This window comes from Bombina bombina, chromosome 10 (assembly GCF_027579735.1).
Source record: "Bombina bombina isolate aBomBom1 chromosome 10, aBomBom1.pri, whole genome shotgun sequence".
NCBI lineage: Eukaryota > Metazoa > Chordata > Amphibia > Anura > Bombinatoridae > Bombina > Bombina bombina.
The window spans coordinates 175,685,736-175,757,824 of NC_069508.1; positions in this window are offsets into that span (position 1 = coordinate 175,685,736).

Below are 72,089 nucleotides of genomic sequence, written 5' to 3' on the forward strand. Positions count from 1 at the left end.
GTCATCTTGGATGACGTCATTTAAAGGAACCTTTATTCGTCGGTAGTCGTCGGAAGGAAGAGGATGCTCTGCGTCGGATGTCTTGGAGATGGAGCCGCTCCACGCTGGATGGATGAAGATAGAAGATGCCATCTGGGTGAAGACTTCTGCGGGCTTGGATGAAGACTTCTGCTGCTTCATTGAGGACTTCTCCCGGCTTTTTGGAGGATGGATGTCAGATCTTCAAAACTGTAAGTAAATCTTCGGGGGTTAGTGTTAGGATTTTTTTAAGAGTGTATTGGGTGGGTTTTAGTTTTAGATTAGGACTTTGGGCCTGCAATAGAGCTAAATGCCCTTTTAAGGGCAATGCCCATCCAAATGCACTTTTCAGGACAATGGGAAGCTTAGGTTTTTTTAGATAGTATTTTATTTGGGGGGATGTTTGTGTGGGTGGTGGGTTTTACTGTTGGGGGGGTATTTTGTATTTTTTTTACAGGTAAAAGAGCTGATTACTTTGGGGCAATGCCCCGCAAAAGGCCCTTTTAAGGGCTATTTGTAGTTTATTGTAGGCTAGGGTTTTTTTTTATTTTGGGGGGCTTTTTTTATTTTCATAGGGCCCTTAGATTAGGTGTAATTAGTTTAAAGCTTTGATAATTTTTTTTTTTTTTTTTTGTAACTTAGTGTTTATTTTTTTGTGTAACTTAGTGTTTGTTATTTTTTGTAACTTAGTTGTTAGTTTTAATTTTATTATAATAGTTAGGGTAGGTTAATTATTAATTTAATATAGTTTAATGCAATTTTATTATAATAGTTAGGGTAGGTTAATTATTATTTTAATATAGTTTAATGTAATTTTATTATAATAGAATAGGTTAATTAGTAGTTTAATATATTTTAATTTAAATCTAAAGGTAAGTTTAAATTTATTATAAGATAGGAATGAGTTAATATATAATATAAAGTTAGCGGGTTGTTAGGTTTAGGGGTTAATAGGTTAATTTAGTTTATGGCGATGTGGCTGGCTGGCGGTTTAGGGGTTAATATATGTATTTAGTTGCGGTGGGCTGCGGGAGCGGCGGGATAGGGGTTAATACTTTTATGTAGGTGGCAGGGGTGTAGGGGGTGGCAGATTAGGGGTTAATAAGTATAATGTAGGTGGCGGCAGTGTTGGGGTGGCAGATTAGGGGTTAATAAGTATAATGTAGGTGGCGGCGGTGTAGGGGGCGGCAGATTAGGGGTGTTTAGACTTGGGGTACATGTTAGGGTGTTAGGTGTAAACGTTACTTTTATTCTCCCATAGGAATCAATGGGATATCGGGCAGCAGCGAACATAAGCTTTTGCTGCTTTCCAACTCCCATTGATTCCTATGGCATCCACCGCCTCCAGGGCGGCAGATTGAAAACCAGGTACGCTGGCGAGCGTACCTGGTAGAAATTTGTTAAGTAACAAAGTAGTCAGATAGTGCCAAATTTGCATTCGGAACATCTGTAGTGACGTAAGCATCGATCTGTGTCCGACTGAGACCAGCGGATCTATGATAGGTTACAAAATTCTACTTTTGTCGGTCTGTAGCCTTTGATAAATAAGGCGAATCAAGCTCTCCACAATTACGCTGCGGAATTCCAGCGTATTTGACGTAGACGGCTTGATAAATAGGCCCCATTATGTTAAAGATAGGAGAAAGCCAAATTTCGAAGTCGTCAGCTGCAATTTCTAAGTTGTCTACTAGTGGACCACTGGAAATTGAAGCCCTGCCTATATAAATAAAAATAGGATTATACTAAGTTGTAGATATATACAGATATAAATAGGAATATCCCTTATGTGAAGAACATTGGAATGTGAAATATTTACAGTAAATACATAGTTAAAACCTTTATTAAATATGAATATTCAATAAATATGCTTTTACATGTTTTTAGCTACTTGACTGCAAAGGGCTCCAATGCACAAAATAAATAAATAAATAAAAGAAAATGTTAACAAATAGCAATGAATCTTCACACAGCTGACAATATGGAACTGAACTGAACATCGACTAGAATATTTAATTTAATTATGCTCATATCCTTCTTTTATATGAATCATGAAGAATTAGTCTAATAACTTCTTGGGCTAATCAAGTATTAATTAGGTTTTTAGTGAGGAATTTAAAGTCTTCAAAAGGACTTTATTTGTTACATCTGTCAGAATTGGTCGCTGAATGGACCCAGGCTTAACAAAAAATAGTCACAATAGTTTCACTAAAATGAGAGACTGGAGCAAATACATCACCTAAATATAACAACCTTAGATGAGCTCCAGTGAATCATATTTCTTATTTTAACCTTATAAAACTAGTCTAGATTCATCATTAAACCTCTACAAGGAGATGCAGTGAGATACAGTATTTTAAACCTGTGTTATCTTCAGTAGAGGAGCAGCTAAAAGTAAGTAGTTGTTCTCTCTTAGAGGGACATTTTAGAGGTGTGTCCCTTTCCACCAATGTGGTTGTGGGATTAGCGATTGCTGTCAATTGGCTAGATTCATAGTCACTTGTGAAAATGATGAGGGGGGCTCATTTAATCTATCTTTTTTGATCGTATTGTTAGTGAATGTTCCTGCATTAAAATATATAGCTGAGTTAAGCGCCTGAAACATGATATCTCGCACATCAAACAAGAACCTATTGCTGAGCAGCTAAAAAAGTATAATAGTAACAACTTCAGACCCATGCAGGAAACACAGTAAAGACTGTGGGCTAGATTACAAGTAGATCGCTAATTTATCGCACACCAGCAAACGTGCAAATTCATCCGTTTACTGGTGCAAGATACATAACCAGCAATTACAAGTGGTTGGTTATTTCTTCTGCGAGCTAACGGTAGCAATAAGTGCTCAAAAAATTAACCAGAGGTCGGACCCCAATTGCTCTCCCAAAAAATGTGTGAATTCCCTTTTTTTAAAAATAAATAAAAAATACACTAAGCCGTTTTGGGGGCTAACGTTGCCAGGTGTGGGGTGTATGGGGAAATGTGTGTTCCCAGTAAATATACGATTATGCATTATGCTTATTTACATATATATTTATATTTGCTGCCCATCACTGCACGACTTACCCCCTTTGCTGCACTAGTTCTCATGCCGTGTTGTGAGCGCAATGCTTCCGTGTAATGCGAATGCAAGGCCGATTTATCATTGCAGCTCACTTGTAATACCAGTGCACATTCGCATGCGCTGGTATTGCTAAATTGAGTGCAAATATCGCTTTCACAGAAGAGATATTTTGTACTCAACTTGTAATCTAGCCCTGTATGTGTAAAATGTTCACGCCTGTCTTGTTATAAAAAGTGGCCATGCTGGAAAGAACAACAGAAGTCTCAGAAACCTTTCAGAGAGAACAAGGGGCTGATTATGGGTGTTAAGGACCATATTAGCTCATGATCAGGATTCACCTAAAAATGTGCGAGCATGTGATATTCATAAAGCTTTTATTACCATTGTGCGTATCTCCCGGTCATGTCTGACTATTACAAAATGTACAAGTTGTCTTGTTTATATTTTTATTTTACCTTTTAAATTTTTTTTATTTGTGAATAATTTAGAGTGCACTGTTTTATGTTTTTTTCCTGTTGTTATTCACATCTCCTGTACAGGTTTAAAGGTGTTTTTGTGGTGCCGTTGTTATTCACAGTGGAATTCACTCTATGCGGCCACAAGATAGATGCTGTTCCTTTCATTATAATGACAGGTGACGCATAACTCGTGGCTGTGACAAGGCGGCAGGTTTAAATACTTTTTAATTCCACAATTTTTTAATTTTTTATCCGCCAGATATTAGGTTTAGGAACAATTTTATTGAATCTAGTCTATGGTGAAACAACTTTTACTTAAAGGGAGAGTAAACCCAAATAGTTTCTTTCATGATTCGGATAGAGCATGACATTTTAAGCAACTTTCTATTTTACTCCTATTATCAATTTTTCTTTCTTCTCTTGATAACTTTATTTGAAAAAGCAGGAATTAAAGCATTGGAGCCAGCCTATTTTTGGTTCAGTACCATGGATAGGGCTTGCTGATTGGTGGTGACATTTAGCCATCCAATCAGCAAGAGCAACCCAGGTTCTTAACCTAAAATGGGCTTTTATTACCACTTTTTCAAATAAAGATACCAAGAGAATGAAGAAAAATTAATAATAGGAGTAAATTAGAAAGTTGCTTAAAATTGCCTACTCTATCTGAATCATGAAAGAAAAAGTTTGAGTTTAGTGTCCCTTTAACATGTTTTTCGTAAACTATGTATATAATGGTGCTTTTATCAAATAGATAATAGAAAATGTTTAAATAGTAACAAATTTTTAATTTATTTTTATCATCAAATGTTCTTCATTCTCTTAGTAGCCTTTGTTTAAAAGCATACCTAGGCAGGCTCAGGAGAAGCAGCTCCCTTCTTGGAGCTAGCTGCTGATTGGTGGCAGCTCTCTGTGGGTCCCGAGTAGCATTTCTACTATGTGTTTAATCCATTTGAATGTCATTTTCTACTATAAAGTAAAACCTGTTTCAATTAAAAATAATATAAAGATATATTTTTTTGTTTAAAATATTTTAACAAACCACTGATCTCTAATTAATTGTATTACAATGTTTTATTACTTCAAATTTTAATAACACACAGTCTAAATATAGTAACCTTAACAGCAATCAATAGAGAAAATATAATATCCACACAATACAGTCTTTGTCAATATTAATACATTTAGCATGAAAATCTGTAAATCAATGTAGAAGAGAAAGAGGGACAAAAGAAATACCAATTGACAAATAGGAACAATAAGGGTACCTCATGGGTGTGTCAGAGTGATGGGCGGGTCAGATTTCTGCTATAAAGAACAATTTTGTTGGATAGGAATTAGACTAAAATGAAATGTCTATGATTAAGTGATTATCTGCCTAATTGTTTTTGAGAGTTTTCTAACAGTCTGTGTAAAAAAATCTGGATCCATAAGGACCCTTTATCAGTAGCAACATGTGTAGCAATGAGATTTGAAAGATTTTTGCCAGTTGAAAAAAAAAGATTATCTACCCCATGGTGTTTCGAAGAGACATGTGACAGAGAGCTTCAGACTATATGTAACAGAGAGCTTCAGACTATATGTGACAGAGAGCTTCAGACTGCATGTGACAGAGAGCTTCAGACTATATGTGACAGAGAGCTTTAGACTATATGTGACAGAGCTCTTCAGACTATATGTGACAGAGAGCTTCAGACTATATGTGACAGAGAGCTTCAGACTATATGTGACAGAGAGCTTCAGACTATATGTGACAGAGAGCTTCAGACTATATGTGACAGAGCTCTTCAGACTATATGTGACAGAGCTCTTCAGACTATATGTGACAGAGAGCTTCAGACTATATGTGACAGAGAGCTTCAGACTATATGTGACAGAGAGCTTCAGACTATATGTGACAGAGAGCTTCAGACTATATGTGACAGAGAGCTTCAGACTATATGTAACAGAGAGCTTCAGACTATATGTAACAGAGAGCTTCAGACTATATGTGACAGAGAGCTTCAGACTATATGTAACAGAGAGCTTCAGACTATATGTAACAGAGAGCTTCAGACTATATGTGACAGAGAGCTTCAGACTATATGTGACAGAGAGCTTCAGACTATATGTGACAGAGAGCTTCAGACTATATGTGACAGAGAGCTTTAGACTATATGTGACAGAGCTCTTCAGACTATATGTGACAGAGAGCTTCAGACTATATGTGACAGAGAGCTTCAGACTATATGTGACAGAGAGCTTCAGACTATATGTGACAGAGAGCTTCAGACTATATGTGACAGAGCTCTTCAGACTATATGTGACAGAGCTCTTCAGACTATATGTGACAGAGAGCTTCAGACTACATGTGACAGAGAGCTTCAGACTATATGTGACAGAGAGCTTCAGACTACATGTGACAGAGAGCTTCAAACTATATGTGACAGAGAGATTCAGACTATATGTGACAGAGAGCTTCAAACTATATGTGACAGAGAGCTTCAGACTATATGTGACAGAGAGCTTCAGACTATATGTGACAGAGAGCTTCAGACTATATGTGACAGAGAGCTTCAGACTACATGTGACAGAGAGCTTCAGACTATATGTGACAGAGCTCTTCAGACTATATGTGACAGAGAGCTTCAGACTATATGTGACAGAGAGCTTCAGACTATATGTGACAGAGAGATTCAGACTATATGTGACAGAGCTCTTCAGACTATATGTGACAGAGCTCTTCAGACTATATGTGACAGAGAGCTTCAGACTATATGTGACAGAGAGCTTCAGACTATATGTGACAGAGAGCTTCAGACTATATGTGACAGAGAGCTTCAGACTATATGTGACAGAGAGCTTCAGACTATATGTGACAGAGCTCTTCAGACTATATGTGACAGAGAGCTTCAGACTATATGTGACAGAGAGCTTCAGACTATATGTGACAGAGAGCTTCAGACTATATGTGACAGAGCTCTTCAGACTATATGTGACAGAGCTCTTCAGACTATATGTTACAGAGAGCTTCAGACTATATGTGACAGAGCTCTTCAGACTGCATGTGACAGAGAGCTTCAGACTATATGTTACAGAGAGCTTCAGACTATATGTCACAGAGAGCTTCAGACTGCATGTGACAGAGAGCTTCAGACTATATGTGACAGAGAGCTTCAGACTATATGTGACAGAGAGCTTCAGACTACATGTGACAGAGAGCTTCAGACTATATGTGACAGAGAGCTTCAGACTATATGTGACAGAGCTCTTCAGACTATATGTGACAGAGCTCTTCAGACTATATGTTACAGAGAGCTTCAGACTATATGTGACAGAGAGCTTCAGACTATATGTGACAGAGAGCTTCAGACTATATGTGACAGAGAGCTTAAGACTATATGTGACAGAGCTCTTCAGACTATATGTTACAGAGAGCTTCAGACTATATGTGACAGAGAGCTTCAGACTATATGTGACAGAGAGCTTCAGACTATATGTGACAGAGAGCTTCAGACTATATGTGACAGAGCTCTTCAGACTATATGTGACAGAGAGTTTCAGACTATATGTAACAGAGAGCTTCAGACTATATGTGACAGAGAGCTTCAGACTATATGTGACAGAGAGCTTCAGACTATATGTAACAGAGAGCTTCAGACTATATGTGACAGAGAGCTTCAGACTGCATGTGACAGAGAGCTTCAGACTATATGTGACAGAGAGCTTTAGACTATATGTGACAGAGCTCTTCAGACTATATGTGACAGAGAGCTTCAGACTATATGTGACAGAGAGCTTCAGACTATATGTGACAGAGCTCTTCAGACTATATGTGACAGAGCTCTTCAGACTATATGTGACAGAGAGCTTCAGACTATATGTGACAGAGAGCTTCAGACTATATGTGACAGAGAGCTTCAGACTATATGTGACAGAGAGCTTTAGACTATATGTGACAGAGCTCTTCAGACTATATGTGACAGAGAGCTTCAGACTATATGTGACAGAGAGCTTCAGACTATATGTGACAGAGAGCTTCAGACTATATGTGACAGAGCTCTTCAGACTATATGTGACAGAGCTCTTCAGACTATATGTGACAGAGAGCTTCAAACTATATGTGACAGAGAGCTTCAGACTATATGTGACAGAGAGCTTCAGACTATATGTGACAGAGAGCTTCAGACTGCATGTGACAGAGAGCTTCAGACTATATGTGACAGAGCTCTTCAGACTATATGTGACAGAGAGCTTCAGACTATATGTGACAGAGAGCTTCAGACTATATGTGACAGAGAGATTCAGACTATATGTGACAGAGCTCTTCAGACTATATGTGACAGAGCTCTTCAGACTATATGTGACAGAGAGCTTCAGACTATATGTGACAGAGAGCTTCAGACTATATGTGACAGAGCTCTTCAGACTATATGTGACAGAGAGCTTCAGACTATATGTGACAGAGAGCTTCAGACTATATGTGACAGAGAGCTTCAGACTATATGTGACAGAGCTCTTCAGACTGCATGTGACAGAGAGCTTCAGACTATATGTTACAGAGAGCTTCAGACTATATGTCACAGAGAGCTTCAGACTGCATGTGACAGAGAGCTTCAGACTATATGTGACAGAGAGCTTCAGACTATATGTGACAGAGAGCTTCAGACTACATGTGACAGAGAGCTTTAGACTATATGTTACAGAGAGCTTCAGACTATATGTGACAGAGCTCTTCAGACTATATGTGACAGAGCTCTTCAGACTATATGTTACAGAGAGCTTCAGACTATATGTGACAGAGAGCTTCAGACTATATGTGACAGAGAGCTTCAGACTACATGTGACAGAGAGCTTCAGACTATATGTGACAGAGAGCTTCAGACTATATGTGACAGAGCTCTTCAGACTATATGTGACAGAGCTCTTCAGACTATATGTTACAGAGAGCTTCAGACTATATGTGACAGAGAGCTTCAGACTATATGTGACAGAGAGCTTCAGACTATATGTGACAGAGAGCTTAAGACTATATGTGACAGAGCTCTTCAGACTATATGTTACAGAGAGCTTCAGACTATATGTGACAGAGAGCTTCAGACTATATGTGACAGAGAGCTTCAGACTATATGTGACAGAGAGCTTCAGACTATATGTGACAGAGCTCTTCAGACTATATGTGACAGAGAGCTTTCAGACTATATGTAACAGAGAGCTTCAGACTATATGTGACAGAGAGCTTCAGACTATATGTGACAGAGAGCTTCAGACTATATGTAACAGAGAGCTTCAGACTATATGTGACAGAGAGCTTCAGACTGCATGTGACAGAGAGCTTCAGACTATATGTGACAGAGAGCTTTAGACTATATGTGACAGAGCTCTTCAGACTATATGTGACAGAGAGCTTCAGACTATATGTGACAGAGAGCTTCAGACTATATGTGACAGAGCTCTTCAGACTATATGTGACAGAGCTCTTCAGACTATATGTGACAGAGAGCTTCAGACTATATGTGACAGAGAGCTTCAGACTATATGTGACAGAGAGCTTCAGACTATATGTGACAGAGAGCTTCAGACTATATGTGACAGAGCTCTTCAGACTATATGTGACAGAGAGCTTCAGACTATATGTGACAGAGAGCTTCAGACTATATGTGACAGAGAGCTTCAGACTATATGTGACAGAGCTCTTCAGACTATATGTGACAGAGCTCTTCAGACTATATGTGACAGAGAGCTTCAAACTATATGTGACAGAGAGCTTCAGACTATATGTGACAGAGAGCTTCAGACTATATGTGACAGAGAGCTTCAGACTGCATGTGACAGAGAGCTTCAGACTATATGTGACAGAGCTCTTCAGACTATATGTGACAGAGAGCTTCAGACTATATGTGACAGAGAGCTTCAGACTATATGTGACAGAGAGATTCAGACTATATGTGACAGAGCTCTTCAGACTATATGTGACAGAGCTCTTCAGACTATATGTGACAGAGAGCTTCAGACTATATGTGACAGAGAGCTTCAGACTATATGTGACAGAGCTCTTCAGACTATATGTGACAGAGAGCTTCAGACTATATGTGACAGAGAGCTTCAGACTATATGTGACAGAGAGCTTCAGACTATATGTGACAGAGCTCTTCAGACTGCATGTGACAGAGAGCTTCAGACTATATGTTACAGAGAGCTTCAGACTATATGTCACAGAGAGCTTCAGACTGCATGTGACAGAGAGCTTCAGACTATATGTGACAGAGAGCTTCAGACTATATGTGACAGAGAGCTTCAGACTACATGTGACAGAGAGCTTTAGACTATATGTTACAGAGAGCTTCAGACTATATGTGACAGAGCTCTTCAGACTATATGTGACAGAGCTCTTCAGACTATATGTTACAGAGAGCTTCAGACTATATGTGACAGAGAGCTTCAGACTATATGTGACAGAGAGCTTCAGACTATATGTGACAGAGAGCTTCAGACTATATGTGACAGAGCTCTTCAGACTATATGTGACAGAGAGCTTCAGACTATATGTGACAGAGCTCTTCAGACTATATGTGACAGAGAGCTTCAGACTATATGTGACAGAGAGCTTCAAACTACATGTGACAGAGAGCTTCAGACTATATGTGACAGAGCTCTTCAGACTATATGTTACAGAGAGCTTCAGACTATATGTGACAGAGTCGAGCATCGGACTATATGTGACAGAGCTCTTCAGACTATATGTGACAGAGAGCTTTAGACTATATGTGACAATGCTCTTCAGACTATATGTGACAGAGAGCTTCAGACTATATGTGACAGAGAGCTTCAGACTATATGTGACAGAGAGCTTCAGACTATATGTGACAGAGAGCTTCAGACTACATGTGACAGAGAGCTTCAGACTATATGTAACAGAGAGCTTCAGACTATATGTGACAGAGAGCTTCAGACTATATGTGACAGAGCTCTTCAGACTATATGTGACAGAGAGCTTCAGACTACATGTGACAGAGAGCTTCAGACTATATGTTACAGAGAGCTTCAGACTATATGTGACAGAGAGCTTCAGACTATATGTGACAGAGAGCTTCAGACTATATGTGACAGAGAGCTTCAGACTATATGTGACAGAGCTCTTCAGACTATATGTGACAGAGAGCTTCAGACTATATGTGACAGAGCTCTTCAGACTATATGTGACAGAGAGCTTCAGACTATATGTGACAGAGAGCTTCAAACTACATGTGACAGAGAGCTTCAGACTATATGTGACAGAGCTCTTCAGACTATATGTTACAGAGAGCTTCAGACTATATGTGACAGACAGCTTCATACTATATGTGACAGAGTCGAGCATCGGACTATATGTGACAGAGCTCTTCAGACTATATGTGACAGAGAGCTTTAGACTATATGTGACAGAGCTCTTCAGACTATATGTGACAGAGAGCTTCAGACTATATGTGACAGAGAGCTTCAGACTATATGTGACAGAGCTCTTCAGACTGCATGTGACAGAGAGCTTCAGACTATATGTTACAGAGAGCTTCAGACTATATGTCACAGAGAGCTTCAGACTGCATGTGACAGAGAGCTTCAGACTATATGTGACAGAGAGCTTCAGACTATATGTGACAGAGAGCTTCAGACTACATGTGACAGAGAGCTTTAGACTATATGTGACAGAGAGCTTCAGACTATATGTGACAGAGCTCTTCAGACTATATGTGACAGAGCTCTTCAGACTATATGTGACAGAGCTCTTCAGACTATATGTTACAGAGAGCTTCAGACTATATGTGACAGAGAGCTTCAGACTATATGTGACAGAGAGCTTCAGACTATATGTGACAGAGCTCTTCAGACTATATGTGACAGAGAGCTTCAGACTATATGTGACAGAGCTCTTCAGACTATATGTGACAGAGAGCTTCAGACTATATGTGACAGAGAGCTTCAGACTATATGTGACAGAGAGCTTCAGACTATATGTGACAGAGCTCTTCAGACTATATGTGACAGAGCTCTTCAGACTATATGTGACAGAGAGCTTCGGACTATATGTAACAGAGAGTTTCAGACTATATGTGACAGAGAGCTTCAGACTATATGTGACAGAGAGCTTCAGACTATATGTGACAGAGAGCTTCAGACTATATGTGACAGAGAGCTTCAGACTATATGTAACATAGAGCTTCAGACTATATGTGACAGAGAGCTTCAGACTATATGTGACAGAGAGCTTCAGACTATATGTGACAGAGAGCTTCAGACTATATGTGACAGAGAGCTTCAGACTATATGTGACAGAGAGCTTCAGACTACATGTGACAGAGAGCTTCAGACTATATGTGACAGAGAGCTTCAGACTATATGTGACAGAGAGCTTCAGACTACATGTGACAGAGAGCTTCAGACTATATGTGACAGAGAGCTTCAGACTATATGTGACAGAGAGCTTCAGACTATATGTGACAGAGCTCTTCAGACTATATGTGACAGAGAGCTTCAGACTATATGTGACAGAGAGCTTCAGACTATATGTGACAGAGAGCTTCAGACTATATGTGACAGAGAGCTTCAGACTACATGTGACAGAGAGCTTCAGACTATATGTGACAGAGAGCTTCGGACTATATGTGAGAGAGAGCTTCGGACTATATGTGACAGAGAGCTTCGGACTATATGTGACAGAGAGCTTCAGACTATATGTAACAGAGAGCTTCAGACTATATGTAACAGAGAGCTTCAGACTATATGTGACAGAGAGCTTCAGACTACATGTGACAGAGAGCTTCAGACTACATGTGACAGAGAGCTTCAGACTACATGTGACAGAGAGCTTCAGACTACATGTGACAGAGAGCTTCAGACTATATGTGACAGAGCTCTTCAGACTATATGTGACAGAGAGCTTCAGACTATATGTAACAGAGAGCTTCAGACTATATGTAACAGAGAGCTTCAGACTATATGTGACAGAGAGCTTCAGACTATATGTGACAGAGAGCTTCAGACTATATGTGACAGAGAGCTTCAGACTATATGTGACAGAGCTCTTCAGACTATATGTGACAGAGAGTTTCAGACAATATGTGACAGAGAGCTTCAGACTATATGTGACAGAGCTCTTCAGACTATATGTGACAGAGAGCTTCAGACTATATGTGACAGAGAGCTTCAGACTATATGTGACAGAGAGCTTCAGACTATATGTAACAGAGAGCTTCAGACTATATGTAACAGAGAGCTTCAGACTATATGTGACAGAGAGCTTCAGACTATATGTAACAGAGAGCTTCAGACTATATGTAACAGAGAGCTTCAGACTATATGTGACAGAGAGCTTCAGACTATATGTGACAGAGAGCTTCAGACTACATGTGACAGAGCTCTTCAGACTACATGTGACAGAGAGCTTCAGACTATATGTGACAGAGAGCTTCAGACTATATGTGACAGAGAGCTTCAGACTATATGTGACAGAGAGCTTCAGACTATATGTGACAGAGAGCTTCAGACTATATGTTACAGAGAGCTTCAGACTATATGTAACAGAGAGCTTCAGACTATATGTTACAGAGAGCTTCAGACTATATGTAACAGAGAGCTTCAGACTATATGTGACAGAGAGCTTCAGACTATATGTAACAGAGAGCTTCAGACTATATGTAACAGAGAGCTTCAGACTATATGTGACAGAGAGCTTCAGACTATATGTAACAGAGAGCTTCAGACTATGTGTAACAGAGAGCTTCAGACTATATGTGACAGAGAGCTTCAGACTATATGTGACAGAGCTCTTCAGACTATATGTAACAGAGAGCTTCAGACTATATGTGACAGAGAGCTTCAGACTATATGTGACAGAGAGCTTCAGACTATATGTGACAGAGAGCTTCAGACTATATGTAACAGAGAGCTTCAGACTATATGTGACAGAGAGCTTCAGACTATATGTGACAGAGAGCTTCAGGCTATATGTGACAGAGAGCTTCAGACTATATGTAACAGAGAGCTTCAGACTATATGTGACAGAGCTCTTCAGACTATATGTGACAGAGAGCTTCAGACTATATGTGACAGAGAGCTTCAGACTATATGTAACAGAGAGCTTCAGACTATATGTAACAGAGAGCTTCAGACTATATGTAACAGAGAGCTTCAGACTATATGTGACAGAGAGCTTCAGACTATATGTGACAGAGAGCTTCAGACTACATGTGACAGAGCTCTTCAGACTACATGTGACAGAGAGCTTCAGACTATATGTGACAGAGAGCTTCAGACTATATGTGACAGAGAGCTTCAAACTATATGTGACAGAGAGCTTCAGACTATATGTGACAGAGAGCTTCAGACTATATGTTACAGAGAGCTTCAGACTATATGTAACAGAGAGCTTCAGACTATATGTTACAGAGAGCTTCAGACTATATGTAACAGAGAGCTTCAGACTATATGTGACAGAGAGCTTCAGACTATATGTAACAGAGAGCTTCAGACTATATGTAACAGAGAGCTTCAGACTATATGTGACAGAGAGCTTCAGACTATATGTAACAGAGAGCTTCAGACTATATGTAACAGAGAGCTTCAGACTATATGTGACAGAGAGCTTCAGACTATATGTGACAGAGCTCTTCAGACTATATGTGACAGAGAGCTTCAGACTACATGTGACAGAGAGCTTCAGACTATATGTAACAGAGAGCTTCAGACTATATGTGACAGAGAGCTTCAGACTATATGTTACAGAGAGCTTCAGACTATATGTTACAGAGAGCTTCAGACTATATGTGACAGAGAGCTTCAGACTATATGTGACAGAGAGCTTCAGACTACATTTGACAGAGCTCTTCAGACTATATGTGACAGAGAGCTTCAGACTATATGTAACAGAGAGCTTCAGACTATATGTAACAGAGAGCTTCAGACTATATGTGACAGAGAGCTTCAGACTATATGTAACAGAGAGCTTCAGACTATATGTAACAGAGAGCTTCAGCCTATATGTGACAGAGAGCTTCAGACTATATGTGACAGAGAGCATCAGACTACATGTGACAGAGCTCTTCAGACTACATGTGACAGAGAGCTTCAGACTATATGTGACAGAGAGCTTCAGACTATATGTGACAGAGAGCTTCAGACTATATGTGACAGAGAGCTTCAGACTATATGTGACAGAGAGCTTCAGACTATATGTAACAGAGAGCTTCAGACTATATGTAACAGAGAGCTTCAGACTATATGTGACAGAGAGCTTCAGACTATATGTGACAGAGAGCTTCAGACTATATGTGACAGAGAGCTTCAGACTATATGTGACAGAGAGCTTCAGACTATATGTGACAGAGAGCTTCAGACTATATGTGACAGAGAGCTTCAGACTATATGTGACAGAGAGCTTCAGACTATATGTAACAGAGAGCTTCAGACTATATGTGACAGAGAGCTTCAGACTATATTCTTATCAAGTAATGTTACTCAATAGTTTTCCTGTTCATAGAACATTATTTTTATTTTGCAGCAAATGCAGATATTTCCCTACACAAACACATCAGGACAAATCCTCACTTGGCTTTGCATCTGACATGCAGAACTTTCTTTTGCTCTGATAAGTTCCCTACCTGACTGTCTTAGAGCAAAACATCTTTGAAGTAGCAATCTGGCAAATAGACTCAATCAATTATAAATGAAATAATCTTCTTAAAATATTAGAGATTTGGATGCTAAGCAATATGGGGAGATTATAGAGAGAAAATCAGTCTTACAGCTTCCTAAAGTGACAGGAAGAAAATAATCGGAAGAAATGGTAAGAATTTTAAAACGATTATGTAGATTTGTGTCACTGAAAATGTCCCAAACTCATCTCGTGTACGCAGGGATCAGATTAGGTGCCAATTGCGTTTAACCCTTTAGTCTCACTTCTTTATGGATTTGCTTTTTGCTCCTGTGAGATTGTCAGATGGGGCTGTCTGACCTCACTGTTTTCCACAACCTCTCGTACTGAGCTACAATACAGATTATAGTTTATATCTAGACTACCCAATACTGGGCTTTGCAGTAGCAAGAGCAGCAACACATTGCGTAGCTGAGAAATGCATCCATTCCAGTCAACCAAGGGATTAGTGATGAATATCACCATAGGATGAACCCAACTTCCTACACACAGTAAAACTCAATGTCATGTACTGATTTAAGGTGGCATAAAACAGACCTACAACACGCCTGTGTACCCCAAAGCCAAACTGAGAACAAAGCAAAAGTGAATAATGAGTTAGAGATGGGAGATGTAATCTTTAGTATAAGGATTAAATCTTTCCAGGCATTGTTATTGCATAGAATGCAGTTGCATGAGCAAACTCATAAAGGGACATTATTCAGATTTTTTTTATATAGGCATATCAACAATTAAATACTGCATACAAAATAAATGTTTTAAAAGCTTTTAAAACTATAATTTTGTTAGCTAAGACATACACTATTTTCCATTTCAGATATATACTGCTTAAAGATGTATTTCATATGTCAACTCCTGCTGTAGCCAAGTGGGGCTCCTGCACTGGCCAAGCAATCACTTTGTATAGCATATTGCAGGGTCAAAATTCTGCACACTTTTATCCACAAGGACTCCTGCACTGGCCAAGCAATCACTTTGTACAGCATATCGCGGGGTCAGGTTCTGCAAACCTGTATCTACCAGGACTCCTGCACTGGCCAAGCAATCACTTTGTACAGCATATCGCAGGGTCAAGTTCTGCAAACCTGTATCCACCAGGACTCCTGCACTGGCCAAGCAATCACTTTGTATAGCATATTTCAGGGTCAGAATTCAGCAAACCTGTATCCACCAGGACTCCTACACTGGCCAAGCAATCACTTTGTATATCATATTTGGTGTGTTTTGAGAAAAGCTTGATACCTTTTAGTTGGCGAAAATAAAACTGTGAAATCTGTTGTGTGAAAATCTTTACAGGATCTTTACAGAATTAATTTTATATACAGCACACCCATGGAACACTCACGTTCAGACCATTTTATGAAAAAACAACAATTACACTTTGTATTTTGTACTTCTAAGTATGAATTTCGAAAGTGATTTTTACACATAAAATTATGATTTACGCTGTGCATGCTTAATATGATTTATTCCTGTGTAATTTACATACACATTTTACGTTTTTGGTAAAATACGATTTTTGTTGAAGAATTTTGTTCCGATTTTTGATGTTCCTTAACAATACAATTTCCCTACATATTTTTGTGTGAATGGATACATTATTTGTTTTGTATGATGTTTAAAATCATACACACACACAATCAGATACACACACACACACAATCAGACACACACACAATCAGATACACACACACACACAATCACATAGACATACACACAATCAGACACACACACAATTAGATATACACACACTCTTACACACACAGATACACACACTCACATTCAGATGCACACACACACACAATCAGATACACACACACAATCAGATATACACACACACATAATCAGACACACACACACAATTAGATATACACACACACTCACACACACAGATGCACACACACTCACACATTCAGATGCACACTCAGATACACAAACATACACACACACTCAGATACACAAATATACATTCAGATACACACACTCACTATACACACAGAAAGTATGCACCAGTGAGAAAGTGTACGTCCCCCTGAGATACTGCAAAAAAAACAAACTTTCATCAAGCAAAAATCCAACAGTGACAATACTTCACTAAAATGATTTTATTTTAGAAAAGTAATTCAAGGGCATAGTGTAACAGCAGCAACCTTTCAGGATCTCTCCCTTAATCATGCTAAATATATACATGTATTTCACATATATTTATACCACTAGATGGCCTACTGAACTCTTTACAGAATTAACTCTTCAAGTGCTTTTGTCTAAACTGCCTCTAGTTGTAAGTTATCACATTACAACAAAATATGTGCACAAACCACTGCAATTAAAATCCTAAATATAATCACTTAAAGGGACATTGCACACTAGATTGTTCTTTGCATAAATGTTTTGTAGATGATCCACTCCTGCTTGCCTCTGTTTGTGTAATCTGTTTGTGTTCATATGTAGGGAAGGAGGGGAGTGTCTGCTCTTCTTGTTTTGCCAGCCCATTTCACTGGGTGTCCCAGCCTAACTTCACCAACAGAGCTAAACTGGGAGCTTCTAAGTAACTTTTTTAAAAGGTTTTATTCTGGATTTGTATATCAGCATCTGTGCATATTCTTCTTTATATTAGTGTCTATTACATGCAGTTATATAAAAATTGGTGTACACTGTCCTTTTAATATAGCAAAAAGGACAGTGTTGATTAAAACTGAGCTCAAGCAGCATAATCTAAATAACTGAAGTAGCCACATGGTATCAACAAGGATATAAGTACCAGTCAGTTTAGATGAAGAGGGCTGAAATTATTCAAACTGTTTGGAAAAGGAGCGTCACTTGCAGGCTTAGACTAATCCTTTATAGTTCACAAAGGATTGATTTTGCTACTTAAATCATTTGCTAGAAGCGACCGGCCTAATTAACCCTTGATCTGATGTGACTGAGTCAGTTACAAACCATCTCTGCTACAAGACGCTCCCACTGACCCATCCAGTCTGTTACCTCTGCACAAGCAAAAACTTTATATTGAGTTTCTGTGAATATGTTTTCTTTACTATGGCTTAAAAAATCTATTAGCGGGGTCCTCTGAATAAATTAAATGGACACAGAAGCCAACAGTACGCAAAGAATGTGCAATTTTTGGACTAAGTTTTGAAACTGAATCTTTTAAGAAAGGCTGCTCTATCTTTGTATAAATCTGTATCAGCACCATGTACGCACTTATAGTGAGCACTTGTGAGGTTACTATGCTCTGAGTGCAGCTTGCAGAGAATACTAATCCGCTGGTCCCTGTGTAAGCTTTGAGAATAGTACAGAATGCTTGTGATGCCAGTCTTAAAGAGTTACTAAACCCAATTTTTTCCTTCATGATTCTGATAGAGCATGCAATTTTAAGCAACTTTCTAATTTACTCCTATCAGCAATTTTTCTTCGTTCTCTTGCTATCTTTATTTGAAAAGCAGGAATGTAAAAGCTTAAGAGCCCGCCCATTTTTGGTTCAGCACCTGAAAGTAGCCACCAATAAGTAAGCACTATCCAGGGTGCTGAACCAAAAATGGGCTGGCTCATAAGTGTTACATTCCTGCTTTTCAAATAAAGATAGCAAAGGAACGAAAAAAATTATAATAGGAGTAAGTTAGAAAGTTGCTTAAAATTGCATGTTCTATCTGAATTACGAAAGAAAAAAAATTGTTTCAGTATCCCTTCAATTAATGAATGGGATCTTTATATAACATAATTAAAGTATATTTTAAAAATCATATTTATACTACACATTATAATTTGTATTAAAAATAGGCAGCAAAATGTAAATTCAAATTAGACAGAACAAATTGTACTTAAAATATACAGGGAAAAAGCATGTTTAAAGTACATAGTAAAAATAAAAATGTACAATGTATTTTCAAACTACAAAGTTAAAATTGTACCAAAAAGTGCAATATTCAAAGTGTAGTTTAGTGTAGATGTGACTCCTATATTTTTGCTTTAGATCCAAAGCAAATACATAAAAGTCCAGAATTCATTTTCTCACATTTTTTTTAATCATTCTGGAATGGTTAATCAATAATATATGGTTAGGAGCACATTTTTCTTCTAGTTTTGCTAACTGCTTAAAATCTTTAGAAATGCTGTTTCAGCTCCCACGATACAAAAATGTGACACTAGGGAGAAATATACAAGCGGAAGCCATAAAGAAATCTTCCCATGGAAAGAACGTCTAGTGGTTAAGAGGTTAATATCAGCCTTTTGCTATAAAAACTGTTAAGTCAGACAGTCTGATCAAATCAAGAAAAGCTGTGAATCCTCAAAGTCTATTATTGCTTAACTTTCACACCACACCATCAGTTTTTGTTTTTCCTGAGCTAAATCATTCCTCATCGATCTGTTCCTTGTCTCTCCAACAAGCGTGTTACTCTGCCCATTCTGCTTTCAGGCCAATTGAACCTATGCCATGGAAATCAATATCTAAGGAACACACTGGTCAGAGGTCAATAAGCTCTTTAGCAAATGTGTCAGTTGTCCTTGACTTTCGTATGCCGTGGCCTAGATTGGGGGCCCCTCTGATCCATCAAGAGTCTGTCCAACTTGTCATACAGTAAATTTGATGCCATTGATCCACTCGGAGTGGGCATGTGTATAATATGGGAATCACATACCCCCAGAGAAAGAGATTTAATAGCTTGTGTGCAACACATGTCAGGGAAAAAAAGGCACCAATACTAACAATATGGAGAACAGGAATTTCCTTGAAGATGTAAGAGACCAGCTTGTCATCTCTCTGTGTATGTAACATTAAGGGCTAGATTACACGTGGAACGCTAAAGTATCGCATGCCTGCAAACCAGCAAACGTGCAATAAATAACCAACCATTACAAGTGTCTGGTTATTGCTACTGCTAGTTTGCGGTAGTCATTATCGCTCAGAAAAAGAGGATATTAAACAGCATTTTTTAAAATAAAAAACAACTTCACTAGGCATTTTTGGGGCTTTAAAGTTGGCGGGTGTGGGGTGTTAGAAAAAAAATGGCACTGAAAAGTGCTTTACATTGCAGTCTATATGCGTGTATATATATATGTATATCAGCATATACACATATTAACACATAAATATATATGTATATCAGCATATACACATATTAACGCATAAATATATATGTATATCAGCATATACACATATTAACACATAAATATATATGTATATCAGCATATACACATATTAACACATAAATATATATGTATATCAGCATATACACATATTAACACGTAAATATATATGTATATCAGCATATACACATATTAACACGTAAATATATATGTATATCAGCATATACACATATTAACACGTAAATATATATGTATATCAGCATATACACATATTAACACGTAAATATATATGTATATCAGCATATACACATATTAACGCATAAATATATATGTATATCAGCATATACACATATTAACGCATAAATATATATGTATATCAGCATATACACATATTAACGCATAAATATATATGTATATCAGCATATACACATATTAACGCATAAATATATATGTATATCAGCATATACACATATTAACGCATAAATATATATGTATATCAGCATATACACATATTAACACATAAATATACTGTATATCAGCATATATATTTACAAACTGCTGCCATCACTGCGCTACTTTACCCCCTTTACTGTGGTTATGTTCTGTGCCGTAACTAACCAACAAACTTTTAACTGCTATAAAAGACTGCTCCTATGTTTTTAACAAAAACGGACTTTGCTTGCATACTAATGCTACACTGTTATTTTATTGCTATGCCCAGACACTAATGAGTTTGTGTTTGGTGTCTTTTTGTGACTACTAGTTATTATCATTATTGTTTTTATTGTTTTGTTTATCTTACTGTGCATAGTATAATGTGATTATGTTTATTACTATTGAATATTTTTATTAACAAATATACCTTTTATATACTAGTTTTTTTAAAATAAAATCAATTCATTCAACCTATATAGGTAGCCAGTTTTATACACATTAAGCTCCTTATAGGCAGCGCAGCTGTAATCAATTACCAATCTGCAGGTACCGCAGACATTGTAATTATCCTTGTATCATCACTCCTAAGGTTTGTGGGGAAACCTTTCTTTTTACAGCAGCCTTGTGTATAAATTCTCAGCGCTGGGGTATCCTTTCCATTTCATTACAAAGTGTAGCGCAAATATTGCATCCGCAAAAGCGATATATTGCGCTCCACTTATAATCTGGGCCTAAATGTCTTGGAATTCCTTAGTATTGAGAAAAGTAAACCACAGAATCTTAAAATGCTAAGAAATGTGTAAGGCTACTTTAATTAGGAATATAATTTGACAAGGGCCGAATGTCCCTGAAGCCCCTGTTTCCGTGTGAGCCGTCAGGCTCGCCGGAAACAACAGTTAAGAAGCAGAGATCTTAAGACCGCTGCTCCTTAACTCGTCCGCTGCCTCTGAGGCTGCAGAAATCAATCTGCCCGATCGCATACGATTGGGTTGATTGACACCCTATGCTATCTGCCGATTGGCCGCAAACTGCAGGGGGCGGCATTGCGCAAGCAGTTCACCAGAACTGCTTGTGCAATGATAAATGCCGACAGCGTATACTCGCTGAGCGGATCCTATCGCACAGACACTTGGTAAATCGGCCCCTAAATCCTCCCACCTTAATACTGATTGTTTAAAGATATATGAAACACAACATTTTTCTTTCATGATTCAAATAGATCATGCAATTTTAAATAAGTTTCAAATTTATTTCTATTATTATTTTTTCTCTTGTTATCTTTTGTTGAAAAGCAGGGACCTATGCTCAGGAGCCGGCCCATTTTTGGAGCACTATATGGCAGCAGTTTTGCAAGAATGTCATCCATTTGCAAGAGCACTATATTGCAACACTATTTCCTGCCATATAGTGCGCCAGATGCTTACTTAGGTATCTATTCAACAAAGAACATCATGAGAACAAAGCAAATTTGCTAACTGAAGTAAAGTGGATTCTCTTTTCAAATTGTATTCACAGAAAATGTTGGGGGTTTTTATATCCTTTTAATATCATGGTTTCCCTAAACAGTTTTAGTTCATTTTTAATTGACTTTTTCTTTTTAAATTGTGATTTGTTTGCCTTGTTTTGTGACGTATTAATATTTGTCTTAATGATGACTGCAATTTTTTTTTTCAAATTCTGTCCCCTTCAAATTGCCTAAACTAGCTACTAGGAATGTGCTTTCTAGACTTGCACTCGATCGAAAAATTCGGTTTGCTTTGTTTCGTTTTGATTAGGGTCGTAAAAAAATTTGGTTCGAGACATTCGTAATAATAATTCGGCATGTGTCGGTAATTCGGTTTTGGAATTTATTCGTGTTGTTCCAAATTTTGAAATTCGGATGCATTCGAAACCGTTACCGAGTTATTATTAATGTCAGACTGAATCATTATTTCTAACTAATATTCCGGCGGCTGGCGAAACAAAATTATGTTAAACCACCCTACCACGCTGCCACTAAATAAAACTATTAACCCCTAAATTGCCGTTCCCCCACATCACTAACACAAACTTAACCTTTTAACCCCTAAACCGCTGCCCCCCCACATCGCCGAAACTAACTGAATAAAGAAATAAACTGCTAGATTACGAGTCTTGCGTTAGGGTTAAAAATCAGTGTTGAGAGGTCCTATTAACCCCTAAACCGAGCCCCCCCACATCGGAAACACTTTAATAAATATATTAACCCCTAATCTGCCGATCGGACATCGCAGCCACTTTAATAAATATATTAACCCCTAAACCGCCGCACTCCCGCCTCGCAAACACTAGTTTAATTTTATTAACCCCTAATCTGACGTCCCTAACATCACTGCCACCTATCTACATTTATTAACCCCTAATCTGCCACCCCCAACGTCGCCGCTACTATATTAAAGGTATTAACCCCTAAACCTAAGTCTAAACCCCCCTAACTTAAATATAATTTTAAATAATATAAATAAAATTACTACCATTAAATAAATTAATCCTATTTAAAACTAAATACTTACCTATAAAATAAACCCTAAGCTAGCTACAATATAACTAATAGTTACATTGTATCTAGCTTAGGGTTTATATTTATTTTACAGGCAACTTTGTATTTATTTTAACTAGGTACAATAGTTAGTAAATAGTTATTAACTATTTAATAACTACCTAGTTAAAATAAATACAAATATACCTGTAAAATAAATCCTAACCTAAGTTACAATTGCACCTAACACTACACTATCATTAAATAAATTACCTAAACTACCTACAATTAATTACAATTAAATTAAATAAACTAAAGTACGAAAAACAACAAACACTAAATTACAGAAAATAAAAATAATAATAATTATTTTTTTTAAACTAATTACACCTACTCTAATCCCCCTAATAAAATAAAAAAGCCCCCCAAAATAATAAAATTCCCTACCCTATACTAAATTACAAATAGCCCTTAAAAGGGCCTTTTGTGGGGCATTGCCACAAAGTAATCAGCTCTTTCACCTGTAAAAAAAAATACAATACCCCCCAACATTAAAACCCACCACCCACACACCAAACCCTACTCTAAAACCCACCCAATCCCCCTTAATAAAAACCTAACACTACCCCCCTGAAGATCTCCCTACCTTGAGCTGTCTTCACCCAGCCGGGCACAAGTGGACCTCCAGAGGGGCAGAAGTCTTCATCCGATCCAGGCAGAAGAGGTCCTCCAAGCGGCAGAAGTCTTCATCCATCCGGAGCGGAGCGGGTCCATCTTCAATCCAGCCGACGCTGAGCCATCCTCTTCAAATGAAGTTCAATCGAAGAATGAAGGTTCCTTTAAATGACGTCATCCAAGATGGCGTCCCTTGAATTCCGATTGGCTGATAGGATTCTATCAGCCAATCGGAATTAAGGTAGGAAAAATCCTATTGGCTGATCCAATCAAAAGAGCTGATTACTTTTCGGTGATGTTGGGGGCAGTAGATTAGGGGTTCATAAGTATAATGTAGGTGTCGGCGGTGTCCGGAGTGGCAGATTAGGGGTTAATAATATAATGTAGATGTCAGCGATAGCAGGGGCGGCAGATTAGGGGTTAATAAGTGTAAGATTAGGGGTGTTTAGACTCGAGGTTTATGTTAGGGTGTTAGGTGTAGACATAAATTTTATTTCCCCATAGGAAACAATGGGGCTGCGTTAGGAGCTGAACGCTGCTTTTTTGCAGGTGTTAGGTTTTTTTCAACCAGCTCAGGCCCATTGTTTCCTATGGGGAAATCGTGCACGAGCAAGTTTAGCCAGCTCACCTCTGACTTAAGCAGCGCTGGTATTGAGGTGAGATGTGGAGCTAAATTCTGCTCTACGCTCACCTTTTTGCGGCTAACGCCGGGGTTAAAAAAAATCTGTAATACCAGCGTTGTCTTAAGGGAGCGGTGGGAAAAAAAGGCTCGTTAGCAACGCAAGCCTTACCGACAAAAACTCGTAATCTAGGAGAAAGTTGTTAACCCTTAAACCGCAGTTCCCCCACATTGCCAACACAAACTAAACCTTTTAACCCCTACACCGCACCCCCCCAGATTGTCAACACTACCTACACCTATTAACCCCTAAACCGCCATTCCCAAACATCGCCAACACTAAATAATTCACTAAATAAAGTATTAACCCCTAAACCACCGTTTCCCAACATTTTGCATTTATTTTAACTTGGTAGTTAGTAAATAGTTAGTAAAAAATAGTTATTAACTAGTCTACCTAGTTAAAATAAATAACTTACATGTGAAATAAAAATAAAACCTAAGATAGCTACAATATAACTATTAGATTTAAATAGGTAATATTTAGTTAATAATTGTAACTTTAATGTAGTTATAATTGAATTATGTTAAAGTTAGGGGGTGTTAGGTTTAGGGTTAGGTTTAGGGTTAGAATTAGGGATAGGTTTAAAGTTAGGGGGTGTTAGGTTTAGGGGTTAATATAGGTAAGTTACTTTGTATTTAGATTTAAATAGGTATTATTTGGTTAATAATTGTAACTTTAATTTAGTTATATTTTAATGATGTTAAAGTTAGGGGGTGTTAGGTTAAGGGTTAGGTTTATGGTTAGGTTTAAAGTTAGGGGGTGTTAGATTTAGGGGTTAATATAGTTCAATTTAGGTTGTTGCGATGTGGGGGCAGACGGTTTAGGGGGTTATTAGCTTTAGTTAGTATTGGCGATGTTTTGTAACGGTGGTTTAGGGGTTAATAGGTTTAGTTAGTGTTGGCGAGTTGGGGGGTGCGGTTTAGGGGTTAATAGCATTATTTAGTGGCGGCAATGTGGGGGGGTTGCGGTTTAGTGTTAAATAGATTTATTCATGTCGGCGATGTTTCGGAAAGGCAGTTTAGGTGTTAATAGGTTAATAGGTTTAGTTAGTGTTGACGATGTGGGGGGGGCTCGGTTTAGGGGTTAATCGGTTTAGTTTGTGTTGGCGATGTTTTGGAACAGCGGTTTAGGGGTTAATAGGTTTAGTTAGTGTTGGCGATGTTGGGGAACGGTGGTTTAGGGGTTAATACTTTATTATAGACTTAGTTAGTGTCGGGGAACTGCAGTTTAGGAACAATGAAAAATTCTGAATATGAATAATGAATCTGAAAATTCGGAAACAAATTTATTCATTTTTCTGAATTTTTTGGGATGTGCCAATTCGAAAATTTGGATGCATCTGAATCGGCCAACATTCGTCCGAATTCCGAATTTGTCCAAAACGCACATGTCTAGTGCTTTCTAATCCTTCGTGAATAGGTCCGGATTGGGGTTAAAAAGTAGCCCTGGAAAAATATGAAGACCAGACCTATTTTCAATTGAGTCTGTAGAATGCACTTGCCCAATTACTGGGATACTCCTTCCCCGAATATTTTTCAGTATTAAATTATATTACTTTGTATTTGAAAAAGTGCCAGGTTGTTATATAGCAGTCCTACAACCTAATTATATTCATTAATCACCCCTTTAAATTGTAGCTTTCCAGCCCCAACTGCTGCAGCCCACCGGGAAATCTACTGATATCCTGGTAGGAAAATCCGGCCTTGTTCGTGAAGATACGAATGCAGAAGTAGAAAGCTGCTCATCCCGTTCAGATCTTTTCATAGCTGGATATTGATTTTAGTCAAAGATCCCCACATAATGATCTGGATTTGCACATATCTTAGTGTGGTGATCTTTCACTAGAATCACTACCGCTACAAAAAGATCCAGAAAGGCATGAGCAGCCACTTCCGCATTTAGATCCCCCCAAAGGATTAAAATGCACATCCCTACTAGCTACTGATTGGCAGAATCTTAAAGAAAACCTTTTGGTCTCTTTTGGGAGCATGTGACAAGTGCAGTGTGTTTACATAAAAGCAAGATGCATTTAAAGGGACACTAAAGTCAAAATTAAACTTTCATGATTCAGATAGAGCATGCAATTTCAAGAGACTTTTCAATTTACTTCTATTATTACATTTTGCACAGTCTTTTTATATACACATTTTCTGAGGCACCAGCTCCTACTGAGCATGTGCACAAGGTAAATGCATATACTAGTCTGTGATTGGCTGATGGCTGTCACATGATACAAAACTATTCATAGTTCCCTTTAATATTTTGTTTATTAGACCATATACTACTACTCATTTAGAAGCCCTCTGTTGGGCAGTTTCTGGCTTATTTACAGTGTGTCCTGACGGAGATATAGCACTAGATCATATATAAGCCAGAACTGATACTGACAAGTCACCTTACTTGTCTGTCATTATCAATTGCAGCTTGTGTGTGTCCAAACTCTTGTCAGTAAACAACTTGAAAACCCTGGTGAGTATCTCATATCTCTTGATTGAAACTAATTAGAGTTAACTGTAAATGAGTTTGTGCACTTCTCTAAGCAATCACTGCGTAGGAAAACTGAACGACTTAATATATGAGCCATCTGGGAGTAAATTAAACAAGCACACATTTCAGAGGGGAAAAAGTGAAAGTATATTGCAGCAATGTCATATTTTGTGTTTGATGTCCTATGCCTTTAATACATTGCACACCTCCCAGCAATTAGTGGGTTAAGTAAAATACGATTCTGCAAGCCTTGCCATCTGAGTAAGGGGACATTTTTGAGTCATGTCTTACCTGCAACTTATTGTGCAAGCCCAGTGGAATTGCCTTTGGGCAGGACCACTTGCTGAGCCCCTCACAATGAGCTGGTAATTAGGATCCATTCACTGTTAAAGGCTCCATTCATCACAGCGTATTATTAGCCTATTACATAGCTCTGATCTCATTGTCTATCACCATCTCGGGGAGGGCTATAACTCTCAGCACTGCTTATTAGAATGCTCTGTAATTAAATAACAAGCACAGATGGACCAACACTGTACGAGCTGGTTGTGCAGTGAGGTTTCTGCAAGACGTTGTTAAATCTTGTTTGTTTTATCAGCTTCGCCTATTATCCCATGTTAAAGGGACATGAAACCCAAAATGTTTCTTTCAGGATTTAGGGAGAACATACAATTTTTAAATCCCTTTCCAATTTACTTTTATTATCTCATTTGCTTCATTCTCATGGTATCCTTTGTTGAAAAGCATACCTAGATAGGCTGGTAGCTAGCTGCTGATTGGTGGTTTCACATATGTACCTTTTATCATTAGCTTACCAATGTGCTCAGCTAGCTAGTGCATTGCTTTAATAAAGGCAGAGAATGAAGCAACATTGATATGAGGCCCATTTATCAAGCTCCAGATGGAGCACGTGTTTCTGGCGAGTTCTGCTCTGATGAGGCGGACAGGAATCGACACAATTCAACCCGATCGAGTACGATCGGGTTGATTGACACCTCCCTGCTGGCGGTCGATTGGCCGCGAATCTGCAGGGGGCGACGTTGCACCAGCAGTTCTTGTGAGCTGCTGGTGCAATGCTGAATACAGAGAGCGTATTGCTCTCCGCATTCAGCGATGTCTGTCGGACCTGATCCTCACTGTCGGATCAGGTCCGACAGACACTTGATAATTCGGCCTCTATATGTAAATTGGAAAGTTGTTTAAAATGGTATATTCTGTCTAAATCCTGAAAGAAAGAAAAAATTGTGTTTCACGTCCCTTTAAAGGGACAGCAAACACAAAATGTAAAAATGCCAAATAACCCATACAATTAATACAAATTGCAATATTATAATATACATTTTGCCGGCTTTTGTTGTAAAGTGTCTCTGAAAACTGTGCTTGTTCTATACCCCAGAGACACTGGCACACCCAAATCATAAATAAATGTATTGAAATCACTAACTGTGCATCATTCTGCACAGTCATTGGTTGGATTAAAGTTCATTTACATCTGCAGCAAAGGTGACCAGGAGCATGAACTTCACCAGGCTTTTTAATGGATATAAACTGTAGACTGTATCTCTGAATTGCTTTTTAATTTACAGAACTGTGTAAGTTTTTTGAATAATGATTTCATGGAATAGCTTGTGGACTTGCAGTTTTCTGTAGTTACAACAGGGGGCAGACTGACCATGACTGGCTTGCTTGGGTTATGAGAGGGGCAGTCTAGCTCACTTAACCCCTTAATTACTGGGAATTTCAGAGAAAAACACCCAAAATACAGAAGAATTATTAGCATGTTTGCTATCACTCCATTTAAACAGAAATAGAGCCTTGTTTTTTGTGTGTGTTTTATTTGTGTGTTTTTTTTACTTATATATATTTTTTTTTAAGTAAACAATCTAAGTTATTGATCTCGGCCACTGGTTTTCAATCCTGTCCTAAGGCTTCCCTACCAGGCTACATTTGGATGATATCTGAGCTAGAGGATAGGTGAAATATTCAGCTGATTAGTAAACATACGGCTAGATTGCGAGTTTTGCTGTATGAGTGAAAAAGCAGCGTTAAGGCTTTTTTTACTACCGCTGGTATTACGAGTTTTGCAGGTTTAGGGGCACCCCATACTTTTTGGCCGTAACGCAACGTACCTACCGCAGCTTTCAAAAAGTCCTTTTTCAAAGGGACTTCCTTTGCGCCTTTATTACGAGTCTGCCTGGGAGGCCAAAAAGTGAGCGGTACAGCCTAAAAACTTCAAAATCCGTACAGTAAACTGAAAGTAACTAAAGTGCTAAAAACTACACTAACACCCATAAACTACCTATTAACCCCTAAACCGAATGCCCTCCCACATTGCAAACACTAAAATAAAATTATTAACCCCTAATTTGCTGCTCCCGAGATCGCCGCCACTATAATAAACATATTAACCCCGAAACCGCCGCCCTCCCGCAATGCAAACACTAGTTAAATATTATTAATCCCTAATCTGCCGCCCCTAACATCACCACCACCTACCTACATTTTTTAACCCATAATCTGCCGCCCCAACGTCGCCGCCACTATACTAAACCTAGCCCTAAGTCTAACCCTAACCCTAACACCCACTAACTTTAATGTAATTAAAATAAATCTATATAAAGCCTACATAACTAAATAATTCCTATTTAAAACTAAATACTTACCTGTAAAATAAACCCTAAGCTAGCTACAATATAGCCAATAGTTACATTGTATCTATCTTAGCTTTAATTTTTATTTCACAGCTAAGTTTGTATTTATTTTAACTAGGTAGAATAGTTACTAAATACTTATTAACTATTTACTAACTACCTAGCTAAAATAAATACAAATTTACCTGTAAAATAAAACCTAACCTGTCTTACACTAACTCCTAACCTTACACTACAATTAAATAAATAAAATAAATTAAATACAATTAACTAAATTACAAAAAAACAACACTAAATTACACAAAATAAAAAAAGAAATGATCAGATATTAAAACTAAATACACCTAATCTAATAACCCTATCAAAATAAAAAAGCCGCCATCTTGTATGAAGAGGATGAAGAGGATGCTCCACGCCGGATGTCTTGAAGATGGACCCGCTACGCGTCGGATGGATGAAGATAAAAGATGCCGTCTGGATGAAGACTTCTGCCCGGTTGGATGAAGACTTCTGCTTGAGGATAGATGTCGGGTCTTCAAAAACTGTAAGTGGATCTTTGGGGGTTAGTGTTAGGCTTTTTTAAATGTTTATTGGGTGGGTTTTATTTTTAGATTAGGGTTTGGGCAGAAAAAGAGCTATATGCCCTTTTAAGGGTGATGCCCATCCAAATGACGTTTTCAGGGCAATGGGGAGCTTAGGTTTTTTAGTTAGGATTTCATTTGAGGGGTTGGTTCTGTGGGTGGTGGGTTTTACTGTTGGGGGGTTGTTTGTATTATTTTTTTTACAGGTAAAAGACCTGATTTCTTTGGGGCAATTCCCGCAAAAGGCCCTTTTAAGGGCTATTGGTAGTTTAGTTTATGCTAGGGTTTTTTTTTATTTTGGGGGGGCTTTTTTATTTTGATAGGGGTATTAGATTATGTGTAATTAGTTTAATTATCTGATAATTTCTTTTTTAATTTTGTGTAATTTAGTGTTAGTTTTTTTTGTAATTTAGTTAATTGTATTTAATTAATGTAATTTATTTAATTGTAGTGTAAGGTTAGGTGTTAGTGTGAGGCAGGTTAGGTTTTATTTTACAGGTAAAATTTGTCTTTATTTTAACTAGGTAGTTATTAAATAGTTAATAACTATTTACTAACTAGTCTACCTAGTTAAAATAAATACAAATTTGCTGTGAAATAAAAATTAAACCTAAGATAGATACAATGTAACTATTAGTTATATTGTAGTTAGCTTAGGGTTTATTTTACAGGTAAGTATTTAGTTTTAAATAGGAATTATTTAGTTATTAATAGTAGGTTTTATGTAGATTTATTTTAATTACATTAAAGTTAGTATGTGTTAGGGTTAGGGTTAAACTTAGGGTTAGGTTTACGGGTTAATAAATTTAGTATAGTGGCAGCGACATTGGGGGCGGCACATTAGGGGTTAATAAGTGTAGGTAGGTGTCAGAGATGTTGGGGGCTGCAGATTAGGGGTTGATAAGTGTAAGATTAGGGGTGTTTAGACTCTGGGTTCATGTTAGGGTGTTAGGTGTAAACATAAATGTTGTTTCCTCATAGGAATCAATAGGGCTGCGCTACGGAGCTTTACGCTGCTTTATTGCAGGTGTTAGACTTTTTCTCAGCCGGCTCTCCCCATTGATGTCTATGGAGAAATGTGTACGAGCATGTAAAACCAGCTTACCGCAGGTTATCGCAGCGCTGGTATTGGTGTGCGGTATGGAGCTCAATTTTGCTCTACGCTCACTTCTTGCCTACTAACGCCGGGTATTTGTAAACCTCTAATACCAGCACTGTAGGGAAGTGAGCAGTGACAATAAATTGCAAGTTAGCACCACACCGCTCATAACGCAAAACTCGTAATCTAACCGATAGTTATTTTACCTGCACTCATCCAAGACAATCCAGAAAATCTGGCCTGTTAGGGAGGCTGGAAAACAGGTTTGAAAACCAGTGATCTAGGTCCATTTTGGTATATTTCATGCCACCATTTTATCATAAAATGCAATCATATAAACAAAATATTAACTTTTACACAAACTTTGGGTTTCTTACTGAAATTATGTACATGACACTTGTGCAATCATGACACAAATGATTGTAAAAACTTCTCTTGGATCCCCTTTGTTCGGAAAAAGCAGACATGCATGGCTTTGCCATTGCTTTTTGGTAATTAGAAGGCTGCTAATTGCAGCTGTGCACTACGCTTCAGAAATTCCTGGCAGTGAAAAGCTTAATTAGTTAGCTGGTAAGGGTAATAGTATAGCAATGTAGGGATTACCCTCCCACCTGACACCTCTCAGCTCCCCTGATCCCTCCCACCCCTCAACCACATTCCTCACTGCCATCTTAGGTACTGGCAGACAGTTTGCCAGTATGAAGTTTTAGGGCTTCTTCTTTTTTTATGAATTAGTTTTATTTTTTTTATTTTTTTTGCAGTGTATGATCCCCCTTACCCTTCCATACACTGATCCCTCCCAAACAGCTCTCTAATCCTCTCTCCCAATGGTGTCTGCCATCTTAGGTACTGGCAGCTGTCTGCCAGTACCTAGTTTATAGTTTTTATTATTGTTTGTTTTTTTCTGCAGTGTAGGGTTTTCCCCACCTTCCACCTCCCCACGATCATTAAATTACATCTCCACCATCTTTATATCCCCCTTTTCTGTAGTGTAGCATGCCATCCCTGCCCCTTCAATTTTTTTCTGCAGCGTAGGGTCCCTACCCTCCCAGTGGGAAGTGATTGAGATAGGTAGTAAAATGTAAAACTTTGCTGGGTCAGATATGGTTTTCCATACTGACATTCACAAGGGCTGAGATGTCTCCCTCAGAAAGTAATCAAGCTCAATAGGAGGGAAACATCGCTGGGAGAGTTAGCAGGGGCCTACTTTAAAAATTAAATCTAGCAGCCAATACATATCAGATTACTCTGCTTATGGTGTAAAGTATCTTACAATCACCTCTATTTTCATTTGAATGTGTTTTTCTAGTAGGGCAATAAGTATTTTGCATATTTTGATACAATCTTGCCACTTTTTACTTTGCCAGAACAACCAGCAAAATCTACAAGGGGTAATGTTTACAGAACACCCTAGGCATAACTACAGAGTGCTCAGGGGTCTACACTGCCACCGGGCCTGTCGTTTTAGGGGGTCCACTGTTACTCAAGCAGAATCAGATTTTAAAGCACCTTGTTACGGGACTGCAGTTTTTCTAATCACCAATAGAGGTCACTAAACTTGTGGTGACTGAAAAATACCTGAAAAAAAGGAGAGAAGGCTCAGCCAAGAAAGCAAGCAGTTTGCTGGTGTAAGTGTTTTAGTATTTAGTTTTTCATAACAGTGTAGTGTTTGTTAGGGGTGTTTGCTAGGCTGTGAATCTGCTCCCTTGTTTTCTTCACTTTAAATAAATCAGCCTGAGCTTAGTACAAGTTAGCTGATATGTCTGCATGTGCATGTTTCTGTGTGTGCTTGTATGTGTGTGTGTATATGTGTGCATGTGTATGTTTCTGTGTATATGTGTATATGTGTGTATGTTTCTGTTTGTGTGTGTGTGTATATATGCATGTCTATATGTGCGCATGTGTATGTGTGCGTGTGTATGTGTATATGTGTATGTGTGCATGTGTATGTATGTATGTTTCTGTGTATATGTGTGTGTGTGTTCCTGTGTATATGCGTGTGTGTGTGTGTGTATATGTGTATGTGCGTGCATGTGTGTATGTTTCTGTGTATATGTGTGTGTGTGTGTATATGTGTATGTGCGTGCATATGTGTGTGTATGTGTGTATGTTTCTGTGTATATGTGTATGTGTGTTTGTATATATGCGCATGTGTATGTGTGTCTGTGTATATGTGTATGTATGTGTGTGTGTATGTGCATGTGTGTGTTTCTGTGTATATATGTGTGTGTATATGTGTATGTGTATGTGTGTGTGTGTGTTTCTGTGTATATGTGTATGTATGTTTCTGTGTATTTGTGTGTGTATGCATATGTGTAGGTGTGCATGTGTATGTGTGTATGTTTCTGTGTTTCTGCATGTGTATGCGTGTGCATGTGTTTCTGCGTGTGTGCATGTGTATGTGTGTTTGTTTCTATTTATATGTGTTTGCATATGTTTGTTTGCGTATATTTATGTGTGTGCATATGAATATGTGCATGTGTTTTTGTGTGTATATGTGTGTGTGTTTCTGCGTATATGTGTGTGTATGTGTGCATATGTGTGTGTTTCTGTGTATGTGTGTGTGTTTGCGTGTGTATATGCATGTGTTTGTATGTGTATATTTATGTGTTTTTTTTAGGTTAAAATGGAGAGCGCCACACACTGAAAGAATTGCTTACTTAGTTGCAATCTATTAAAGATATGCAAGTCACTTCTATATATATATATACTTAGTTTTAGCATAATTTTATGCTGAACTGCAGCTGTTTTTGTGAAAGAAAAAGAGTTGTTTAAGGATATATAAACAGCGCTCTCTACAGCATATACAAATTCAGAAATCAGAATGTATAGAAAAAATGCTTTCTTTTATTGAAAAATAACGTTAAAAAATAATTCTAAAAAACATATCTGATGAATACGAATCAACAAAATTGTTTGTTAAAACAATGTTATCTCATAGGTGTGTCAATTATATGGTTGTATTCCACCCTAACACATCTCATAACAAACGCCTAATGGCGTATTTAAAACAGTGTAGCAGAGTTTAAAATGCTAGGTATAAACAGTGCCTATCGATCCCCGCAAAACCACATAAACATACGTTGTTTGTACACACAGAATAAAACATATAAATAAAAAACCAATAGTAATCTGTTCAAATATAGAGCAAAAAAAGCTGTGAACACTTGCCTGACCAGACTTGTGTATACGTTTTGACTACGCGTTTCAGGGTTACGCCCCTTCCTCAGGTGTAACAAACAGCGTATGCTGTCGGCATTTATCGATGTGCGGTGGACATGAGCCGCAATATCGGATCATGTCCGCTCGCACATTAATAAATAGGCCCCCATGTTGGGTCCACCAAAATGAGTCAAGTTGTTGGTGGAATTTGGCTGTTGAAAACAAATTAAAGCAAACAAGATGTTATTTTTTTTTAAAAAAAAATGTATAGACTTGGCTGATATAGCAAGAGAATAGAAATATATTTAAAGGGTTTTTGGGCAAAGTCTTTGAAGCCAATTGGGGGCCAGTTTACGAGTGGAGTGCAAATGAATCCTTCTGCTCAAACGTTAATTGTGCTAGAAGTAAGTACTCATATCAGGTTGCACTCATATTACAAATTGAAAGTAAACTGTTTTCGTCTCGCTCTAACTTGACAAGCGCACAAAGCTGAAGTTAGAATATTGCATGCTAATTCACGTATTCCCCCAAGAAAGTCAATGGATAAAAAAAAGTGGGGAAAAAACCTAACACCCCACTTTTGTGCAAACCCGATCACATGTTTAGTCAAATTTCGTTGATGTAGGCATTCTTGCCTGCTAATGCCGGGTATTTGGATTTGGTTTTCTTACTAATATTTCCAAAGGTAACCACAAATATACAGAACTAATTTAGAATTTAAATAATTTTCAAAATTAATAGAACATGCAACTCGCTGATATCAATTTGAGTCAATGACTTCATGTTCCAATAGTTTCCCCTAGTCTCCTACCTCCCCTATGCTAGGTTAAGGATTGATTGGATAAGCCTGTATAACTGAAATACAACATTTAATGCTTGACTGTCTGTCTGTCCCTAACATCAATAATTAGTAATGCTATGGCAGAATTGGACAGGTTATGATGGAGACATGAATAGTCAGATGCCCTGTACATTTACAAACAAAGGAGTTGATAAGCCAAACAATATTCCTCCTCTTCAACTTCTGCACTTTTTATTGGTGCCAAACGCCAAAAAAGTAATGTAATCGGATGTTCATGTACCAGCTGACTCACAAAATCAGCAAAATGCTAGAATGAACACACACAATCTATGAGAAGACTGAATATTAGACTTGTGCATGGCCGAAAAATTCATTTCGGTTTGGTTCGGATCGATTCGGATGTTTTCGAATTTTGGTTCGGATCGATTCGAATTCGGAAAAATTTGAATGAATTTGTTTCGGATTTGTTTCGGATTCATTCGGATTCGAATAAATTTGGCTGGATTCGGTTTGGAAATTCGGAATTTTGGTATGTGTTAGGTGGGATGTGCTGTGTATTAGACTAGTATTATGTACTGTATATTAGGTGTAACCCATAGCAGAGTGATATAACCTAATATACTGTACAATTACTACTGTAATTTGGAAATTCGAATCATTCCGAATCTCCGAATTTAACAAATTCGTCCGAATTTCAATTCGTAAGGAATTGAAATGCACATGTCTACTGAATATACAGGGTGCGCCAATTCAAAGATTATATAACACAAAATATGTGCAGCAAATATGTGATATCAAAGAAAAAATATATGATCCGTGATTCAAAAATGGACAAAATATATGTGACTCAAATGACACTAAAGATAGTGAAGGAGTATGAATAATAATAAACCAATTGAAATCAAATACAGATCTCAATTATCCAACCATAGGTAATTTAGTGTGGTAATGTTTTTGTGATTTCTTCATATTATTATGTGTTATTTTCATGATAATCCAACACATAAAACAAAGTCGACTAGTTGGCAGCTCTCTTGATACTCACAAGCAATGATGCACATCCAGTGCAATAATCAACAAGCCGAGGCTTCGGAGCTGCTTGGCTGACTCAATCCAATCCGAAAAACAGCTGGGCTAAGTGTAAAGAACGTCCTCAATACCGTCACCAGATTCCAAGGTGAGGGGAACAGGGCAGCGGACGACAACCACATCAGATGCACCAATGTGGCTCGTGAGACAATAATCCAACAGTCCAAGAGCAAGGCACAGGTTAAAAAGATTCAGCAATGCGTTTCTCAGCGAATATGCTGTTTCATTAGGCTGTATCACTTTAACAAAGCCTTGCTCTATTTTAACCTACAAGTAACCAATCAGATGCATGGATGTCAACACCCCGCCAATTTTACACACCTTATTGGGTCTCTATACCGGCATGAGGATCCAATCGCTTTCGGATACGTAAGCAAAAACGATTTGTCGTATAACACCAATCCAAGATGAGGATGACATACGCACACCTGCAAGATGGAAGCCATTAGACTCAAAAACCGGCAATATGAACCAATTAGCAATAGAATACATAAGATATTTGATCATAAGAATAAAAGACACTCAATTGATATATGCACAAAAGCAAAAACAAATAACATAAACATTATCATAAAACATAGTACACATAAACAATGCATTTGTGGCAATGTAACTATGTTAAAAACTAAATTAATAATAAGCAGTTACGCGAGACATATATCATATGGTACAGTATCTAAACCAGTATATACAATAAAACCATGGTATTTTGAATCGAAGTATATCCAAATAGATACACAATATACAGTTTACATAAAAAAGTGTGCATAAGTAAATAGTACAATTTTACCAATTGGTGCAACTCAGATATTAGCTTCCCAAACCACAAATCCCAATGTTTGGACCCTAAACAACCTAAATATAAAGCTCATAAAAATCTTCAGTACATATAGCAAGGGACAATAAACTATAGCATGGGACATTCTCTCATTTATATTACACACTTAGTTTACCATATCTACAACCCATCCTCATAGTTTCTTGTCCCTTGCTATATGTACTGAAGTTTTTGCTTTTGTGCATATATCAATTGAGTGTCTTTTATCAATTATGATCAAATATCTAATGTATTCTATTGCTAATTGGTTCATATTGCCAGTTTTTGGGTCCAATGTCTTCCGTCTTGCAGGTGGGCATATGTCATCTTGATCTCTGGATTTGTGTTATACGACAAAGCGTTTTTGCTTACGCATTCGGTAGCGATTGGATCCTCATGCCAGTATAGAGACCCAATAAGGTGTGTAAAATTGGTGGGTGTGTTGACAGCCATGCATCTGATGTTACTTGTAAGTTTAAATAGAGCAAAGCTTAGTTAGAGTGATACAGCCTGATGAAACAGCATATTCGCCGAGAAATGCGTTGCTGCGCTACCTTTGTATTTTAAAGTTGGTTTTAAATAAACAATCTTTTTAACCCATGCCTTGCTCTTGGACTGTTGGATTATTGGCTCACGAGCCGCATTCGTGCATCTGACGTGGTTGTCGTCTGCTGCCCTGTTCCCCTCACCTTGGAATCTGGTGACGGTATTAAGGACATTATTTACACTTAGCCCAGCTGTTTTTCGGATTGAATTGAGTCAGCTGAGCAACTCCGAAGCCTCGACTTGTTGATTATTGCACTGGATGTGCATTGTCGCTTGTGAGTATCAAGTTGTACTCATTTTCCACTTTGTTGCTTGCACTTTCATTATTACACTATCAGGCGCCTCTTTCTCTCCTTCTATCCATAATATCGCTATATAAAAATGATAGAATGAACATCTCTAAAACCTACTGTTTTATTCAAATGTAGATATTTTTACAGTTTTTTTTAAAAAAACACTAACAAAGCAAGAACTCTTTTTTTTCAGTCAGGGGTGAGCCAAGAGTTTGTCTGCCACTGGAAAAAGCACAGCACATTGGGAGGAATTGCATTTACATAAGTTTTTCAGAGCCATCCTCCTTTTATTGCTCTTCAAAAGCTTGGGAGAAACAAGTATCAATCTGTAGGTAGCTTACAGCAGGAAGCAGGCTGCACTTTGGCACCCAAAACCAAGCATACCCCCCTTAGTTCTGCCATGTGTTTGCCCCTTTATGAATAAGTAACTGGCAAGCAAGGGTCTTGTTTGATTTGGTGAGCCCATGACCACCAGTCCCCATCCCGCACTCTTATGACACACACTGGAGTCTCTGCCCTTCCTGACCCTTTCCCTCTACTCATTAGAAGGTGCTTTCACACTATGACATTGTTCATTCATTTCTATAGTGCTTCACTGCCTTGTTCCTATCAAGTCTGCCTGTCCCACCTTAGTGAGTCCTTCCCGGGCTGCAGCAACATCCCTTTTAGTCTTTCAGAGTAAAAGCAAACTGGGAGCCTTGGAGAAAGGAAGTGTGTGAAAAAATAAAGAGTAGCATACAGTGCAAGCCCCTGAAATATTCTTGGGAGTAGTTGTCTCTTGCAGGAGCTGCCATATTGATTCCTGTGAAACTGACAGGTACATAAAGCCTTATACAAAAAAACAAAAGGCCATACAGTATAAGCTTCCATGTAATTTGAAGTAATTATAAAGTCAAGTTTAATTCAATTACTTTGGTGCTTGTGTATTAATAAAAACACATTATTGACTTTGAAAAAGAATACACTTGTAGTGGTTCGGTTAACTTTTAATGCTGCAATATTGAGAACCTATGTGTCACACCGCGCCGCTCTAGCCATTGCTAGGGGTGCGGTGTCTCCTTTCCTGCTCATTGGCAGGGGCAGTGTTGGGTCTGGATGCGTGCAGCGCTGACGTCATCACCGCAGGTTCCTCTGTCTATCCCGGTCCGAATTCCTGTGGCGTGAGTCCTGCGCCTATAGTTCCACAGTAACAATCTATCACTGCCCAAGTATAGGTCTTACTTTGTGTGCTCCTGGGTGTGATAGATCGCTACTGCTATTTCCCTTATCATTGATGAACTTTGCTTGTCTGACTACTCTGCCTGATTAACCCCTAATTGGTGGATTGATATACTGCTGATGAACTCTGCTTGTCTGACTTCTCTGCTTGATTATCCCTATTGGATCGCCTCTCTGTTGCTATACCCTGCCTGCCTGACCATTCTAGTGGTTTACCCTTGGACTGCTTTACTGTTGCCAACCCTGCCTGCCTGACCATTCTAGTGGTTTACCTTTAGACTGCTTTACCGTTGCCGCTGAAGACTATCCTGCCTGTGGTGAGTGCTACTTATCTCATCTTGCGAACTTTCTCTACTCTAGGATATTCCCTATCATTCCGGCTCAACGCCGGGATAAGAAAACTACTGGCCGAATTCGGTCTGATAGTGGAGTATCCCACGAGCATTACACTATGAGTCTTTTAATTAATTATTCTCCCCAGTATTAACTCATGAAAATGGGGTGGTGAAATCTCCATAGACAAGCATTGGCAGTGCAATGGGTCGTACTGAAGAGTACAGTGACTTTAAATGTGGCACTGTCATAGGATGGCACCTTTGCATCAAGACAGTTCATAAAAAGTTTGCCCTACCAGATCTGCTCCAAGCAGATGTTAATGCTATTATTGTAAAGTGGAAACATCTAGGAGCAACAATAGCCCAGCCATGAAGTGGTAGACCACATAAACTAACAGAGCAGGACTGCTGAGTATCAAAGTTCATAGAACATAAAAAATCTCCTATCATCACTCTTTACAGAGTTGTTAACTGCTTCTGGAAGCAATATCAGCACAGGAACTGTGTGTCATGAGCTTAATTAAATGGGTTTCCATGGCTTAGCAGTTGTAAACAAGTTTCACATCAACAGGTGCAGTACCAACCATTGACAGGAATGGTGTAAAGCACACTGCCGCTGGACTTTGGAGCAGTGGAAATGTGTTCTCTGGAGTGATAAATCCTGATTTTATATCTGTCATCTGATGGAAAAATCTGGGTGTGGCCAGGAGAACACTACCTACAGGAATGCATACTGCCTACTGCAAAGTTTGGTGGCTGAGGGATAATGGCCTGGGACTGTTTTTCAGGGTTTGGACTATGCCCCTTAGTTCATGTGAAGTGTCATCATAATAGTACAGGATACATTTTAGACAATTGGGTGCTTAGTTTGGGGAAGGCACTTTCCTGTTACAGCATGACTATGTTAATGTGTACAAAGAGAAGTAAATAAAGACTTGGTTTGACAAGTTTGGTATGGAGGAACTTGAGTGCCCTGCACAGCGCCCTTACCTCAACCCCATTGAACACTTTTTGGATGATTGCAAGCCAGATATTCTTGTCTAACATATGCCTAACCTCACAAATGCTCTTTTGGCTGACTGGGCACAAATTCCAACAGATAAACTCCAAAATCTTGTGGAAAGTCTTCCCAGAAGCCTGATGAAACAGCTTATAGCTGAGAAACGCGTCGCCTTGTTTTTATTATTTTAATTAAGCAATTCTATATTTTGAACACTTACTACCATCTTTCTTGCCATATTTATCCCTCTGGCTGAGAGGGAATTACTCTTGGATCTATCCTGACCACTGGTGTATCCTGGGTCTATCCTGACCATTGGTGTATCTGGAGTTCCATCTGTGTCCAGCTGGCCTATGATTAAGTCTGGTGGGTGACTAAACAATAACAAAAGCAGGCGATGCTCACAGCACAAAACATTTGTGCACATTAAAAATATTTAAATGCAAATATCGAATAAATAGTTTGCAGCAGCTTAAAATCAATAAGTATAACATAACATATACAAAAACTTTTTTTTTTTGTATACGCTGCTGTTTGATTAAATTAAATCCTTAGGTCTTAGTGAGACAATCTTACATGTCATTTCCCTAATTCCAACATTAGACATTCATATCTTCATGCCTATCAGAGCATGATTGAAAATCATACACGGAGGTATGGAAATCTTATTTCAATAGAATAAACCACAGTCAATTACAGTAAACTCTCAATTAACTGACACCCATGGGGATTGGTAGATTCCGGATAAGTGTATTTTTGGTTGCTTGAGAGTTACTATTAAAAATAGGCCTTACTAGTTCTATAACCCAGATTTTACTATAAACGCTGTATTTACTTGATACTGTATTAATATTTAAATACATACTGAACTTTTGAACTTTGATGATTATCCCTTGAGCCGGGGCACTTTCATTTTTTCTATTGGGGCAAATTTTTTACATCATTGGTGATTCGTGGATCACATGGGCAGGTGCCGGTTGCAGAAAGGTAGAGGCGCACACTAGACGCAGAGTGATGACAGGATGTATCATCACTCTGAGGCAGACTTTAACAGGAAACCCGCTACCGACCGGAAAGGTATCTCATTAGACAGGCAGTACAAGCGCTCTACCCTGCAGCGGTTAGTAGAAGACTGGCCAGCGGAGAGGTATTGAGTGTGTACAATACGGCTGGGAAGGGTTAGTGTAGCAGAAAAGAGTCCTGAGACATCAATTACTGTGCCTGTCTATTGGTCTATCTACAAGATCCGTACTGTTTGTTTGTTGTAGATCACATTTATGTTCTAACACATTTCCTTTCTTTTTTCAGGGTTGCTTGAGAGTGCCGGTTGCTTGAGTACCGGATAACTGAGAGTCTTCTGTATTCCAATCTTAACAGTGTTTTTCCATTGTTCCCACCACGTCTGGATACTGGAACATGATGAATTAGCATAGTGCGCATAGTATATATCTAATGTCCATGTTGCAGAAAATATCTGGCTACAGGCTTATCAGAACTATCTTTTTTCTTTTTTTTTTAAATACATTTTTTATTGATTTTACAAAATGGTTAATGAATAACCAAACAGATAAATAGGGCCAAAAAAAAAAAAAAAGAAAGAAAGAAAGAAAAACATTGTAGACAGCATAAAGAAACATTATTACTGTATCGGTACAATTGATACTTTACTCCCAATAATCTCTTCTTAACAGGGATAATCTTAAATATCATCTACCTCTGTTCAGATACAGTTTAGAGCTACTTAGTATATAGATTATTTCTGCCATAAAAAGCACTAAAACAAGAAGAAGGGGAAAAAAAAGAAACCCTCCCCCTTCGCCCCCCTCTCCTCGGACCGTCTTTGCCAGTGGCATGGCCCACTATTTCAAAGTTAAATCTCTCCAATATTGGTGATCCATGTAACTGGAAAATTGTCTAATAAGACTAATTTCAAGAAACTGGTAGAGAACAAAAATGGAAAAAGGATCTGTTTTTGAAGGGCAAGAGAATATGACTTGATAATAGGTAACCATCCCCACAGAAAGTTTTTCCTGAAGGTGATATGATTTAAAAATAATTTGTTCTTGAATCTCTTTTAGGACCAGTACAAGTCCGGGGGGGGGGGGGGGGTCGGGTCTACTAGCTTTCCAGTTTTTTAAGATGAGGTGTCTGACAGCCAAAATAATGGTATTTAGAATAGGAATACATTGGTGGTCTCTGGCATTAGAGATAACTTTTAACCAGAAAATATCTTGTAATGATAACAAAATGGTCAATTTAAAATGATAGTTAAACCAGTATTTCATTTTCAACCATAATTGGTTGATTTTAGGACAAAAAAAAACATATGAAACAGATCCACTTTAACATTAGCACAACGAGGACAACTACTAGACCTTGTAGGGTAAAATTTAGATATTTTAAAAGGAAATAAATAGAAATTTTTAATAAACTTCATGTGCGATTCTTTCCAGCTCATAGAAACTTTACATTTACTTAAATTAGTAAAGCTTTGTTGGAAACTTTAGTAATCCATACCAGGAATAACAGGAACCCAAAAATTACACATCTTATCTAAATAAATAAGGCTTTGCTTCCTCAGCATAATGTCATACATCAAAGAGATTGAGGTGTCACCAGAGATACATTTTTTGTATCAAGACTCTAACATCAGACCACGCAACTGTAGGGGGCAAACGCCATTTCTGGGCAGATATAAAATGACGTATCTGAAAATATGCAAACAGATTTGACCTTGTTATATCATATTGATTGAAAAGAGAGTTGGCAGAACTATCTTTTTTCTATGCTAGCCCTATTGCAGACTTGTGATTGGCTAGCCGCTGCCTGAAGGTGGTAATCGTTTGGGGGATGTAATGCAAGGAACATGGGCAGATAATAATGTAAATCACATATTCCAATGTGCAGGTAAGTCTGTGTCTTATTGTATACAGCTTATTTGTGTGTGGATGATGGAACTTCCTTCCCACAATCAAGCTGTTACAGGTAACACTATTATGCTATTGCTTGTTCCCAGGTTGAGCGCTTCTTTCTTTTTATTTATGCAAATTATGACTCTTAGGGAAGTCTCCCTAAATGTGATGTGGGAACCCAGATGTGGACCCATTGCTCAGTGTGCCTAGAGGAATATGGCTGCACCTCACTGAAGAGGCCCACAATAGGCCGAAATGTATGTCTGGGGTTTTGCCATTTCTCTTGTTCAGAGAGGGATTGCCTGGTATTTCGGGGCTGGACTGTACTGTGAAGTCAAGATCAGACTGATATGCTACAGGAAAGTTCTTCTCTGTGAAAGGCACATGTATACGTAACTAGCCATAAAACAAGCTGTTATTTGTTCCCAGGTTGAGCGCCCCTCTCTTTATATGTTTGCAGGTAACGCAGTTACCACAACGTTAGCATCCAGGTTTGGGTGCTGATATCTGTGTTTGCGGTTGGTAACACTGTACCGGATAAGTTTTGACAAGCCAATCCCTCAAGTTACTTGCCCTCCTATATACCATCATTGGGGGGGGCGGACTTTCCTGAAAGGGTAAAGTGCTGTCTGAGGCCAATATGTGCCACTGCCAATTATTTGTGATGACCTTATTGGTCACTGGTGTAGTTGGAGTATATGTTATCATATCTCTCTATATATACACAATGACTAAGAGAGCAATTTAAATTTAACATTTTAGTACTTATTTCTCTCCCACCCCACCAAGATTGTGATGTATTTTGCAGCTTCTTGTTTACAATGCTTTTCTCTAGCCAATACGGCATTGCAGATGTAACAGTATTGGAGGTGGATACAACAGGCAAACGTTGCTATTTCAAATGACAGAATAAAGGTAGAGGAACTATTTGTAAAAAAATATATACTTAATTTATTCCAGTGGTTAAAATTGATCACTGGGGACACCTTAAAGGGGAATGTCCCTTTTAAGATAACCAAATTCAATTTAATTTTTTGACAGCTTCTGTATTTCTGTGGCTAGTTTCTACTTAGCATGGGCAAGTTTAACTGACCTCTCCCAACAAAGTAAATAGGCAGGTTAGAGCTGGAACTGCATTTTGTCATATAATCTTAGTAATGATTATGTATTGTACCCCTCACCGGCGTATCATCAAAGAATTTAGTCATTTTCCAATGAAAGACTCTGATATAAAACACAAGCTAAGCTTCATCGGACGCTTGTCTGAGGACAGTTTGTTATTTTTTGCAATGTCAACTGCTTTTCCTTAGTTGATGAATCCATAAGAAGATGCGGGTCTGAAGCATTTATCTTCTTCTCCAGTCCATTTATCACATGGAGGTTGAGATGACAAAGAACCCCAAGCTCACTTATTCTGCAGTTTCAGTGCAATGCAGCGTTACAATGGGCTGAGTGCTTATCTTCAAAATGCCTCATCTAGACAGTACCTAGTGAATGAAAAGATTCCTTATCTATTTCTCATGTAGCAACATGACAAGTGGACTATAGCTGGTTATCTACATGACGTTGTCCTTTTAACACTATCTGGGTCATTTTCAGCTGTTACTGCATCGTATATTATGTCATTTTTAGCTTGAGCATATATTTATTAACAGTTAATATTCTTTTTCACAGTCAATATATCAAGAGCAGTTTTCAATAAACCCAAATAGAACCCTAAAAAGATTAAAGAGTTTTTACAGATAAGCCAATAATATAAAACATTGTTACTAATCTCAGTGGGTGGGACTTTAAAGAAAGAATAAATAATACTAGGATTTGGATTTGTTGAAGAAAAATTTGTTGAAGAAAAATAATAAATATTAAATACATTTTATTGAAATCATTCCCATTTTTGCTGTTTATGTGTTTATCCATTTAGATGGTTTCCTCTTGTATCATATTACAAAGAGGGTCTTGCAAAGTAACAGTCAAAAAAATATTATACACATATATATAAATACAAAAAAGGTGTATACACACAGTATGTGTATGTATATATATAAATGACAAATGTTAACATAAAGTCATAAAAAAATAATTTCAAGCATAATAATGAAAAATAATGTAACCAATAACTGAAAAAGAAGATAAAGGTTTCAAGAAAAAAAGGTATGTTTTATTTATTTTTTTTAACTTTTTTTTACAGGAAAAAAGTTAAAACTTTCCATCTTTGTATTGATGCTATCCATAGGGGAAAACTTCTGACTGGCTGATGTAGACAACCCCTCGGCTTTAGTAGTGGACATACCCCTCCAGTATGAAAACCAAAATACGTTTAATTCATTTTTAAAACTATGTTCTTGTAGATGGAATAAGGATTTTTTTTTTATAATACTCTTTTTATTTGTGTTTAATAACTTTTTTCAAACTTTAAACATTTAGCAAATAAAAAAATATGGTTTATAGTAAAAATTTGAGTGCAAAATATTAAATTATGATATATTGTTTAAGGTAAATCAACTTGTTTTCTGTAGTTGAGCTATAATTGTGTGCTAAGCTTTCATTTATTTACTCCAAAAAATTAAAGGTGAATTTTTTTGATCACAAATAAAAAAACAAAACAAAAAAAACCCAAGACTTTTGGATTTGTGACTTAGGTATTGTAAGAATGATTTGTGTCCGGTATTTCAGACAATAATAGGTTAAATGAAGCATTTCTTTCTGACCAATTCCTGGTATTAATCTGAATGCCCTAAGGCGATAACACGGAGCAAACGGTATGGTGAAATGATCCTATTTATCAGACAATCTAAGGTGAGGAAAATGATTTAATAGGTGTTTTTCAAGTGCAATCATGTGAGACCTGAGATAATAACAAACACTACCAACTACAGATGCAAAAAAGCTTTAAAGTTTTAGTAATCAAATTTCAACAACGAAAAAGTAACATTTCTACTAGTGATAAAACAAATAGATTAAAACATTTTCTTTAGATCATGTTAGTTTTTTTTATAAATTCTAATATAATAAATTATTTTCATAAATTCTAATTATCATAAAAACCACAGTTCGGCTGCTTGGGTTGGACTAGATTCTAATAGGCATTAATCAGAACTGGGAAACGTTGTTTTTCTTAGACACGATTCTAGATGCTCTGCTTAATGCTTAAAGTGATGATAAACAGTCGCTATCCGCTATGCAGCATGTGAATAATGGTAAAAAATACCACTTTCATTCATCAGTACCGTTTTCTCCGGAAGGAGAGAGGGGTAGAGTAAACTTCCATCAGGTAGGAGAAATATATATAAAAAAAATATATAAATGATCCCGCAAAATTAAAAAAAGAAACATAGAAATTAACATTATAATTAATTAACATTCACCTAGATTACGAGTTTTGCGCTATACCGGGTACTTAAAGAACGCAATAAAATCAGCGGTACCGCACTTTCCATAGCGCTGCCATTATGAGTTAATGAAAAACCTCCTTGTGCTGTGCGTTATGGTGCGTTAAGCTCTATACCGCACAAAAGCCAAGGGCTGAGTTTACGTGCTCGTGCATGCTTTCCCCCATAGACATCAATGGGGAGAGAGTGTTAGAAAAAATCTAACACCTGTGATCGTGGAATGGCAAATCGCCGTAACGCAACCCCATTGATTTCTATGGGGGAAAGATGGTTACGTTTAAACCTAACACCCTAACATAAACCCCTAGTCTAAATACCCCTAATCCGCTGCACCCCGACATCGCCAACACTAAATAAAATTATTAACTCCTAAACCACCGCTTCCCTACATCGCCGACACCTAAATAAAGTGATTAACCCCTAATCCGCTGCTCCCCGACATCGCCGACACTAAATACATTTATTAGCCCCTAATCCGCCGCCCCCGACATCGCCGACACCTAAATAAAATGATTAACCCCTAATCCTCCACTCCCCAACATCGCAAACACCTAAATAAAGTGATTAACCCCTAATCCGCCACTCCCCGACATCACCAACACTAAAAAAAATTATTAACCCCTAATCAGCCGCCCCGACACCTAAATAAAGTGATTAACCTCGAATCCGCCTCTCCCCAACATCACTGACACCGAAAAAAATGATTAACCACTAATTCGCCGCTCGACGACACTAAATAAAATTAATAACCCCTAATCCGCCACACCGACATAACTGACACATAAAGGGATTAACACCTAATCCGCCGCCCCCGACATCACAGAAACCTAAATAAAATTATTAACCGCCTAATCCACCGCCCCTGACATCGCTGACACCTAAATAAAGTGATTAACCCCTAATCCCCCACTCCCCGACATCACAGACACCTAAATAAAGTGATTAACCTCTAACCTGCTGCTCCCCAGCATCGCTGACACTAAATAAACCTAATAACCCCTAAACCGCCGGCCCCCCACTTTGCAAATAATAAATAAACCTATTAACCCCTAAACCGTCGGACCCCTACATCGCAAAACACTAAATTAAACTATTAACCCCTAAACCTAACACCCCCTAACTTTAAATTAAAGGTTACAATATAACTATCTTAAAATAAATAAAAACTTACCTGTGAAAAAAACAACTAACATTAAACTATAAATTAACCTAACATTACTTTTCTAATAAAATGGAAAAAAAAAAACTACCAATTAAAAAACCTATATTACAATATTAAATAAACCTAACACTATGAAAAAAATAAAACATCTAACATTACAAAAAATAATAAACACTAAATTACAAAAAATAAAAAAACTGTAAGAATACAAAAAATAATACATAAAATTACCAAAAATAAAAGCAATTACACCTAATCTAATAGCCCTATAAAAATAAATAAGCCCCCTAAAATAAAAACACCCCCTTACCTAAAATAAACTACCAATAGCCCTTAAAATGGCCTTTTGTAGGGCATTGCCCTAAGATAAACAGCTATTTTACCTAGAAAAAAAATTCAAAGTCCCTTCAACAGTAAAACCCCCACCCAAGCAACCCCCAAAATAAAAAAAAACTAAGTTTAAAAAACCTAAGCTACTCATTGCCCCTAAAGGGGCATTTGTATGGGCATTGACCTTAAAGTGGCATTCAGCTCTTTTACTGCCCTTAAAAGAGCATTCAGCTCTTTTACAAGCCCAAAGCCCTAATCTTAAAAAAAGAAACACCCCCTAAAAAAAACAAAAAAACCTAACACTAACCCCAGAATATCTATTCACAGTTCCTGAAGTCCGGACATCCATCTCCATCCAGGCGGCCAGAAGTCTTCATCCAGGCAGCGAGAAGTCTTTATCCATCATGGGGGCGTCTTCTATATTCATCCCAGAGGCGCGGAGTGGAGCTATCCAGGACCAGCGATGACATCCTGCGTGACGCGTCCTCTTCATACGATCACCGCCGTACACTGAAGTTGAATGCAAGGTACCCGTTTAAAAAGGGCGTACCTTGCATTCCTATTGGCTGGGTTCATTCTTCAAATTCATATCAGCCAATAGGATGAGAGCTACTGATGGATGAAGATAGAAGATGCCACCTGGATGAAGCCTTCTGCCCGTCTGGAGGTCCTCTTCTGGTCGGATCGGATGAAGACTTCTGCCTCTCTGGAGGTCCACTTGTGCCCGGGTGGGTGAAGACGGCTCAAGGTAGGGTGATCTTCAAGGGGGTAGTGTTAGGTTTTTTTAAGGGGGGATTGGGTGGGTTTTAGAGTAGGGTTGGGTGTGTGGGTGGTGGGTTTTAATGTTGGGGGGTATTGTCTTTTTTTTACAGGTAAAAGAGTTGATTACTTTGGGGCAATGCCCCGCAAAAGGCCCTTTTAAGGGCTAGTTGTAATTTAGTATAGGGTAGGGAATTTTATTATTTTTGGAGTATTTTTTATTTTATTAGGGGGATTAGATTAGGTGTAATTAGTTTAAAAAAATAGTAATTATTTTTTTATTTTCTGTAATTTAGTGTTTGTTGTTTTTCGTACTTTAGTTTATTTAATTTAATTGTAGTTAATTGTAGGTAGTTATGTAATTAATTTAATGATAGTGTAGTGTTAGATGTAATTGTAATTTAGGTTAGGATTTATTTTACAGGTAAATTTGTACTTAAAAACTAGGTAGCTATTAAATAGTTAATAACTATTTAATAACTATTGTACCTAGTTAAAATAAATACAAAGTTGCCTGTAAAATAAATATAAATCCTAAGCTAGCTACAATGTAATTATTAGTTATATTGTAGCTATCTTAGGGTTTATTTTATAGGTAAGTATTTAGTTTTAAATAGGAATATTTTATTTAATTGTATTTATTTTATGTAGATTTATTTAAATTATATTTAAGTTAGGGGGTGTTAGGGTTAGACTTAGGTTTAGGGGTTAATAACTTTATTATAGTGGCGGCGACGTTGACGTCGGCAGATTAGGGGTTAATAAGTGTAGATAGGTTGCGGTGACATTGGGGGGGCAGATTAGGGGTTAATAAATATAATGTAGGGTTCGGCGATGTTGGGGGCAGCAGATTAGGGGTTCATAGGGATAATGTAGGTGGCGGCGGTGTCCGGAGCGGCAGATTAGGGGTTAATAATATAATGCAGGTGGCGACGATGTCAGGTACGGCAGATTAGGGGTTAATAAGTGTAAGATTAGGGGTGTTTAGACTCGGGGGTTCATATTAGGGTGTTAGGTGTAGACATAAAATTCCTTTCCCCATAGGAATCAATGGGGCTGCGTTAGGAGCTGAACGCTGCTTTTTTGCAGGTGTTAGGTTTTTTTTCCAGCCGGCTCAGCCCCATTGTTTCCTATGGGGAAATCGTGCACAAGCACGTTTAGCCAGCTTACCGCTACCGTAAGCAACGCTGGTATTGAGGTGAGATGTGGAGCTAAATTTTGCTCTACGCTCACCTTTTTGCGGCTAACGCCAGGTTTAAAAAAACCTGTAATACCAGTGTTGTCTTAAGGTAGCGTTAAAAAAAAAAAGGCTCGTTAGCAACGCACCCCTGTTACCGCAAAACTCGTAATTTCGGTGATTGTTTTTGCAGTTGTTATGTGATAATCCAATTAGGGACATATATGTAGCAGAGTTTGTCTTGAGAAGTCAGCAGGTACATTTCAAGTTCTGAGATTTAGACATTTTTCAATTTTCAGTACTAAATTACATGAAAAGGGGGAAAATAAATAATAATAGTATATTGCAAAGTTGTATCACTGTTCATAATTAAAGTGATGTTAACTTTACATGTGTTAAAATCAGGTCCGGAATCTAAGTAATATTTTAGATGAACTTTAATTGATAATTTTTAATAAAGATGTGCTGTAACTTACTTTATAATCTAGCTGTATCATTCTAATACCCCGCTTTCCGGCCGCCCACTTCAAAACTATTTTTTTTGTGAGCTAACAGTTTGAACTATTCTCCAATCGGTGCTCCAGCCATAAGGCAATTTTTTGTAGCTATAGCTCCGTTTGGAGAACAGTTCAAACCATTAGCTAAGAAAAAAAGATGAGTTTTGAAGGGGGCAGACGGAGAGCGGGGTATTAAAATGGCGCAGCTAGATAAAAAAGTAAGTTACAGAGCATCTTTATTAAAAGTGATCAATTAAAGTTCATATAAAATATCGCTTAGATCCCAAACCTGATTTTAAAACAGGTAAAGTTTACCATCACTTTAAGAATTTATATTACAATCTGAAATTATTTACTGTCCCTTTAATTATTAAAATGTGCTGTTGCAATATTTTAATAGCAACTTCATTGTCTCATTTTGCTGGGGATCTAAGTCTTAAAATTTCTCATATGACACTTTCATTATTTGGTTTGCAGATTTATAAACATACATACATACATTATACGCACACCCACACTTTTCCATCACAATCAGATTTAATGACACATGACAAATCATCCATCATGTCCTACCCTTCCAAGACTTTAATACACACATAGCGTTTGTGATTAATGTCATTGAGTTAAAGGCTAAAACAAAGACTTACTAGATGTCGTTAAGCATGTATAGTCTCACAGATTCTTAAAAGATAATCAGTTTGTTATCATGTAAAAGATTTTCACATTAAACACTTCGCTATGGGAACAGTCCTATGTGCAGTTTGTGCACTTATTGTGGGATGTGTACGAGATAATGTTGTGGTGTCACCAAACCAAGTAAATATTGTGCAAAAGAAATGTGTTATATAGAAGTGAAACCTGTTTATTTGGCATTATAACAGTCCATATTAAAAAACATGTTTTATATATTTTCTTCCCCAAGAAAGAGGTGATGTTAACTTTGAGCCATAAAACATTCACATTTTTGGCTGATGTAGAGTGATATCAGCTTTCATTTTTAACAGTTTACTTTAAAGACATAAAAATACAGGTGTTGAGCTTCCAAACTAGTGATTATTTTTATGATTTTATTGAATGTTTGTGTGTTTTTCATGTTTAAATGTGTTTCACCTGTGAAGATATTAGTCGTAAAGGGCATTTTAACACTTTTCACCCATGAGACGTAAAGTTAAGCCTGTGAACAACCACATATGACAAACTGAAAGCCAGGTTTGAACGGTGCGCAAATGGTGATTTTTTTGTCTCCCATAGACTTGAATTGAAAATAGCGTTCTGCAACCACAGGTTTGTTAGCGCAAAAAGAGAATCTGAGAGTTTTGTGAACTGCCAAATTGTGTTCGTTTATGTCAACAGCTAACAACTGGCCACAAACAGTAACAACAATAATGTGATCTGAATATATATCCTGGTGTGTTTGTGCATGTTTGTGTTCATATACTCCCGTGCACATGCTCAGGAGCCTCAGTACAAGTATTGCTCATTTACCATTTCTAGAGCATCAGTCTGCTGGTGGTCTTAATAGCCTTTTCATTTATTTAACAAGCAGTAAACAAATACCCCCCCTTGTAATTAATGCCCCCTCTATAGAGGTTCTTTGGCAGCCATAGAGCGATGTCACAGATAGCTTGACTGGCGTGTTGGGAAGAAGCTTTGCTGTCATTGGCTTGTAGGCCACCGCTGTGAGCTCTGCCCAAATCTCCGTATGCCCACTTGGTCCCAGCAAGAGACCATTAACTTACAGAGGGGGAAGAAAAGAAACTCCATCTGGAGCTTAGTCATTACAAATCTGTCGGGTTCAATCAACAGGCTGGGGACAGCTGGGACACTGGGACGGCTTCCTCTGGTTAACACTCGTGTTGCCAGTAATATTAGTTAAACAGCCCAGAGACGGAAACTATCAAGTTAGTAAGGGCAGGTGATCATAGAAAAAATATTTATATGTATGTTTGCTTGTCTGTTGTGGGGTTCTGTGTTTGTTTACGTGTGTCAATGTGTATTTTGTTGACTATTTGTACATACATATATATATATATATATATATATATATATATATATATATATAAAGATGAAAAAGTCTAGCACTCACTATACTCTTTTAAACCGGGGTGCATCCCACGTAGTATACAACAAATCAATCCAAAGAGAGCACTCGACGTGGGTCAAAAAGTGTTTATTCCATAGTTTATTCCGCTATGGAACCACGGCAAGTGCTCCCTTTGGATTAATTTGTTTTATATATATATATTATATATATATATATATATATACACACTGTATATGTGTGCGTGTTATGTCAGAAATCTTTTGCAAACATATTTACATGTCTCTAAGTTCCTTTTTTTGTTCTAAACAATGTTGTCTGTCATATCTCTGTGTTTATTTATACCACTATATGTATATATTGTAAATGTATTATTATTCTGAGCAGGAATACATGTGAATATAACATGTAATCAGAGTATCATATGTATTTATTTGCAATCAATGGGTATTTTAAAGGGATAGGATGGAAAGTACAAATTTAAGTTGCATGAATCAGATAGAGCATGTCATTTTAAAATACTTTAAAATTCACTTCTTTTTTCAAATGTGCTTTGTTCTCTTGGTATCCCTTGTTGGAAAAGAATGCGCACATATCCTACACTAGTGGGAGCTAGCTGCTAATTGGTGCCTGCACACATTTGTCTCTTGTGATTGGTTAAATAGATGTGTTCAGCTAGCTGCCAGTAGTGCAATGCTGTTCCTTCAGCAAAGGATAACAAGAGAATGAAGCAAATTTGATAATAGAAGTAAATTTGAAAGTTGTTTAAAATTGTATGTTCTATTCAAATCATGAAAGAATATTTTGGGGGTTTCCTATCCCTTTAAGAGCTGGGCCAGGTTTCTCTCTGTACCTGTCTAACCCCTCCTGATTGCAATCTATTTTTAAAAACCACCCTTTACAGGTGTTATAAAATGGGCTGGCATATAAGATGACATTTTTTAATGAAAAAAAGAAATTCAAGAGAAGGAAGAAATACACTGAAAATAGCATGACAGTAAAGAGGTGATTTTAATTTCTGATGTATCTGAATCATGACAGTTTAATGTTAGGTGGGCTATCCCCTTGATCTTAAGATTATATTAAATCAAACATCAATTCGAATTTTAAAATCCTTGTCTAAAATATTACACCGTGTGTCCTAATGTCAGCATCAATGTTTATCTATAATACTAATTTCACATATACATACTTTCAAACTATAATGCACAATGTAACAAATGGCACTTACAAGTACTGATGAGTGATCAATGACAAGTATTGAGCAATTTGATTCGTTAGTGATAGTTTATCATGTGTATTTGAATCAGATTGGCTGATGTCATAAATTATGTGATTATGCACATTCTAATCAAAAGTGGTTGAAAAATTCACTAGTGTGTGGGTTATTTAGGAGTTTGCATCATAATTGGTGCGAAAAGTGTTGAGTCAAATATGGCGCAAAGTGGAGAGTGGCACTTATATTACATGGCTTAAACATGGTGCACATAGATTTTTCAAACAAATAAAAATGAAGTTAGCTATATTATGTTGTGTATTTATTTCATTTTTATCCCTATATCTATTAGTGCGACAAGTTTGGGGCAAAACTTTGCACCAAATATGTAGAAATAATATTGTCCCCTTGCTTTGTAATGAGAGACAAAGTTGTAGCATAATCTATGAGTAGTAATGTATTTTTCATTTTTATCCCCATATCTACTAGTGCACCAAATGCGGAGCAATAATATTGTTTGATTTAGAAAGGGTATACAATTAAAATTAAGTTTCTAATTTACTTTTATTATGTAATGTTACGGTTGCCTCCAGGCTGGCTGGAAGTTGGACCGTAGAAAAGGATGCTCCTAGCGCTCACCAAAGGAGCAGCAGCACCGTGGACACTATAACTGCTGCGTAGCCACCATAAGTAATGCAGACTCTATGAACCACTGCTGCTGGGCTGGTATCTCGCCGTCTGCTCTGCGCCCTGGACCTATGACCAGGCTCCAGTAGGTGAACCTCTTCCTTCTGTAGCAATCCCTGTAGCTAAGGGAGTATGAAGAGCATAGCAATCCCTGTAGTGATTATAAGCTGTATCCTACAAACATGAGTCAAAGCTTCAAGTTAGAGGGTCAACATAGGTCTGATGTGCTGGAGCACACAGCCTGCTTTTTATTGAGGTTACATGCAAACAGGACACTCTCAGGGGGAGGCATAAAATCCCCCATCACACATTTGATATTAGATAGAGAGACACTCCCTTTGACAGGCCACAACATTTACTTCAGCAGACAACATTACACACAATAAAACAATGCAGTCCACCTTATCAATACTAGTCTGATTAGACAATGGGAAAGTTGATCACTAAACCTAATTAGAGCTAATCCCAGCAGACTTGTATGTAGAATAGGTTTCTTGAAGCTGAACAAAATTTAACTCTTAATGGCACACAATGAAACTGAACCAAGTGGGAGAAAGCCAGGGACAAGTCATTTCACAGGTCTGGGGACATAGTCTTAAAGGGGGCATTGTTCACCAGAGTCACAATATGTCCCCAGACGTTTCCCAAAGGGCCACACACACCCCACAAAAGTCAATATACTCTCAGGGGCACAATCTTCCAGGGGCCATAGTCATGAGGAAGGAGGCTGGCAAATAGGCTTCTCCAAAATCCAGGGAAGCAGGGCAACCTTCCATTTAAAGGGCCAGTCACAAATAGCAGTTTGTAACATATCTCCCCTTTTGGAGGGAGACTAACAAGGCACCTGACCTTCTGTCGGTCAGTGCCTAAGTTAGTCTCGCAACCCACCCACAAATAAACACTAGCAGCAAAGCAGCCCCCCCACAACAAGTAGCACTGGCCTGTAGGTTCCAGGTTATAGGATGAAAGTGTAGCATCCTCTGCCTTCCTGGCGCAGCTGTGCAAATAGCTGATGGTACTTGGGGGGCAGAGGCCAGCGGCACTCTGCCCTGGTGCCAGCGCTTCTGCTGGGGTGGGGGGTTTGCAGGCCAGTCCTGTAACAAGGGGGTCTGTAGGGCAGAGGCCAGCAGCGCTCTGTTCTGATGCCAGCTCTTCTGCTGGGGGAATTGGGGCATAGTCCTGCCCGGTGGCAAAGGGAACGTGGGGGTCAGTGGGGGTTAACATCTCCACTGTTAACCCTGGGCCCAAGTTAGGAGTTAGCTGGGGAGGGGGAGATTGGCTTACCTCCTCCTCCTGATACTCCGGCGGCCGTTGGGAAGGGAGGTCGATGCTCTCCTCTTCCTGTGGAACATGCTGCGGCTGGGGAGAGAGACCGGTTGTCTCCTCTCCCTGGAAGGCACACTCCGGCTGGGGAGGGAGGTCGATGCTCTCCCCTCCCTGTAGCTGGGTCTGTCGCTGGGGATCTGGGCCGCCTGCCCAGCATCCCTGTAGGGCCGGTAGAGAGACTGCGGTCCCATCTCCACCTGCCTGCTGGGGGTCTTCCCAGGACCAGTCTATGAGGCCTGCTGCCTCTGGTATCACTGGTTGGGGTTGGGGAAGGAGACCGGTTGTCTCTTCCCTCTGCACAGTATACTGCCGCTGGGGAGGGAGGTCGCTGCTCTCCTCTCCCTGTGGAACATGCTGCGGCTGGGGAGAGAGACCAGGTGTCCATACCCTCAAACTCCACAGTTGGCGCTCAAAGGCTCGTGCCGCTTTGTTCTCCGTATCCAATTCCCGGATGATGCGACTGACTACCTCCTGCGCAGGGTCTGGACCATATCGGACTAGCCGCCTCTTTACCTCTGGAACGAAATCCGCGCCCTCATAGCGACGGATCCGGTTGAGGTGCTCTTCACATGGTTCTGACCAGTATCTTGTCAGCTCCATGCTGCTGTAGGTAGGGACGCTGCGCAGTGGCTAGCGTTGCCCTCAATTACTCTCCTACGATACCAGTGCTGTTGTGGTGCTGCTCCTTGCGCTAGGACGCCAATCCCACCGCTGCCGCCAAATGTTACGGTTGCCTCCAGGCTGGCTGGAAGTTGGACCGTAGAAAAGGATGCTCCTAGCGCTCACCAAAGGAGCAGCAGCACCGTGGACACTATAACTGCTGCGTAGCCACCATAAGTAATGCAGACTCTATGAACCACCGCTGCTGGGCTGGTATCTCGCCGTCTGCTCTGCGCCCTGGACCTATGACCAGGCTCCAGTAGGTGAACCTCTTCCTTCTGTAGCAATCCCTGTAGCTAAGGGAGTATGAAGAGCATAGCAATCCCTGTAGTGATTATAAGCTGTATCCTACAAACATGAGTCAAAGCTTCAAGTTAGAGGGTCAACATAGGTCTGATGTGCTGGAGCACACAGCCTGCTTTTTATTGAGGTTACATGCAAACAGGACACTCTCAGGGGGAGGCATAAAATCCCCCATCACACATTTGATATTAGATAGAGAGACACTCCCTTTGACAGGCCACAACATTTACTTCAGCAGACAACATTACACACAATAAAACAATGCAGTCCACCTTATCAATACTAGTCTGATTAGACAATGGGAAAGTTGATCACTAAACCTAATTAGAGCTAATCCCAGCAGACTTGTATGTAGAATAGGTTTCTTGAAGCTGAACAAAATGTAACTCTTAATGGCACACAATGAAACTGAACCAAGTGGGAGAAAGCCAGGGACAAGTCATTTCACAGGTCTGGGGACATAGTCTTAAAGGGGGCATTGTTCACCAGAGTCACAATATGTCCCCAGACGTTTCCCAAAGGGCCACACACACCCCACAAAAGTCAATATACTCTCAGGGGCACAATCTTCCAGGGGCCATAGTCATGAGGAAGGAGGCTGGCAAATAGGCTTCTCCAAAATCCAGGGAAGCAGGGCAACCTTCCATTTAAAGGGCCAGTCACAAATAGCAGTTTGTAACATGTAATATACTTCATTCTCTTGCAGCATCGAACATAAGCTTTCTGTGTTTTAAAACGCCAATTGAGTTCTATGGCATCCGCGACCTCAAGGGTGGCGGATTGAAAACTAGGTACGCTGAGTCGGAAAAGACGTGAGCGTAATATAGAATTTTTGATAACTTTGTGAGAGCTTCAAATAGTGTCGAATAGGAGGGCGAATGAACACAATTCCTCTCGAATACCACTGTTTTCAATTTGCATCGATCTGCGTCGGATTGAGATTACGGGATCGTATTTTACGTCACAAATTTCAATATTTGCCAATCTTGATGCTTTGATAACTATGGCAGATCAATCTTGCGACAATTACGATGCTGAATTCAAGCGTATTTTCAGTTGACGCTTTGATAAAAAGGCCCCATTGTGAAAACACGGTCTGTGATTGCAGTGGTTTTTCATTGGAACACTCTCTTATACATTGCCTGGTGACTTCACTTTTTGTGATGCAAATACATTTTTTTACTTTTACCCACTTCTGAGTTTTCCATTCGGAGTCTTAATCCATTCAGAGTTTTAACCCACTTGGAGTTTTAATCTATGTCCACGTCTCCAATTGGAGTCTCCCTATACCTTTAAATCTAGAGCTTGATTTTGAAGCTCTAGAGTATGTGAGTACCCTTTTTCCATTTATTTCAACTGCTAATTATCTGCAGGACTTCACTATATTTGTTTTCCCTTTTCCTTGAGGTAGTCTCTGGAAACAATAGCAGCACTAGCTGCATCTGGGACTTTAATATATCCTTTTGTGCACTGTCACATTGGTTTTGTTTTTTTGTTCATTGGAAGTTTATATATTGTTTTTGTATTAAATTATTTCTAACATAGAAATTAACTCCCTCAGATATATTAGGTCTAGAAAGGGAGAAGGCTGATTTTGATTTTGATCTTGAATTATATTCAGATTGTTTTCTTTTTTCTTTTTTTTCCCCTCTTTTCTCTTTCTTCTTTTCTTTCTTTTTCTGGTTCACTAGAAAATAATATTCAGGTGGGGTACAATGCTATGTGATTTGACTTGTAATAGATATCAGTTTTTACATAAAAAAGGGATACAGAACGGCCAACAATCAATGGATATATAATTGTCTTGTTGTGATATGGTTTCCTTTTTCCCTTTTGTTATCATTGTATCTGTATGCTAAGATGGGCTGAATTCTCAAGTATGTAAACAAATGTTAATATTCCTTTTGTTTTTTGTTTTTCTTCTCTCTTTTTTTTTCCCTACTTGATTTTTCAATAAAAACAATTTAAAAAAAAAATTCTAACAAGAGCTTTTATTTATTTAACTGTCTGTGGGGCCCTTGAAAATAACAATGATTTAAAAACCCTTATTCATGCTAAATAGTATGTTAGGTCCTTTTTCTCAACCTATAGTACATGTTCCTCTGCAGGAACCAGGATGAGTATTGGCAAGGAGCACTTGCTCTTCATCATTGTATTACTAGGGTTACCACCTCGGTCATGTTTTCCTGGACACTTATGCGTTACACATGCTACAGGGAAAGCAGGGCGGAACATGTATTATGCCTCTGGACATATCATGAATAGTGTTGATGAACATCACAATACATGTTCCTTCCTGCTTACCCTGCAGCATGCGTAACTCATAAGTGTCCAAGAAAACATGGCCGAGGTGATAACCCTATGTATTGCTCTGATGTAGCAAATGTAAACATTCAGGGCCAGATTACAAGTAGGACGCTAAGTATCACTTTAATGAGAGCAATCTTTGTGCTACACTTTGTAATACCAGCGCACACTAATGTGCGCTGGTATTACAAGTTAACAGCAATGCAAACGCAACAACATGTTTGAATCGCTGGGATGCATTGTGCTCACGAGAGTGCGCTTCCATAGGCTCCTACGGGAGCCTCATTCTGATGCCGTCAGAGACGGCATCAGTACTTAAGCACCAGGGAAGGGGGTAAGTCGCACAGCGATGGCAGCAAAAATAAATATATACATATATGCTGATATAAAATATGCATATACACATATTAACATGTAAATATATATGTATATAAGCATATACATATATATTTACTGGGAACACACAGTTCCCATAGACCGCAATGTAAAGGCACTTATCAGCACCGTTTTTTTTTTTTAACACCCCACTCCAACCAACTTTAGACCCCAAAATACTGCATAGTGCAGTAATATTATTAACAAATTAAGATGCTGCGATCTTTCAGACAGATTACGAGTTTTGAGCGCTACAGGGAAATTAACAACCAAAACATTTTCGGTGTTATTTCACTCCCCTATAGCGCTGCTATTACAGGTTTGCAAAAAGCAGGCTTGCACAGGCGATATGGTGGCGTTGAGCTCCATGCTACACCCAAATACGAGCGCTGCTTTTACATGCTCGTGCACGATTTCCCCATAGACATCAATGGGGAGAGCCGGCAAAAAAAAAAAGCCTAACACCTGCGATGGTGGAAACAAAAGTTCTGTAACGCAGCCCCATTGATGTCTATGGGGAAAGAAAAAGTAATGTTTAAACCTAACACCCTAACATAAAAACCATGTCTAAACACCCCTAATCTTCTGCCCCCGACATCGCCGCCACCCACATAATGTTATTAACCCTAATCTGCTGCCCTTAACATCGCTGCCACCTAAATAAAACTATTAACCCCTAATCTGCCGCTCCCGATATCGCCACCATCGACATACAGTTATTAACTCCTAATCACTAACACTAAATAAATATATTAATCCCTAAAGCTAACCCTAACATAACCCTAACCCTAACGTAACCCTAAGCATAAAACTAACACCCCCTAAACTAAAAATAACTAAAATTAATCTAAATAAACCTTACAATTATTACCTAAATAATTCCTATTTAAAACTAAATATGTACTTACCTATGAAATATAACCTAAGCTAGCTACAATATAACTAAAAGTTATATTGTAGCTATCTTAGGTTTTATTTGTATTTCACAGGTAATTTTTCTATTTGATTAATTTAATTTATTTTATTTTATTGTAATGTTAGGTTTTAGTGTAAGGCAGGTTAGGTTTATTTTATAGGTAACTTTGTATTTATTTTAACTAGTTAGTTAATAACTATTTACTAACTAGTCTACCTAGTTAAAATAAATACAAACTTACCAGTGAAATGAAAATAAAACCTAAGATAGCTACAATGTAACTATTAGTTATATTGTAGCTAGATTAGGTTTTTTTACAGGTAAGTTTGTATTTAGTTTTAAATATGAATTATTTAGGTAATAATTGTAAGTTTAATTAAGATTTATTTAAATTATATTTAAGTTAGGGGGTGTTAGGGTTATGCTTAAGGTTAAGTTTACGTTAGAGTTAGGGTTAGGTTTAGGGGTTAATATATTTATGTAGTGATGTGGGAGGCCAGAGGTTTAGGGGTTAATAGTTTAATTTAGTATATTTTGTTGTGGGGGGCTTGCGGTTTAATGGTTAATAGGTTTATTACAGCGATGGTGTGGGAGGTTAATGATATTTAAATAGTGTTTGCGATGCGGGAGGGCCGCGGTTTAGGGGTTAATAATTTTATCATAGTGGCAATGATGTCGGGGAGCGGCTGAATAGGGGTTAATAAATTTTTTAAGTGGCTGCGATGTCCAGAGCAACAGATTAGGGGTTAATATTTTTATTTTAGTGTTTGCAATGCGGGAGGGCCTTGGTTTAGGGGTTAATAGGTAGTTTATGGGTGTTAGTGTACTTTGTGATAGTTTAGTTATGAGTTTTATGCTACAGCTTTGTAACATAAAACTTATAACTACTGACTAGATGGCGGTCATTTTAGAGTGTACCGCTCACTTTTTGGCCTCCCAGGCAAACTCGTAAAACTGGCGCAATGGAAGTCCCATTGAAAAAGGACTTTTCTTAAAGTGCAGTAAAATCGTTGCGTGATGGCCAAAAAGGTGTGCAATACACCTATTCTGACAAGACTTGTAATAGCGGCGTTAGGGAAAAAGCATTGTTATCAAGCATAACAATGGTATTTGAGTCATAACGCAAAACTCCTAATCTAGCTGTCTATGTTTTAATAAACTACACTACACTGTATTTTGGGGACATTTGGGGCAGATTTATAAAATTAACCAGAGATCTGATCTTGCATTTGTGCGTGTGTGATAATTTAGAGCTTTACTTGTAATCTGGCCCTCAATATGTCACTGAAATTAGTGTTTCTCAGGTCTACCCTCACACACCCCTATAAAGCCAGATTCTAATTTCCTGCCTGGGCTGGTCACTCACTGTGACATACTGATTTATACTCCGGTATAAAACTATTAGAATCTAGCCTGTTAGTGACATTTGAGGACTGGAGTTAAAAAAACGCTGATATAAAGTTTGTCACAGGAATAGTGCTGGGTAAAGTGTATACAGGGCTGATGTAAGGATTAGGGGCTACACAGGCAAATACACCTTTTGCTGCCCCTCCTCCTCAAATAAATCATATACCCTTTAATTACCGCTTCTTAAACAAATGTTCTAGTGATGTATTAAGCAGCTATAGATAACTATTTTATCTATAATGGTATTGAAAATAAATTTCTTGACTGTTAATCTGATTTATTATAACTATAATAGCTATAATGGTTTAATTTCTGCATACCATAACATATCAATCCAGTGGTGACTCTGCATAGCATAAAAATCCAGTGATGACTCTGCATAACATAAAAATCCAGTGATGACTCTGCATAACATATACATCCAGTGATGGCTCTGCATAACATATAAATCCAGTGATGGCTCTGCATAACATATAAATCCAGTGATGACTCTGCATAACATATAAATCCAGTGATGGCTCTGCATAACATATAAATCCAGTGATGGCTCTGCATAACATATAAATCCAGTGATGGCTCTGCATAACATATAAATCCAGTGATGGCTCTGCATAACATATAAATCCAGTGATGGCTCTGTATAACAAAGCAAAACAGTGGTGGCTCTGTATAACAAAGCAAAACAGTGGTGGCTCTGTATAATTAATCACCCAGTGGTGGCTCTGTATAACATATCAATCCAGTGGTGACTCTGCATAACATATCAATCCAGTGGTGACTCTGCATAACATATCAATCCAGTGGTGACTCTGTATAACATATCAATCCAGTGGTGACTCTGCATAACATATCAATCCAGTGGTGGCTCTGTATAACATAGCAAACCAGTGGTGACTCTGTATAACATAGCAATCCAGTGGTGGCTCTGTATAACATAGCAAACCAGTGGTGACTCTGTATAACATAGCAAACCAGTGGTGACTCTGTATAACATAGCAAACCAGTGGTGACTCTGTATAACATAGCAAACCAGTGGTGACTCTGTATAACATAGCAAACCAGTGGTGACTCTGTATAACATAGCAAACCAGTGGTGACTCTGTATAACATAGCAAACCAGTGGTGACTCTGTATAACATAGCAAACCAGTGGTGGCTCTGTATAACATAGCAAACCAGTGGTGGCTCTGTATAACATAGCAAACCAGTGGTGACTCTGTATAACATAGCAAACCAGTTATGGCTCTGTATAACATAGCAAACCAGTGGTGACTCTGTATAACATAGCAAACCAGTGGTGGCTCTGTATAACATAGCAAACCAGTGGTGACTCTGTATAACATAGCAAACCAGTGGTGACTCTGCATAACATATCAATCCAGTGGTGACTCTGCATAACATATCAATCCAGTGGTGACTCTGCATAACATATCAATCCAGTGGTGACTCTGCATAACATATCAATCCAGTGGTGACTCTGTATAACATATCAATCCAGTGGTGACTCTGTATAACATAGCAAACCAGTGGTGGCTCTGTATAACATAGCAAACCAGTGGTGACTCTGTATAACATAGCAAACCAGTGGTGACTCTGTATAACATAGCAAACCAGTGGTGACTCTGTATAACATAGCAAACCAGTGGTGGCTCTGTATAACATAGCAAACCAGTGGTGACTCTGTATAACATAGCAAACCAGTGGTGACTCTGTATAACATAGCAAACCAGTGGTGGCTCTGTATAACATAGCAAACCAGTGGTGACTCTGTATAACATAGCAAACCAGTGGTGGCTCTGTATAACATAGCAAACCAGTGGTGACTCTGTATAACATAGCAAACCAGTGGTGGCTCTGTATAACATAGCAAACCAGTGGTGACTCTGTATAACATAGCAAACCAGTGGTGACTCTGTATAACATAGCAAACCAGTGGTGACTCTGTATAACATAGCAAACCAGTGGTGACTCTGTATAACATAGCAAACCAGTGGTGACTCTGTATAACATAGCAAACCAGTGGTGACTCTGTATAACATAGCAAACCAGTGGTGACTCTGTATAACATAGCAAACCAGTGGTGACTCTGTATAACATAGCAAACCAGTGGTGACTCTGTATAACATAGCAAACCAGTGGTGACTCTGTATAACATAGCAAACCAGTGGTGACTCTGTATAACATAGCAAACCAGTGGTGACTCTGTATAACATAGCAAACCAGTGGTGACTCTGTATAACATAGCAAACCAGTGGTGACTCTGTATAACATAGCAAACCAGTGGTGACTCTGTATAACATAGCAAACCAGTGGTGACTCTGTATAACATAGCAAACCAGTGGTGACTCTGTATAACATAGCAAACCAGTGGTGACTCTGTATAACATAGCAAACCAGTGGTGACTCTGTATAACATAGCAAACCAGTGGTGACTCTGTATAACATAGCAAACCAGTGGTGACTCTGTATAACATAGCAAACCAGTGGTGACTCTGTATAACATAGCAAACCAGTGGTGACTCTGTATAACATAGCAAACCAGTGGTGACTCTGTATAACATAGCAAACCAGTGGTGACTCTGTATAACATAGCAAACCAGTGGTGACTCTGTATAACATAGCAAACCAGTGGTGACTCTGTATAACATAGCAAACCAGTGGTGACTCTGTATAACATAGCAAACCAGTGGTGACTCTGTATAACATAGCAAACCAGTGGTGACTCTGCATAATTAATCACCCAGTGGTAACAATATATAAAAACACAGGGACCAGGATACTGGATGACCTCTTTTCTTTTTCACCATTATATCCAGACTGATACTAGCATGTGTAACAGGAAAGTTGCGGGCAGACAAGTTCTCAAGCAAAGAACCTGTGCACTTGCAATCGCCACTTGCAGAAGTGTTCAGTCCTCCCTATTCTTGGACAACCAATTGCATGAGAAAAGGGCCTGTTAATTACCTAGAATAAGCGATTTAGAGGTAAATTCTCTGCCTCCGAGGAGAGCAGAAACTGCTTCATAAATTTGTTGTTGCAGACTCACTCTTGCAAACCTGAACTGCAAGTTCTCAGAATCTTGATAAATTTCCCCATAAGTACACATTTTTCAAGCATTACAATAGATTAATTTGCAGTGGAGTAATGGGGAGTTTTGACTAGTGGACAACTCACACTTATTTTGGACGTGCCACTCTATTTTGATGATAATGATAGTGGAGACAAGTCCCAAGGCTGTCACTGTCTCCAACTCATTTGATAAAGGCTTCTAAGGTTTGGCAGAGAGCGCAGGGGCTGTGCAGTGAGATATTTCAGCCAGATGCTTCCAACTACTGACCTGCACTCTGCGCCCTCTTATGTTTCAGTCCCCTCCTATTCTAGCCATTATGCCACCACATATAGAACAATTATAAAACCTAAGTGAAGCAGCAAAAAAATACATTTATACATAAAAATTATGTCATGCACCAAATTAATTAATAATTTTGGCTGGAATGTCCCTTTAAACACCTTTTTCTCAGCTAGATTACGTGTTTTGCGTTATGTGTCAAATAGCATCGTTATGGCCCATAACGCTTCATTTTCCCTAAAGCTGCTATTACGAGTCTTGTCGGTATAGGTGTACCGCACACCTTTTAGATAGTCACGCAACGTCAGTACTGCACTTTAAAAAAAGTCCTTTTTCAATGGGACTCCCTTAGTGCCGGTATTACGAGTTACGGCCAAAAAGTGAGTAGTACACCCTATAACCACAAGATCCGTACCGCCATCTAAATTCAGTAGTTATGAGTTTTACGTTAAGCTGTAACATAAAACTCATATCTAATGTGTTACAAAGTACACTAAACACCCATAAACTACCTATTAACCCCTAAACCGAAGCCCTCCCGCATCGCAAACACTATAAAAAATGTATTAACCCCTAATCTGCCACTCCGGACATTGCCGCCATTATTAAAATGTATTAACCCCTATTCCACCGCTCCCAGATATTGTTGCCACTATAATAAAGTTATTAACCCCTAAACCGCCGTCCTCCCGCATCACAAACACTATTTAAATATTATTAACCCCTAATCTGCCGTCCGCCCACACCGCCGCTATAATAAACCTAATAATCCCTAAACCGCAAGCTCCCCACAATGAGATATACTTAAATAAACTATTAACCCCTAAACCAAAAGTCCCCACAGCAAAATATACTTAAATATACTATTAACCCCTAAACTGAAAGCCCCCCACAACGAAATATACTAAAATAAACTATTAACCCCTAAACCTACCGACCCCCTAACTTTATATTAAAATTACAAATTCCCTATCTTAAATTAAATTAAAATTTACCTGTCAAATTAAATGAAATAATTTTAAACTAACAATTAAACTATTATTTAATTTACTACCAATTAAATTAAACTAAACTACACATTAAAAAAATCCTAACACTACTCTAAAAATTCCAAAAAGTATCTAATTACCAAAAAAATAAAAATAACTCACGGCTAGATTACGAGTTTTGCGTTATGAGGGGTGCGGTGCTAACTTGCAGTTTATTTTCACCGCTCACTTACCTGCAGCGCTGGTATTACGAGTTTTTATCAACCCGGAGTTAACAGGCAAGAAGTGAGCGTAGAGCAAAATTACGCTCCAACCTGCACTCCAATACCAGCGCTGCTTAAGTGAGCGGTGAGCTGGTTATACGTGCTCGTGCACGATTTCCCCATAGACATCAATGGGGAGACCCGGCTGAGAAAAAGTCTAACACCTGCAAAAAAGCAGCGTAAAGCACTGTAACGCAGCCCCATTGAATCCTAAGGGAAAACAAAATTTATGTTTACACCTAACACAGTAACATGAACCCTGAGTCTAAACACCCCTAATCGTACACTTATTAACCCCTAATCTGCCGCCCCCGACATCGCCAACACCTACATTATACTTATTAACCCCTAACCTGCCGCTCCGGACATGACCACCACCTACATTATACTTATTAACCCCTAATCTGCTGTCCCCAACATCGCCGACACCTACATTATATTTATTAACCCCTAATTTCCCTCCCCCAATGCCGCCGCAACCTACCTACATTTATTGACCCCTAATCTGCCGCCCCCAACGTTACCGCCACTATTCTACATTTATTAACCCCTAAACCTAAGTCTAACCCTAACACCCACTAACTTAAATATAATTTAAATAAATCTAAATAAAATTACTATTATTAACTAAATTATTCCTATTTAAAACTAAATATTTACCTATAAAATAAACCCTAAGATAGCTACAATATAACTAATAGTTACATTGTAGCTATCTTAGGGTTTATTTTTATTTACAGGCAAGTTTGTATTTATTTTAACTAGGTAGAATAGTTACTAAATAGTTATTAACTATTTAATAACTACCTAGCTAAAATACATACAAATTTACCTGTAAAATAAAACCTAACCTAAGTTACACTAACACCTAACACTACACTACAATTAAATAAATTACCTAAATTAAATACAATTAGCGAAATTACAAAAAACCCCCACTAAATTACAGAAAATAAAAAACAAATTACAAGATCTTTAAACTAATTACACCTAATCTAATAGCCCTATCAAAATAAAAAAGCCCCCCCAAAATAAAAAAAACCCACCCAAAATAAAAAAAAAAACCCCTAGCCTAACCTAAACTACCAATAGCCCTTAAAATGGCCTTTTGCGGGGCATTGCCCCAAAGAAATCAGCTCTTTTACCTGTAAAAAAATACACACAACACCCCCAACAGTAAAACCCACCACCCACACAGCCAACCCTCCAAATAAAACCCTAACTATAAAAACCTAAGCTACGTCCCTTAGATTCTGATTGGCTGATAGAATTCTATCAGCCAATCGGAATTAAGATAGCAAAAATGCTATTCTATTGGCTGTTCCAATCAGCCAATAGAATGTGAGCTCAATCCTATTGGCTGATTGCATCAGCCAATAGTATTTTTTCAACCTTTATTCCGATTGGCTGATAGAATTCTATCAGCCAATCGGAATCTAAGGGACGCCATCTTGGATGACATCATTTAAAGGTACCTTCATTCGTCGGGTAGTCATTGTTGGAAGAGGATGCTCCGCGCTGGATGTCTTGAAGATGGACCCGCTCCGCGTCAGAAGGATGAAGATAGAAGATACCATCTGGGTGAAGACTTCTGCCCATCTGGAGGACCACGTCTGCCAGTTTCCTTGAGGACATCTTGCCGCTTGGATGAAGACTTCTCCCGGTAAGGGGAACTTTGGGGGTTAGTGTTAGGATTGGTTAGGGTGGGTTTTATTTTTAGGTTAGGGCTTTGGGCAGCAATCAAGCTAAATGCCCTTTTAAGGGCAATGCCCATCCAAATGCCCTTTTCAGAGCAATGGGGAGCTTAGGTTTTTTTAGTTAGGTTTTTATTTAGGGGGTTGGTTGTGTGGGTGGTGGGTTTTACTGTTGGGGGGGTTGTTTGTAATTTTATTTACAGGTGAAAGAGCTGATTTCTTTGGGGCAATGCCCCCCAAAAGGCCCTTTTAAGGGCTATTGGTAGTTTAGTTTAGGCTAGGGTTTTTTTTATTTTGGGGGGTCTTTTTTATTTTGATAGGGCTCTTAGATTAGGTGTAATTAGTTTAAAAATCTTGTAATTTGTTTTTTATTTTCTGTAATTTAGTGGGGGTTTTTTGTAATTTAGCTAATTGTATTTAATTTATTTAATTGTATTTAATTTAGGTAATTTATTTAATTGTAGTGTAGTGTTAGGTGTTAGTGTAACTTAGGTTAGGTTTTATTTTACAGGTAAATTTGTATGTATTTTAGCTAGGTAGTTATTAAATAGTTAATAACTATTTAGTAACTATTCTACCTAGTTAAAATAAATACAAAATTGCCTGTAAAATACAAATAAACCCTAAGGCCTAGATTTGGAGTTTGGCGGTAGATGGGCTGTTAACGCTCCGCAGGCTTTTTTCTGGCCGCACCATAAATTTAACTCTGGTATCGAGAGTTCAAACAAATGCTGCGTTAGGCTCCAAAAAAGGAGCGTAGAGCATTTTTACCGCAAATGCAACTCTCGATACCAGAGTTGCTTACGGACGCGGCCAGCCTCAAAAACGTGCTCGTGCACGATATCCCCATAGGAAACAATGGGGCTGTTTGAGCTGAAAAAAAACCTAACACCTGCAAAAAAGCAGCGTTCAGCTCCTAACACAGCCCCATTGTTTCCTATGGGGAAATACTTCCTACGTCTGCACCTAACACTCTAACATGTACCCCGAGTCTAAACACCCCTATCCTTACACTTATTAACCCCTAATCTGCCGCTCCCGCTATCGCTGACCCCTGCATATTTTTTTTAACCCCTAATCTGCCGCTCCGTAAACCGCCGCAACCTACGTTATCCCTATGTACCCCTAATCTGCTGCCCCTAACACCGCCGACCCCTAGATTATATTTATTAACCCCTAATCTGCCCCCCTCAACGTCGCCGACACCTGCCTTCACTTATTAACCCCTAATCTGCCGAGCGGACCTGAGCGCTACTATAATAAAGTTATTAACCCCTAATCCGCCTCACTAACCCTATCATAAATAGTATTAACCCCTAATCTGCCCTCCCTAACATCGCCGACACCTACCTTCAATTATTAACCCCTAATCTGCCGACCGGAGCTCATCGCTACTATAATAAATGGATTAACCCCTAAAGCTAAGTCTAACCCTAACACTAACACCCCCCTAACTTAAATATAATTTAAATCTTACGAAATTAATTAACTCTTATTAAATAAATTATTCCTATTTAAAGCTAAATACTTACCTGTAAAATAAACCCTAATATAGCTACAATATAAATTATAATCATATTGTAGCTATTTTAGGATTAATATTTATTTTACAGGCAACTTGGTAATTATTTTAACCAGGTACAATAGCTATTAAATAGTTAAGAACTATTTAATAGTTACCTAGTTAAAATAATAACAAATTTACCTGTAAAATAAATCATAACCTAAGTTATAATTAAACCTAACACTACCCTATCAATAAATTAATTAAATAAACTACCTACAATTACCTACAATTAACCTAACACTACACTATCAATAAATAAATTAAATACAATTGCTACAAATAACTACAATTACATAAACTAACTAAAGTACAAAAAATAAAAAAGAACTAAGTTACAAAAAATAAAAAAATATTTACAAACATAAGAAAATTATTACAACAATTTTAAACTAATTACACATACTCTAAGCCCCCTAATAAAATAACAAAGCCCCCCAAAATAAAAAATGCCCTACCCTATTCTAAATTAAAAAAGTTCAAAGCTCTTTTACCTTACCAGCCCTGAACAGGGCCCTTTGCGGGGCATGCCCCAAGAATTTCAGCTCTTTTGCCTGTAAAAAAAACACATACAATACCCCCCCCCCCCCAACATTACAACCCACCACCCACATACCCCTAATCTAACCCAAACCCCCCTTAAATAAACCTAACACTAAGCCCCTGAAGATCTTCCTACCTTGTCTTCACCATCCAGGTATCACCGATCCGTCCTGGCATCCGGTGCTGAAGAGGTCCAGAAGAGGGTCCAAAGTCTTCCTCCTATCCGGCAAGAAGAGGACATCCGGACCGGCAAACATCTTCTCCAAGCGGCATCTTCGATCTTCTTCCATCCGGTGCGGAGCGGGTCCATCTTGAAGACCTCCATCGCGGATCCATCCTTCTTCTCCAACGACTAGACGACGAATGACGGTTCCTTTAAATGACGTCATCCAAGATGGCGTCCCTCGAATTCCGATTGGCTGATAGGATTCTATCAGCCAATCGGAATTAAGGTAGGAATATTCTGATTGGCTGATGGAATCAGCCAATCAGAATCAAGTTCAATCCGATTGGCTGATCCAATCAGCCAATCAGATTGAGCTCGCATTCTATTGGCTGATCGGAACAGCCAATAGAATGCGAGCTCAATCTGATTGGCTGATTGGATCAGCCAATAGGATTGAACTTGATTCTGATTGGCTGATTCCATCAGCCAATCAGAATATTCCTACCTTAATTCCGATTGGCTGATAGAATCAGGTAGGAAGATCTTCAGGGGCTTAGTGTTAGGTTTATTTAAGGGGGGTTTGGGTTAGATTAGGGGTATGTGGGTGGTGGGTTGTAATGTTGGGGGGGGGGTATTGTATGTGTTTTTTTTACAGGCAAAAGAGCTGAAATTCTTGGGGTATGCCCCGCAAAGGGCCCTGTTCAGGGCTGGTAAGGTAAAAGAGCTTTTAACTTTTTTAATTTAGAATAGGGTAGGGCATTTTTTATTTTGGGGGGCTTTGTTATTTTATTAGGGGGCTTAGAGTAGGTGTAATTAGTTTAAAATTGTTGTAATAATTTTCTTATGTTTGTAAATATTTTTTTAATTTTTGTAACTTAGTTCTTTTTTATTTTTTGTACTTTAGTTAGTTTATGTAATTGTAGTTATTTGTAGCAATTGTATTTAATTTATTTATTGATAGTGTAGTGTTAGGTTAATTGTAGGTAATTGTAGGTAGTTTATTTAATTAATTTATTGATAGGGTAGTGTTAGGTTTAATTATAACTTAGGTTATGATTTATTTTACAGGTAAATTTGTTATTATTTTAACTAGGTAACTATTAAATAGTTCTTAACTATTTAATAGCTATTGTACCTGGTTAAAATAATTACCAAGTTGCCTGTAAAATAAATATTAATCCTAAAATAGCTACAATATGATTATAATTTATATTGTAGCTATATTAGGGTTTATTTTACAGGTAAGTATTTAGCTTTAAATAGGAATAATTTATTTAATAAGAGTTAATTAATTTCGTAAGATTTAAATTATATTTAAGTTAGGGGGGTGTTAGTGTTAGGGTTAGACTTAGCTTTAGGGGTTAATCCATTTATTATAGTAGCGATGAGCTCCGGTCGGCA